Raw genomic sequence first — 69,666 nt, forward strand, 5'->3', positions numbered from 1 at the left:
GTGGGCAGAGAGCCGAGGCAGTGGTAGCAGGGGTTAGACGTGGGGCCACAGGAACAAAAACATCCCATTTTAGACACTGACAAATTGCTCATTTGTGGCCGTGTCAGCACTGCCCTCCAGGTAGAGGCTTCCGTCCAGAGCAGGTGGGTGCATGGTGTGATTTCTGGGGTTCTAAAAACTTCCTTGCTCCCTCCCCAAACCAAAAGGACTTTCCAAGAAGCCTTGGGGTGGGGCTGAGGCACTAGGACTCCATCATAATCCTGACAGCCCTGGGGGAGTGTAACCCCCAACTCCCAGGACAGCAGTTCTATGAGGGCTGGGGGTTGGGGGCAGGGGCAATGTGCCTATGCGGTGGACACCCCCAATACTGCTAGTCCAGACCTGCGGTCCAGGCAGCAGGTCTAGCATAGCACCAGGCCCAGGGCTGGCTCCTCTTATCTGTCCTGCTGGGTCTGCACCCAGGCCAGGAGCCCGCATGGACTGGCAGAGGGGGCATCAGGCAGGGGCAGGCTCTCCAGGCATGCAATGGCCTCTCCATTTCCCTTGGCAGCTGTGAACAGAGGAGCACAGTGTGCTGCGGTTGCTAAAAACCAAAATTAACTGCTGCCTCTGGCCAAACGAACAGAAGTGGAAGTGTGGCTTTGAGGTCTGGGAAGTCCCACTGCTCTTGGCATGCTGGTGGGGGTCACCCTTCAAGAGACAGAGAACACATCTCCCTAGTACACCCCTGTCCAGCCCCCAGAACTTGAGGCCCTGGGACTCCTGTGCAGGGGTCAGGACTGCTGTCTGAATTGACATACAGTATTTGGGGAATAACTCCCCCACATAGTGGAGGCCAAGGGTCCTCTTTGGTTAGACCCTATCCAGACTCTCAGACAGATGAGGGACTCCTGTGGCACCTCATGTCCACCTCTTCCCAGCTCTCAGGGTGCCACATGGAACTCCTGGCTCACAAGTCTCTGAGGACAGTGCCCAGCACAGGACTGCTCAAGGAGCACTGGCGTGGCGGACAGTGGACGCATGCACTACGAACAAGCGAAAGGATCCCGTCCCTGTAACACCCTGGGTCACTCCACAGCTGACAGCATGGACCCTTTGGCCCAGGGACTCCTCAGAGGGACTTTACAGCTCAATGGGTTCCTCCTGCCTTTTCAAACAAGGAAGCTAAAGGCCAGAAAGGGAAGCACCTTGCTCAAAGTCACAGAGCAAGCCAGTGACCCAGACAGAACCAGCCCCCAGACTCCTAACTCAGCCCCACGTGTTCCCCACACCAACCTGCACCCCTTCAATGGCCAGTAATGAGACTGTGCTCAAGATATGCTCCTGGGACCCCAGGTGGACGTTACAGGCAATAGGATTTTGTTTCATTTAGAACCTTCCAAACTCGAGACTGTCTTTGGGAGACAGCACAAGCGTTGAGGCAAGAGTCCTGCCAGCGGTGGGGTGGGAGACAGGATTGAGGCCATGTGGCTGGGAGGACAGGGTGTCAGTGAAGGCCAAGCCCTGCCTGGAGGGCTGAGTCCAGAGCGGAAGCCACGCTGTAGGTTATCTGGTAAGAGGCTCCCGTGGGTGCTGTGCCTGCCTCTTGTCCCCTCAGTAGTGCACTTTCAGTGCTGGGCTGGCAGAGGACTCCCTCATTTGCTGATGAATGGGAAAGACCACACAGCATGTCTCAACAAAGTCCATGGGAAGGGATGCAGTGGCCAAGTTCAGATTGGGGAATGCTAGATCAGACAAAGTGAAAATGGTTTTTTAAATGCAGGATTCCCCAGGGTCTTTAAAGGGCTCATTTGCTGGGGAGGAGAAACAGTGGGCAGCCTTCCCCCAACTTATCTGAGCAGGCAGCCCTTCCCTGCAGTGTGTAGGGCTGGCCTCCCACAAGACACAGCCAACCCCCCTTTGCTGACTCCCCCTCACTGCTCCGCACTGGTGGGCTCCCCCAGCTTCCTAGTCTCTGTGCCTGGACCCCAGCCTCCCAGTTAGAGAAAACCTTGATAACACCAGGTGGTGGAGAGCTGCTGCTGGGAGTGGCAGGGGGCCCTGCTCAGGGTCCTTGGGCCTGTCCTGAAAGAAGCTGTGATTGGTGTCCTGATCTTGGGAGCAGCCTCGGGGGAAAGGGAGAAGCTGGGCAGGGGCCTCGGTGGCGGTGCAGCATAGCAGTTGTGTTTTGAGAGCAGAGAGCAGCAGGAGGAAGCTGAGCGGTGGGGCCTCCCCTTCGGCAGCGTCTGCAGCAGCTGTGGAGCCTGGCAGGCCCTGGTGGCTGCTCACTTCCAGCTGGGACGGCCCTTGCCCACCACAGCCCAGAGCCCTCTCTGGTGACTCAGCACCAGCCATACGCCCCCAAGCAGGGCCTCTTCCGGTGCAGGGCTGGGGGTGGTGAGGAGAAGGACCCTAGCCTGATCTCCAAAGACAGAAGCAGAGAGGCTACAGGGCAGCCTGGGGACCCCCAACTTCTGGGCCCCTTCTGTCTCCCTCAACCTCAGAAGGACCATGAGAGCAGCTGGTCCAGGAAAAAGGACATTTTATTTTCATAAATACTCCTGCGCTCATTCACACGCTGACCCCACTTCTGACCATGGACAGATGGATGGACAGATGTGAGATGCCCACAGAGCCCCAGCAGAGGCCAATGAATGAAGGAGACACACTGAGGACTCCAGGAGCCTTGCAGCCCCCTGCTAGGGCCACCCACCTCTGGCATCACCCTCGGGCCCCCACAGCCCCTCAGGAGGCCTGACAGTAAAGGGAGACCCCCAGGAGTGGGAGCCAGGTGGGGCTCCCCAACTTGGCCTCCTGAGACTGTGACCACAGGGCCACTCTGAAAGAAAAGCAAAGAGTCAAACCACACACCAGAGTGCAAACAGCTAGAGGTGCAGGTGTCACCCCCAGTCACTGGGTTCCTATGGAGGCCTGAGCTGGTTCCCAGCTCCAGCATGGCTCCCAAGTTATGGCTGGGCCTTCCCATAAGGCATAAGAGACAGGCGGGGAAGACACCACCAGGCTGGGGTTGAGGCTGGGCCTGAGGTCGTGGCCCTTCCACAACAGCCCTGCTTCTTCCCCATGACCCCAAATCCTTTCAGGGCCACACAGCCCCTCCCTGCTCCAGGCTTCCACCATTGATGGAGACTCCCTGTGGTGCAAACCCAGGCCCAGCCTCCTGCTGGGTTTGGCTCAGCAGTGGAGGGGGCAAAGCAGGAGGGGGAAGAGTCACTTGGGGGCCACGGGGGTGAGGGGAGAAGCACCAGGCCTGGGAGTGTATGGCCATGGGGAACAAAGGGTGTCCTGAGCTACCAAAGCCTCCTGCCCAGGCTGGACAGTGACCAGTCCCTTTGCTCTCTCCTCTCCCTGGCCCCTCTCTCTTCTAGAGGCTCCCCCAGGTTTCAGGTGGGGGGAACTGGTCCACATCCCCCATCTCGTTGTAGGTCTGGTCGCCCATGGTGAAGATGAGCTTGTAGCGGAGGCGAACTTTCTCCTGGGGCAGAGATGGTGAAGGCAGAAGCGTCAGAGCAGGAGACAAGCTGCCCCCCACCCCACAGCACCGCCCTGTCACACAGCTGGCCCCTCACCTTCTGGGGATTGGCAAGGAGCAGGACCTGGGTGATGGCTGAGGGGTGGACGATGGGGTTAAATGCTGGCAGCTCTGTGCCTGAGGGGGGCTGTAGCTTCACTTTCATGACCTGCGGACAGTAGGGCAGGACAGGGCAGAGCTAGCCCTGGCTGCTCTGCCCACTCCTGGAGGAACCAGGCCAAGCCTTCCAGCTCCCTTCCAGGGGTCCTGGGGCTGTCCTTTGGGTCTCTTCTAGCCCCCAACTTTCCACCAAGGGATGGAGACTGCACTCTGGACAGCTGGCTTCCCCCAAGCCCCAAGTCACCCTGCTTTGAGAGGAGAAAGGCATGCCCTGTCTGCACAGCCCATGTCACCTTGGGGACAGCAGACTGGAAGACAATGTTGCGGATAGGCAGGGGGGCGGTGCTCAGCATGGAAGCCACCACCACTAGCACATCCGAGCGCCCCGGCAGTGGGTGGCGGGCGAAGTGGAAGAGGACGCGGAAGCCGCGCTGGTCATACACGGTCACGGGCGAGATGCTGCCTGTGGGATGGGGGGAGGGCAGCAGGTGGGACAAGCAATGCTCGGCCTCCCACCCAGCGTAGAGCAGGCGCTCACTGCTCTGCTGGGGAAGAGCAAGCAAACCCCTCCCTCAGGGCCTGCTATGACCCTGGGTGGCAGTGCAGTTAGGATATGGACTGGTGCCCAGAGAGGGCAGGTGAAGCTCCAGTCTCATGGTGGAGGCAGGACACCCAACCCGGAGCTGAGTCACAGCCCAGGTAGCTGCTTCCCAGCGTGCTGGAGTCAAGGTCTGTGAGTGAGTTTCGACCATGCTCTCTGTGTGACACTACTGCAGTCACTCCCCTTTTCTGAACTCAGCGTCCTCTTATTGGTGAGATGGGCACCACTACCCACGTCCTGGGGACACTGAGGGTGTGATGGCCAGTCCTCATCTGTCTGTTCCGGGCTTGGTGCTGGGCAGTAGCCCCCCTATTGCTCCTGGGTGGGAAAAGCCCCAGGCTTGGACCTGAAGCTTTATCATGGTTCAGTTCTGTAAACCTCTGTGTGTCCTGGCCCCTGCCTTCCTGGGGAAGGAGGGAGTCCAGGATCCGTCCCCCAAGAAGTTCTCTTGCCTGTGTAACCTTGGAGTTTATAAAGCAATTTTGTAATCACTCTGGGCCAGATGAGGAAACAGTCCCAGGAAGGGGGGCCCTTGCTCAGAGCTCCCCACTTAGTCAGCCAGTGGCAGGGCTAGGAGGATCTCCCCCTTTTCCCACCTGCTTCCCCAGACAGAGCTCCAGACAGGGCGGCAAGCTGACCCGGCCTACTCACTGGGTTTGATGGACTCCAAGGGAACAGTGATGTTGGCTAGTGAGAGCTCAGTTGGCATGGGCTGCTGTGGAGGCCGAGGGGGCTCTGGGGACACGGCATGGAGGAGGCTGGTGGCACTAGAGCTGTGTGGGCTGCAGCTGCTGCTCTTATTCTGCAGGTCCCGGAGTGTGAGCCGGGGCGCTGGCTGCTGCTTCTCCCTTATCAGGGGACAGTGCAGTGAGAAGGGATTCCTCAGTGGCCAAGAGATCAGAGCACAGAACGGCTGGGCTTCCCGGCTGTCCTTGCCACATCACGCTCTCTGGCCTTGGGTCTCCTCACCTTTAGAACGGGCAGCTCTTGTTCTCCCTCCACTCCACCCCGCCAGTGTCCTCCCCCCACTGCTGGCCCTCTGGGACTTTGGCCTTTCTCTAGGGTGCTGAGAACACCTTGGGGTGTGTGTGAGTGGGCACAGGTCCCCTTTCTCTCATAAACTCTGTGCTCTCTGGGACAGGCACTGAGCCTGCCTTGGTCACTGCTGTGTCCCTAGAGCCAAGTGCAGTGCTTGGCACATGGTGGGTCCTCCAGCACCCACTGCTCCTAGGGCAAACCAGTGATGCATTTCTCCGTGCTGGGCCTGGGAAGGCCAGGAGAAGCTGCTGGTTTGTGGAGACAGAGAGGGCTCCCCCCCCATGCCAGCCAGGGCAGGCCCTCACCACCGCACTTGCTGGGACTCTGGGGGCAGCGACTGCTGCAGGAGGGTCTTTCCCAGGAGGTCCAGGTCATCCAGGCCACTGCTTGCCGGCAGGGACGTCTGCACTGGGGGCTGCGTGTCCATGCTGGGGGCCTGGGCTGGGGTGGGGACTGGGGGCTCAGCGCCATCAGATGACTGTGGGCAAAGGATGCAGGGGGGTGGGGTTGTCTGAAGAGGTGTCAGGGTCACCTGGCCCTGTGCTGAGGCCCCTTCCCCTCCCTGCAGGTGACACCTGAGAAGGAGGCAGCAAAGATGGGATACTACCCGTGTCCATGATGCAGGGTGGTTGGGCCTGGTCAGGGGTCCTATATTCCAGGCACCTCAAAGTCACCCTCAAGGGAAAGGATTATGGAACCCCAATCTCAACCGCAAAGGCTGGGCTGCAGCCCAAAGGAGACCCAAGGCTGGGACTTGGGGAGACACAGCTGGAGGTGAGGGGAGAACGCCGGCCTCCCTCTCTCCTGGGGTGGGCACCTCCAGCCCCCTGGACAACCCCCTGCCCCCTCCCTTTCTTCAGTGTTCCCCTTAGTCTGCTTGTCCCAGCTGCCCTGTCCCAGGGCTGGGATGATTAGTTCCCAACTGGAGCTCAGGCTAGTTCCTTCCCCCTGCTACCTGGAAGCTGTTCCATCCAGCACCATCCAAGCTCGGGCCTGAAGGGGGTGTGGGGTCGCCGAGGCCTGAGGGGAAGCAGGACAGAGGTCAAGGAGCTAGACTGCATGAAAGCCAGAGAATTGAGGGGTGACTGAATGCTGGCTTCTGGTTCCCTGGCTTCTAGTATCCCCCATTCTGAGAGGCTCAGCTCCGAGGGGAGAAACCCACACTTTCAGAGGGAACCAGCAGCAGAGCAGAAATAGAAACCAAAGATTCTGACAGCCCGTCCCACAGGCCTCACATACGCTTCCTCTCTTCCTGGCAAGGCCACTCAGAAGTCAACTCAACGACAGAAGTCAGGACTTTTGTGTTTGCTCACCAGCTGGCAGCAGAGCCAGTGCTGGGAGTCCTAGGAAGGTTCCTAATCTCATGGATCCAGGCAAGGAGGGGTCAGTGCTGTATCTGACTCAGGGGATGTGCTCTGAGTGACCACCATGCTGGATGAGTTTCTATGTCCCATGAGCACAATGACAGTGTTGGACTGGGCAGACTCTGAAGGCCCTGTCAGCCCTGGTACATGTCAACAGGCCAAGGAGTTTGGTTGACTGGTGCCTAGGAGAGCTGTGGGCTCTTCGGATGGCCCTGTGAACTAGCTCGCTGGTCAGCAGGAGCCTGTAGGTCACCAACCAGTCTGACCTCTGCCCTGGAATACCCCCAACCAAGTTCACCCCAAATCTGACCTAATATGAGTTATTCTGTTTCAAGCAAATCCTGAATAAGTGAGGTCTAAACTGAAGAGCTATCTGACAGTCAAAAGCAAGGGTACCAGGAAGCTGTGACTGTCAGGTCTCTTCTAGATGCATCTCTCTGAGACCAAAGATAACAAGGCGGTAACTTCTAACATTTATTATGCCCCCCATGTGTTGGGCACTTCAGATGCGGGTCTTGCTTAATCTTAACCTTCAAACGACCTAAAAGGTAGGGGTGAGGTTCTCAGCCCATTTTTAGGGATGAGGAAATGGATACTCAGAGGAGTTAAGTAACCTGCCCAAGGTCACACAGTGGGAACATGGCAGAATCCAGACTGCCCAATCAGAGTAAGGTCTGATTACCAGAGTGTGAACACAGGTCTGCCACATAGCTATGTGACCTTCGGCTGGTGACTTGGTCTCCCTGGGCCTCATCTGTAAAATGATGACAACAGCAGCATCTATATCAGGGGATGGTGGTGTGTGGTAAGTTAGATCCATCAGATAAAGTGCCTGAACAGTGCCAGGAACACCCTCTTTGACAGACAGTAACCCTGTCCCCACCCTTCACCCTTCCTGCCATGGAGAATAGTTAGGGTAAGCTTTCTCTGTGGCCGCAAGGCTTCCTCCATTCCCCAGGGCTGGGCTGCATGCTGCCCTGGCACTCCTGGTTCCTGTGTCCATACTCTTTGCCTTTGAGAAGAAACCAGAAGGAAGCTGGAGGCTCAGGGCTCTGCTGAAGCAACGTGGGGACAGGAAGTGCAAAGCACACCTCGCTTCTCATGCGGAGGCGGCTTTGCCACCGCTACTTGCTGGGGCGGCTGGTCCTGCCTTTATTTCCCTATGCATCAACTGCCCCATCTGGTGGCTGCTGGCTGGTCCTGGCTCTGCAGGGGAAGATGAGCCCTGTATGCGCTTTCTTGTCACTGACCCATCTTTGACCTCTCTGTAAACAGGGTAAAGGTCCTCTCTCTCTAATCACCCTGTTGCATTGTCTTGCTTATGAATGATGAGCCAGAGCAGCAGAGTGGCTCAGAGTGTGGCCTCAGAGTGCCTAGTTCAGACCCTGGAGCCCTTTTTGTGCAAGTCACCCAGCCTTTCTAAGCCTTGATGTCCTCATCTGTAAAATGGGGATATTAACTGCACCTGCCTCATGTGGTGGTTGAAAGGATTGTTTAAGACAATACAGAGTGCACCAGCAAGCACTGCACTTAAGGAAGCACTCCTTGAACACTGCGTAGACCCTGCCCAGGACGGACCCCCCGAGCCACCACTGCTTCTTCAAGGCCTGCAGGTTTGTTTTTCACTTCAGAGTTGGTTCAGGAGAAAGACAGTCTGACCCTCGGCTTCCAAGTTACAGCTTTCCAAGATATCCTTCAAGATTCCTTTGAAAGGGTCCTGGCACCTCTATTTTCCCTAACATCAGCAGCTATCATGAGGTGGCTGTTACTACACTCTTCTGCTTCTAAGCTCTCAGATGAGGCTGCTGCACCAGAGAGAAGCTGGAAACCTGAAAACAGCTTGGCGGGTTGGGAATGCTTTGCTTCTCCCCAGGGGTGAGCCTGGTCGTCTGCTGGGCTCTGAAGCACCGGGCCCACCCTAGAGTGACAGGAGGCCTGGCCCAGGACCAGCTTGGGTCACAGAGTACCTTTTGCTCTGGCTTTGGCTTCTCTGGGGCTTCTGGGTGCTATGGAGCCCAGAGCTCGCTCTTTCCTCCTCTCAGTGGGTGGAGAAATTGCTGAACTTTTGCCTGGATGGCTCTCAACTCTAGGTTCTTAACCTGCAGCAGGGAAATCCCTTGGCTTTCCCTTAGGCTGCCAGAGCTTGGGTGTAGCTGGCTTATTTATCAAAGCCTGGTCTGGAGACTGGCCAGCCCCACCCACTGACTGTGTGACATTGCACAAGCTCCTTAACTTCCCTGAGCCTTGGCGGCCTCAGCTCTGAGATGAGCCTGATGCCCATCCCCGTCCTCCACGGGATTCGTGTTCAGAATATATAGCACTGGTGCTCTGCAAGCTGCCAGGTCTGCCAGAGGTATCGTGCCCCACCTGCCACTGAGCCCACCCTCCTCCCGGCCTGGTCCTTTCCTCACCCAGAGACATGAGCTCGTCGTCAAGCAGGGAAACCGAGGTGCTGGGCTGCTTGGAGCTGGCCTGGTCCCCAGGGTGGATAGGTGTGGCTGGGTAAGTGGTGCCCACAGGGAGATCCAGGCCTGAGAGGTCCAACAGGGCTGAGGTGCTCCCTGGGAGGAAAGGAGAGTCCAGTGAGTCCTGGGTGGACACTCAGCTCAGAGTTCTTGGGGGCTGTGGTAGAAGCATTTCTCCCCCAACTCTTCATACCGCCTCCTGCTTCTTGGCCACGCCAGCCCTTGCCTGGAATCTTCTCGTTTGGCCCTTCTTTAGCATATGGTGGTCTTTCTATCCAGAATGTATTTCCTTCTTATCTCTGCTTGGAAAATTGCTACCCATCCTTGAAGGCCTTGCTTAAGTGCTTCAGCTTCTGTGTAGGCCCCCGCCCCCACTTCCTCCCAGCAGGCCCAATTCTAACCTCTTTTGTGATCCCCAGGTCTGTCATTTCACCCTCATTAGAGCTGAGTCTGTACTATTTGGATCTAACCCTCCCTCCCACTTTCTGATAATTAAATCAAGCCTTGGGGGTGTCATCTAGCCCCACGTAGCAGGTGCCAGATTTGTCAAAGGAAAGAAAAGCCTCCCTTCTTCTGCCTGTCCTCACCAAACCCCCGGCTCCCTCTCCCTCCATCCACATCCAGACTTCCTCCCCCCACAGCTGCAGGCTTGGCACAGACTTCGCCCCAGCTCCCCCCCTGAGGCCTTCCCCATCTTAAGGGGCCAGGGTCACCCTAGCAGTCATGCCACCAGCTCTGGGCCCCTCCCAGCCCTCCTGCCACCTCACCAGGGACAGAGCCGGCTGCAGCATCGCCGTTGACCTCCTCGCCCCGCACCAGCTGCTTGTAGAGGCTGATCACTTGGGTGAGGTTGTCGTTGGCTTGCAGAATCTCCGCTGAGACAGGAAGGAGGGGAGAGGCCAGGCTGAGGGAATGTGGGGGCCTCTGGGCAGGGGGAGGCGAGCACCCCACATCCATCCCAGCCTGTGTGTGAAGGGGAGGGGCAGGGGGCATCCCACCTCTTCTACTCAGACCCTGGCCCTCCACTACCTCCCGGCTCTTACCTCGCACCCTGCCCTCGTTCACTCTCTCTGCCACACTGCCTGGGCTCTCCCCTGAACATACTGAGTGCACTCCTGCCTCCAGGCCTCTGCTCTGGCCCTGCTGCCCGGATGCCCCCCCAATCTCTGCACGGCTCCATCCCTTATTGCCTTCAGGTCTTTACCCAAAAGTCACCTCAGGGAGGCCTTCCCTGACCCCCACCCCTGCACTACCTAGTCCCCCCGCCCCTGGCTTATTTTTCTCCGTGCCACTTGCTGCTATCTGACACACTTGTTCTAAGTAGGTTTCTTTTTGTTTGTGGATTTGGTTTATTGTCTGTCTCCTTTCATTAGGCTACAAGCTCCACAAAGAGGCTTTTATCAACTCTGATCACTGTTGTACCCCAAGGGCCTAGAAGAGTGCCCAGCACAAACTAGGCCCTCACCAACATTTGCCTCTTTGGGTGCCAGGGCTTACAGCAAACTGGGCAGCAAGCCTCCTGGGCAGGGACCAGGTGCCCAGCACATGGGAGGTACTCAATAAACTAGTGAATAAGGGAAGAAGATGGTATCCAGACTGCTGCCCAGGGGGCCCCAGCTGATATGTGGGCAGAGATCAATGAAAAGAACCTAGTACGTGGCCCTGGCAGAGGCCAACAGGCTCAGCTCTGGAACTGCCTGGACTGTGGGATTTGCTCTCAGTCTCCTGCTCAACCTTACTAGGGAGGCAGTGTCCAGAGGCAGATGGCCCTTGGTCCAACCTGGCTCTGCCACTGTTCTGCTTTGTGATCTGGGCAAGTCACTTCCCTCCCTGAGCCCAGCTGTGAAGTGGGAACAATTCTCCCTCCTGTGCAGCTTGTGGGCAAAAAATGAGATGCCTGAGAAGGGGCTTGGCCCAGCTGCAGCAGCCCTGGCTCTCTGCTTCCTTCTTCCTCAAAGTGGAGAAATCCAAGCAAGGTCAGTGCTGGAGAAGGGGACTGCCTGGTGGTGGCTCCTTCCAACTGCAGATACTTAACTAGGCCTGGGGGAAGGAGGTGGAATGACAGGCCTGAACTTGACCCCAGCACCTCCCCAGGCTCACCTAAGGCCTCATCATTGTCCTCTGTGTCGCTGGCCAGTCGAAAGAGCGTGGGCCGCATCCGCTCACAGCGCTGGTAGAGTTCCTGGGGGCAGCAGGGTGTGGGTCAGGGCCGTCAGGGCCTTTGGAGTGGGCCCCGAGTGGGGAGGAGGCAGGCGCACCTTCATGAGGTCCTCGCTACTGCCCGAAGCTGCACCGCCCTGGCTGTGGCTCGTCACCATCTCCGTCAGCAGTTTCACATTGTTGTTCACCTCCTCAATAGCATTCATGCGCTTTGAGATCTTTTCCATCCGCTTCTGGTCCTGGGGAGACGTTGGCAAATGGCCCCTGAGAGCCTGCACCATGCCCAGCCTGGAGCCAGGCACTGCCCACACCACTCTGGAGAGTGTGTGTGGGGGTCCAGGTGGAAGGCTGGCTGACTGTGAGATCCAAAGTTGGGGTGGGGCTCCTCATGCCCAGGCCAGGGCACTCTGGTCCAAGAAGCCCTCTGCCAACCCTGTGGTCACTTCCTCTCCCCTCTGCCAGCGCCCCCTGGACCCAGGTCTCTGCACGAGCCCATCAGCATCCCCAGGGATGGCCCAGGAATCTGGGTTTCCAACATCATGCCAGGTGCTTCTGAAGGACCAGGGCCCTAGACCTACACCTGTGGTTCTGAGTGACTCTTGTCCTTCTTGTATTTGTCCCTTGACAGGAGTTTCCATACTTTACAGTGAAGGGGACCTGCACGGTCAGCAAGCATAACCTGCAGTGCAGCGACCCTCCCAGTGCCTGTCAGGGCCTGGCAAATGCGGGGAGCTTATGGCCTTTAAAAGCTGCTGCAGGAAGTGACCCCACCATTCCTCGTCCACTCTGCTTACTAGGCATGTTCTTTTCTCGCAGAATGAAAGGTGGGCATGTGCTGTGCCATCTGACAGAATCACCTCCTTGAGGGGGCCATCCCTGACTTTCTCTTAGCTGTCAGAGCACGCAGCGTGGCCCTTCAAGACAACCTGAAGCTTCTGCCCTCCAGGCCTCTGACAGAAAATACCATCTCCATGTCTGTGCTGGGCATACCCTTTCCAGAGGAGCCCTTAGCAGTCAATCTGGGACCTGAGCTTGTCCTTGGGCCAGCCTGCCCACTGATGGCACTTGTGTCTCAGTAAAATGAGCAGGCAGGTTCTGTTGGGCCCACACTTAAAAAAAAAGTTTCAAGTGGCTGCTATCATTAGTTAACTGGGTGACTTCATGCAAAAATCCAGATTTCTGATCATCTTCACAGGAAAAAATATCTGCCGATCTAGCTACATTGGGGTGCGGCTGGGTGGGCTCTCGAGACCCATAGGCAGGGGGCCTGCCTCCTCTTGCCCCAGGGATGTCTGCTTTGCAGCCCTTGCCCTGGTGGCTGTTGTTGCCTGAGTTGTTTTCCTGTTAACCCCAAGCTTGGGGAACATCAAGTTGGATTGTTTTGAATCTTCTCATCTGTGCTATTAACTACTGATCTGCAAACTTCTTTGATAACTTAAACTTAATGTTATAAAAATGTTTCAGCATGCACCACGACATATGGTCATTTACTTATACATTAAACGTATACTACTCTCTCCTTACATATATACACACGGATCCTTACACATACACTTTATAAAAAATATACTAAGGCCTAACTCATTTCTAAGATTTACAGAAGATGGAGCCAGCCTTGTAGAAGCCCATCCAGGGCAGGTTAGCTCAGGCTGCTGGGAAATTCTTCCCTCCACACATTGGTCCCCCAGTGGCAGTCAGCTTTCTTTGTACAGGGATGCACACAACCCCACCTCGGTGGCCCATCCTGCCTCCTCCCTGTGCCCTGGGCTCGCTGTCACCTCCTGCACCATCTCTTTGATGAGCTTGTTGGCTGCTCTGAGGTCCTCAGGGTGGGAGCTCTTCAGCAGGCGGGCCAGCATCTGCCAAGACAGAGGGGCGTGACTACCAGGGCAGTACCTGGCCAGGACTCAGAAGACTGGGGTCACATTCTGGCTCCCTATTTCCTGGCCATGGGACCTGAGTATTACCTACTCTCTCTGTGAAATGGGGAGAATTTACTGACACCTGATGGGTGGCCCTAAGGACAACTGAGAGACTGCACAGAAAGTGCTCCATACAGTACCTGGCAGAAATAAGGTCTCAACAAATGGTGCTCATTGTATTACTATAGCTTTCTGAGAACCTTTCTGGGAGGATGTACAAGAAACTTAACAATAGTAACCCCCTAGGGCCGAGCCCGTGGCGCACTCGGTAGAGTGCTGCGCTGGGAGCGCGGCGATGCTCCCGCCGCGGGTTCGGATCCTATATAGGAATGACCGGTGCACTCACTGGCTGAATGCCGGTCACGAAAAAACGACAAAAAAAAAAAAAAAAAAACAATAGTAACCCTCTGGGGCTGGGACAGGGGAGAGAGGAGCTTTTACTTTTATCTCCTTGTTTTAATCCTTACTTTAATCTTTCCTTCTATGTGGTTTAATTTCTTACCTATGAGCACATACTTCTTTTAGAAAAAGCTAGTAAAATGTCTACTGAAAGGGTCAAAGACATAAAGATATGTAAAGTCCTGATCAACATATGGCTTAATAATTTTTTTTCTCTTTTGGTGGCTGGCCAGTATGAGGATCTGAATCCTTGATCAACCTATAAAATGCCCTCGAACCAACTCCAGGGACAGCAGACATACTCCTGTGTTAATTAAATGCAGGGACACCATATGGGAAGTACTCTGCATATAGTAAGTGCCCAATAAACAGTGCCAGCACCCACCACAGTGGTCATGCTCAGTGGGAGCCTCTGTTCCAAAGGCTGGGGCCAGGACAGCCAGGGGCCAGAATCACTGCCCCCCAAGTGGGCCCTGGAGTCCCCTGTGCTCCCCTTTGGAGTCTCACCTTGGATTTCTCCTCATCTTCAAAGATCATATTCTTGGGCCGTGGAGGAGGAAGGGGAAAGGTGGCGTCATCTGGAAGCCTGGGGTCGGATTTCACAATCCCTGGAGCAGACGGGTGTCAGGAAGGCTGTCAACAGGGCCTAGGCCCAGGGGCAGGGGGTGAGATAGGGGCAGGCAGGAGTACGATGGAAGGGAGGACAGTCTTTCTGCAGCATGCTGGCTCTGGACTCCGGTGGGCTAGGGCCTCCTCCTGGCCTACCATGTCAAAGTCCATGGGGGAGAGGGTTTGGGTACCCATATTTTGAGGCCACTCCATGGGGGCCACTCTGTGAGGGGAAGCCTGACCCAAACATACCATTTCTCCACCCAAGCTAGCTAGCCTCAGGAAGAGCCACTAAAAGCCCTTACTGGCCATATGTTCTTGAAAACTTAAAGGACAGACCCATGACCTTGCTGGCCCAGAAGCCCCTGAAGCTGCTGGAGCACCAGCTTGGGGAGGAGGGGAGTTGCCATCACACCGCACCCTCGGGTGCCTCACCCTGCTTCTTCAGCATCTGGTAGGCCTCTGCAATCTTCACCTCCTTGGGCAAGCCAACCGTCCAGCTGTAGAGAAGCTCCAAGATCTTGTTCTTCACCTTCTCCGACGTCCGAGAGCCCAGGTACTTCAAGGATGCAGGGGAGGGGAGGCCTTTGACACTACCCAATCCCACTCACTTCAGCTCAAAGCCCAGCCCAAATCTGGCTGCCTCCCCAGGACTCCCTGGGAAGCCCTCTGGCCTATAGGGTCTTCACATCCCCACCCAACCAACCTGGTGTAGACTGAATTCACTCCTAGCTCTGCCCCTTACTAGTCATGTCTACGTCTCAGTTTCCCCACCTGTTAAGTGGCACCAGAGTAAGGATGCAAAGCTAACACCGGCAAGGCCCAGAGCGTAGTACCTGCTCACAGCCAGCTCATGGCAAGCTTAACCTTGAGACCTCAGGAAAGAGGAGCCAGAGGTGTCCAGGCTGACCAGGGAAGGGGCAAGTGTGGAAATGAGAGATGCTGGGCCCCACTAGTCTCCCAGCAGCTCTCTTACCAGAGACCCCTTCTGGGAGGACAGTGGCAGGCAGATAGGTCATTCAGCAGCTCCGGTCAAAGGATGGGACTGAGTGAGGAAGGGCCAAGGGGGTAGGCCTCACCCAAAGGGCATCAAACATGTTCATGGCCCATGGGAAGAGACCAAAGACCAGAAGCCTGGGGTGTGGCCCATCTGCAGCTAGCAGGCTCCGTCACTCGGTTTGTGGCCTTGGATGCCAAGGCCCAAGGAGGACACCCCTGTGTGGTGGGCATGGGGAAACCTTTTGCCAGAGACTAGGCAGGCCGCTGTGGCCAAGTCTACAGGGCGCGATCTCAGGGCTGGAGCAGCCCGTGCTGGACGAGCTGTCTACCGGCTGTGTGTAGTCCCTGGAATCACTTCTCCCAAAGTACTGAGCAGCTCCATGGCTGCCCCACCACTGGTCAGCCTGGAAGCTCTTTCCAGAAACCCTGGGCTGTCCCAGGCTCAGCTGGGAAGGGGACCATGAGAAAAGATTCATGTTTGTGACAGGTCCAAGTTCTAATGGGGAGGCTGAGGTGGTACCCCAGTGGGAGACCCCCAGGAAGGGATGCAGTCACCACCATCTGAGGGGGTCCTCTTTCCTCAACCCATATCTTTTTTTTTTGGTGGCTGGCTGGTACGGGGATCCAAACTGTGACCTTAGGGTTATAAGACTGCACTCTAACCAACTGAGCTAACTGGCCAGCCTCCCCTCAACCCATATCTGATAGAGCAGGTCTGAGCTGGGCTGGGGCACCCACCTTGGGAGACACAACCTTGATGAGCTCGTTGAGAAAGCGGAACTTGCCCACCTCATCATGGAACCTCTTGCCGCAGCTCTTCATGCATGTTTCCAGCACCTGGGGCAGGGAGGTGGGGGTGTGATGGGACCCCCAGGGATGATCAGAGGAGGCAGCCTCCCTCCTAGACCTTTGCTAGGGCCGAAAGCCCAAGGACAGGAATTTAGAAAGGAGGAATGACCCATGAGGATAGAAGATTCTGAGGTTCACAGAGGCCTGAGACTGGTCATCACCCTTCTGGGGGCTGTGGTCGGGTGACTTATAGTGTCCAGCAATGCCTGGCCTGCGGCATGGTCGCAGCCCCCTCCACAGCTTGGGCCACATCTGGGTACCACTTGAATATTATTTTCTTACTATTTTTCTTTTCTTCTTTTTAAAACTTAAATAGTCACCATCTACCTTGGCCTTATCCTAAAGCTATATCTGTGATATTATAGGACTGGTGTGTACTTGATTAGCAAGACAAATACATAATTATGAACAGAAAAGCTGTTTATCTGCAACCACCTGAAACAGCTTTGTGCTATGGTGTGTTGGTCTGTGGCCCATGCTGGGGGCCACAAACAGCACAACCCTCCTCTTCTGCTATTGGCATAGCTGCAAAACCTTGGGCCTGAGTCCAGACATCACCCCTTATATTCCTGTGGGAAGGACAGTTCTGTCCTATGTCTGGAGACCATGAATGGGCTGGGCTGGCTCTTGCAATGCACCTGGGGAGATTTACAAACATGCAGATTCCTGGACACAGATACTTTAGGTGTTCTGACTTAGCAGGACTGGGTGGGACCCTGATTTAGTATGTTTAACAAGCCTCCCAGAGATCTGATGTGCAGCTGGGGTGGAGAACCCCTGGATCAGTTGACCCTAAGGGACCTCCCCTCAACAAGAGGCCTAAGTGTACAGTCTGGAGGGGGAGGCCACCCCACTGGTTGCTGTGGGACCCTCAGGAGCTGGCCCAGACCTCCATCCTGGGCCATATTGGTACTCTAAAGAAAAGCCTTATGGAACTCTAAGAACCTCAGTCTTGGCCTCCCCTGGTGCCATCACATCGTCGGGGGACAGATGGCACCCCACAGTCCCCTTCTCCTCACCGTCAGGGCTTGGATCGCCTCCCACTCCTGCGGGGACTGGATCTTGTGGGCCAGCAGCCGGGTGGCAAGTGGAGGCCTGGGTGGGAGGAACAACACAGAGCCAGAGTTGCCAGGGAGCACCAGTCAGTCTAGGGAGGGTAACTATACTATAGCCTACTGGGACTTCAGCCCTCTGTTGCTTCTTCAGGGCATACACAAGGCCCAGTTCCCTCTCCAGATTGGATGGGGACTGGGATTGTGGCAGGGCAGGGCGAGGCAGGGAGTGCAGATGGGGACCTTCGAAAGGCATGTGCTCAGCCCCTTGGCTGGCTTTACTAAGAACTATGACATGCTGTGTCCTCAGCTTGCCTGTAGAGACAAGGATGGAGAGATGACCACAGCATTTAAGGATCCAATCTGGGAGCAGAAAATGATGATGTGCCACAAGAGACGGGCACACATAGTTCCCTGGGAACTCATGGTGGCAAAGGACATTCTGCTGGGGGAAATCAGAGCAGCTTCATGGTGGAGGTAGTGACACCATCGACCAGATCATAAAGGGCCCGTCACTAGTGATGGTAACAGCTTTTAGAGTCACACGTACTAAGTACTGATGATGTGCAAACTGCCTCACATGCATTTCTCTGTCTAAACTTCATAAAGCAGGAAGGAAAACCTTCATAACCTCCAAGGCAGGCAGTACTATTGTTCCCACTCTATACTTGAAACTGAGGCCCAGAGGCAATCAATTACTTGCCTAAGGTCACTCAGCTAAGAGAGGGGATGGGATTCACACCCAAGCAGTCTGACTCCAAAGCATGTATGTCATGCCGCACAGCCTCCCCAAGTGGAACACCTACACTAGTGGAGGTGGGTGGAGGTACAGTACACAGAGCTGTGGTCCCCAAACTTCAGCATCACCTGGAGAGCCTGCTAGGAACTTCCACTCCCAGGCCCCACCAGAGAGTCAAGTCTGGATGCAGCCCAGGAAAGTGTTTTTTTTTTTTTTTTTCTTGGTGGCTGGCCAGTGAAATGTACATTTTTGACACTCACTCCAGGTGGCTCTAATGCAGGTGGCTCTGGTTCTTCCTTGAGCAGAGGGCCTATTGGCCTCCTCCTAGCTGGGGAGTGAGCAGTTTTGCCTCCGGGAGGCTTTCCTCAACAAAGCACTGGCTGTGGGTCAGGCAGGCCTGGGTCTGATCACACCCAGGACTGCTATTTTCTCTCTGTGAGATCTTGGGGCAAACTGCTGAGTCCCCTGAGTCTTGACTTCTTCACCTGTAAAATGGGTCCAGCCCACCTCAGAGCGTGACACACAGCAGCACTCAGTACAATGTGTTAATGTATTGAGAATAGAAACTGGGTCTCAATCCACCCAGGTCTTTTTGCCCGAGGCCAGGGTCTGGAGTGTGCATGGCAGGTGCACAGTGGATTATTTCGAGTATGTGAACAAATGAGGGGAAGCCACCTACCCCTCAAAGTCCTCGATGAGCTGCTCGCAGAAGCCGTTGATGCTGGCCCAGTTCAGCTCCTTGTTCAGGGGGTTCGTGGCTCTGTCTGTAGGAGGAGACGGGGTCGGTATGGCCTGTGGAGGGATTCCTGCCTTTCCCACTCCCTGTCCTGGCAACTGGTTTGGTCATGGGGAAGGGTAAATGACTGAGTGCATGGAAAAGGCCTCCCCTTGACTTCCTGCCCAGACAGCCTCAAGACCCGTGTGCTCAATCAAGTAAATGGACAGATGAGCACACGTCTGCTGGTTTCCCCTCACAGCTTCCCACCAAATGGCCCCACGTTTAGAGATTGTGCACAGGGGTCATTCCCCTCCTCCCCATTTACTCCCATCCCTACAGCTGTACCCCTGTCACACCAACTTCACCTCCTCTGATTCCATTCCTGAGAACAGTGTCCCCACAATTCTCATGGAATTTATGTTCAGAGAAGATTCAGAGGTAAGGAAAAAAAAATGCCATGGTCCCACCCTCAGGGAGTTGTGTAGCCAGGAAGTAGGACAAGGGAGGCTAGGTTCTCAATAAAGTGTGACAGAGGGAGGCAAAGGAGTCATGGGAGCCCAGAGGAGGGGACTCAGCTCAGCCTGAGGCCAGGAAAGGCTGCCTGGAAGAGGCATTATTCAAACAGGGACTAGAAGGAGCTAACCAGCCTCGCCTCTGACAAGCTCAAGGGCTGTGTGAGGAGAAAAGACATGGATAACCGAGCACAAAGCAGAGCATGAAGGGCCTTCTCCTCTTGGGAATGGCTCAGGTATCACCTCCTCCAAGCAGTCTTCCCTAACCCTCCACTCCTGTCCAGGGTGACAGTTCTGGGTCAGTTTTCTCTTCTGTGTCCCTCAGACTGCCCTTCACTGTGGGTTCAAGCCTGCTACTGCACTACATCCCAGCCCCTTAGGTGCACACCCATCTCCCCTAGGCAAATGAAGGAAGGAATGAGGGTCAGATGCAGGCAGGCAGGGGTGAGGTTCTGGGGCAGTATGAAGCCAGGAATGGGTAGTGGTCAGGAAAGGGCAAACAGATCTACAGGAGGGGGATGGTAAACAAGCCCAGATAGTCACCCCCTTAACCCCCAATGTTGATTAAACAACAATCAAGTAGACCACATAACTTCCTGAACTTCCATTTCCCCACTTGTAAAGCTGGGGTAAAATACAAATTGATTTTGTAAGACAAAATACTCTGTGCATGGTAAGGCTGAAGGGGTAGCCAGAGCTGAATCTTCACTTCTCCAGAGGTTGTCTCTAAGCTTCACCCTTTCCCAGCCAGTTCTGCCCAAGCCTGAGAACTGAGCTGGGGGTGTGGAAGGAACACAGGTCAGGAGGAAGGCAGAGAAGAATCTGCGGACAAGAGGAGGCTAGGGACCCATCATGTGATACCTGCCCAGTTGGGGCCCTAAGTGTGGCAGGGGGCCTGGAGCCCTGGGATCCCAGTGCCTGGCAGCCATTCAGTCAATTCATATTTATTTAATAAATAGTCTAGGGGCTGGGGCTACAGCAGTGAACAAGACAGAATCCCTGCCCTCCTGAAGCTCATGGTCCAGCAAGAGAAACACTGAATATTAAGATTAACAAATAAACACAGAATACTGCATATTGTTGCAAAGTACTATAAAGAAAAGCAGAGCAGGGAAAACGTATAGACAGAGTGTGAGATCCGAATGAAGCATTTTCTCTTTGCGTACAAATCTCTGTTCCAGAAGCCCTGCAGGACCCTCCAGTTCCTCAGGAAAATGAAACCCCTGCTGATTACCTGGGGATACCAGGAATATGCTCCCCCGCCCCCCTGACCTTCATGGGTAAGGGTGACTGTCTACTCTGCCTCCCAGTCCCCCAACACAGCCAAAGGCTGGCGAACACCAGTCTGAAGTTAGAAAGAAAATGGAGCAGGATACTGCACTTGATGACACCCGGCTGTGGAACCCTAAAACAGGAAGTTCCTTAAAGTGTCAAAGACACGTGAGTCCGAGTGAGGACAGAGGCTGATTCTAGAGACTATGCCTGAGTCAGAAGCCAGAGGGGAGGAGGCACTAGCATCACGAGACATCAGCTTTCTCCCCCGCACCTTGCTTAAAGTGAGAGCCTCTGGGTCCAAGGAGATCTGACCGACCTCCCTGGCCCCCAGCCCTCCTAACTCCACCTGGAGGGAGTGCCTTACCTGGCAGGCACAGGAGGACATCCAGGGGGGGAGGAAGGTGTTTCATGTCAGGGTGTGACGCCACCCTGTCAATCCACAGTGGTGACAATAGCATCATTTACTCTACCAGAAGCTACTCTTTACCTACAACCTCCACAAGGAAAGAGCTTACAATTTTGCTAGGACATAAAAGGGGAAGAAAAAGAGAAAACTATTTCAGCCTCAATATGTCAGGGTCCAGCCAAACTCAGGCATCCCTGACTCCTGTTTCTGGATTCTTTGGCCTCTCAGAAAATCCTCATTGCTGCTAAATCCCGAGACTGTTTTGTATCACCAGAGCTTAAGTCCTGCAGCCCGTCTGAGATCAGTCAGCCAGGGACCCGCCCATCTCCCCCCGCCCCGAAGTTGCTGCTGAGACCTGGACACTTGTGGCATTCTGGAACAGTCAATGGCTGCTGAGTGCCTCCTTTCCACTCCCTCCCACTGCCCACACCGACTCTGAAACATCCCTGGAGATGGTTTGGTTCTGGGGTCACTCTCAGGGTTCAACTCTGCTCAAAACTGGCTTAAAAGGGGCTGGCCATGACCTCAAACCACCCTGCACAGCTCGCTGGTGTGCCTGGGTCCAAGGGGCTGAGCTGAACCCTAATACCCTGACCCTGATGGGGACCCAGCAAGAGGAAAAGCCTTGGGAGAGAGCTGTCACTTGACCGGGAGAAGTCAGCGCTTTCAGGGGCAGAGTCCAGGAGAGGGTTGTGAGAGCTAAGGATTATTAGCATTGTAGGACAGGGAGCTCTGGTGGAGGATTTGGGGGCTCAAAAGCCTGACTAGTAGGAAGCTGTGTCTGAGGAGCCAGGGATGAGAAGTCAGGGAAAAGGGTGCAGCGGTCTATGGAGGAAGCTCAGCAAGAGCTGGGAAAGGAGTCATAGATGTAGGTGCAGAGTCTGGGGGACTAAGCTGGGGGTAGTGACAGGGAACTTGGAATTACTTCTGAAGTCTGAGACTGGACCTGTAGAGTTTGGGGGTTTCTCACTGTGGCCAGAGCTTGGGAGCGACGGGCTGGGAGTCGGGGGGGATCAGATGGGTCAGTGGGTCCTCCCTTCCTTGACAGGGGAATGAGCAAATCTGAGACTAGGTGCAGGCTCAAGGAACGGATAGAAGGGAGTCAGGCATGCTGGGCCAGGGTGCGGAGGACAGTGGGGTCCCTTCCTCTGACAGTCAGACCCGCCCGCCTGCTCCTTCCCGGGGCCCAAAGGAATGACTTGAGGGGGCCGCCCCTTGGTGGAGCAGTCTGGGCTCGAGGAAGTTGGAGGCTGCTCTCTCCGTTCCGGGGGTTCTGGGCACAGCTCACTGACCCCGGAGGGTCGTGGCTCAAGAATCGGATGGGTGAGCAGCGCCCACTCCCACCGCAGGGCCACACAACTGGTGGGGTCTTCCTGCATTCTAGGGTATGAGGGGCTGACTCGCGGCGCCGCCCCTCCCGGGCCGGGGGCGGGGCGTGAGGAGGGGGCGCCCCGTTCCCCGCCCCTGCCGGGAAGGGGCCCGCCTCGTGCCCCCGGTTCCGGTTCCGGTCCGGCCCGCGCCCCTCCCGGACACTCACTGATTAGCGCCTCCAGAGTCTCCGGCTCCATCGCGGGCTCCATCGGCCACGGGCCCCCCGCTTCGGCACCACCCCCCGCCCCCTGCAGCTCTCGCGAGACCTCCTCGGCACCGCCCTCCACCGATTAAAGGGGCAATGTCCGCCCCGACGTGCGGGAGCAGCGAACGGGAGCGCTCGGCACCATAGAGATAACGAGATCGCCTAGAGCGTCACCCGTTCGTCAACCCCTCCCCCAAGCAGCGTCTACGTCGCGGATGGCACCGGCCACCTGCCTTCCTGTTCCCGGCGCTCAGGCGGGAGAGGAAGCGGAGAAACCGAGGGCCGAGGGCAGCACCATGGAAACCCCACGGGACGCTCTAACTCGTCCTGCGTCACCGTGATCCCCGTGACCGCTTCCGGAAGAGCGCTCCGCGGCCATGTTTCTGAGGGGCTCTGAGGTCACTTCCGGAGCCGTGGGTGGGTACTTCCGCTTAGTTGCAAACCTGGGAGGGTCCCTTAAAAGGGCAGTAATGTACGTTGGCCGCTTTGAAGATGATGACGAAGATAAGTTAAAGTTTGTGGAGTTCTTACAGTGTTCCAGGCATTCTTCTAAGCACTTCTCATACATTCATCTGTTTGCTCCTCAGACCAATGAGCCAGATAACTAGTTTCCCTGAGGTCACACAAGTGGCGGAGCCTGAACCCCGTACAGTCTCCTGCATTCATCCCGCAAACATTTAATAAACTTTGCATTTGTTTTGCTCTGTGGTGGGCACTGGGGGAGAAAGACAAGGCCAGGTATCTATTATACAGTGTGATGGGGGAAGCACACGGGGTAGTGGCAACACAGGAGAGGCGAGGGGGAGTCTTGTTAGGAAAGTTTCACAGACAAGGTCCTGTTTAGCTGGAAGACGGTCGGATTTCTCTAGGTAGACTAGTGCGAAGAGATATTCAGGGGGAAGGAGTAAGATGAATTTAAGGAATTGAAAGTATTTCAACACAGCTCCAGAGGGTGTTTGCGGGAGATGGCCTCGGATTGGGCCGGAGCAAGGTCATGCAGGTCCTGTTTTTAGCTTGCTTTCTGTAAGCGATGTTGGAGGTGTCGTCACGGATAGTGACCAAGTCAGGGTTTTGTTTTGGAGAGGTCTAGGCGCCAGCAGCAGGAAGAAGATACTGGTGGGGGCAGGCTGAAATCAGGGAGGCAGAGTGCACAGACTTCCTAGCCACGTGCCTTTTTTCCTGCCTCTCCCTCCATCGAAGACCTCCCTCACCTGCCTTTTCCACCCGCGGTCCAGGATCGTCTGGTGACATCACTGCCAGAGACAGCCTGGTCGCGGGCTCACCTGCTCAGTTGCACTCCGTTGTCCCCTGGCGGCCCGCCAGGAAACAGGCCTGCGGTGCCCTCTCCCGGGGACATGTGCCAGGGAGGGTTAAAGCGCGCCTGAGACTAGGGAATCTGGCGAATCCGGTCCTGCTCGGCTGTCGCTTTGGCAAATGACCTCGAGTCACCTTGCAGAACCGCAGTGAGCTCATCTGGGAGACGAGAGCATTTTGCTGGGTCAATTTTTCCGCTAAACTCAGCCATTCGGCAGACCCGGCCGCTCTTCTAAATTCTCTCCCATAGGCCATTAAAATTATACAGAAAAGTGATATGTATGTTTATTGCATTCCTCAGTAAAAACTGTAACATAATATGTACTTAGAGCTCTTCTCGCTTGTTTCTTTTATTACTGAAATGAATTATTACTGAAATAAAATGCAAACCACATTTACTGCATTGATTTAGGGGTGTATCCCGGCTATCAGGAGTCAGTTTTTAAAGGCAACATAGTTTTGACCTGGGTGCACATTCTGACTTCACTTGTTTCTACCCCACCTTCTCTGCTGAACTTTTCTCCTTAAGGGAGTATATTTCCTTTTTCATTATTATTATTATTATTATTTTGTCTCTCTCTCCCACCAGAATGCAAGCTCTGTGAGGGCAAGGAATTTCATCTATTTGGTTCACTGATGTATCTCCAAGCCCTAAGAGAGTAATTGGTGCACAGTAGATATTCAGTAAATGTGCATTGACTGACTGAATGAATGTGCCCAGCATTGCACCGCAAGTTGGGGGTGAGGAGAGGTGAGCTGGGCTGTGTTCTAGGCCTTGGTGAGTCCTGGGGAGCTGGGCTTGGCGAGGAAGACTCAGAAACTGTGTTTACGCAGGTAAGGCCTGGCAAAGACTGGGGTCAGGGGAGGAGGTGTGGAAGAAGGAATTTCAGGATGGTGAGGAAGAAGAAGTTGATGAAATGAAATAGGACCAACACAGGAAACAGGAAATGTAGGAATTTAGCCCCTGGCAGCTGTTCTTACCCATTTCCTACCATTTGAAACTGTGTTGCTCTGAATGACTTGGGGAACCCCTTGGAGGGACAAGTGAAGCTGAGCTGTCCTTGAACCAGCTATAATCTACTGACCTGTGCTCACCTCCAAGCATGTAACACGTAGGCCCCTTCCCAGGAAAACCCCTCCAACAATGGAAATACTTGTGAAGATGGGGTGGGGGAGAAGAAAGAGGAGATGGAGAGGTGGGTGTCCTTGAGAACTTGGAGGAGAGATTTGTAAGAGGGCATGCAATCTTGGGGGAATTGTAGAAGGTCCAGGGAACAAGCTGAGGCATGGTCCCAACTCCAGCCCCTGTGACCCCAGCCAGATCCTGGCTCACATGGTTCCAGGCATACCCCTGGGAGTGGAGGCACAGAGGACCATGGTTGTCATCATCTTCTTTAATCCTCATACAGACCTAAGAGTTGAGTAGTATTCTTCCTGTTTTACAGATGAGAAATCTGATGCTCTGAGTGAGGATATGGTTGGCCAAATTACCCACATGCCTCCATCCCAAGAGTCCACATAAGAAAAAGTCCTTGCCTTCAAAGGATGGAAAACACAAAAGCAGATAAAACACATTGGGATAATTACAAAGGGACTCAAATGGGATGGTGTGAAGACCGTGGAGGCCGTATGGGAAGTGGTCTAGGCAGGTCTTCCTGAAGAGTTGACATTCAAGCTGAGAAAGCCAGCTGTAGGAAGGGTGTCCAGACAGAGAGAACAGCAAGTGCAAAAGAGGTCACACAGCTAGGAAGACCAGAAGCTGAATTTGAACTCAAGCTTCAGGCTCTGCACCCAGAGTCTGTGTTTGACCCCAGGAACCATGATTCCAGTTGCCAGTGCTGACTAAGGAGAGAGCAGCCAACAGAAAGATGGTAGAGCCCATGGGATGTTTGTATTCAACAACTTGTGTGTGTGTTTGGGGGACAGAAAGGGGGACTTATATTTTCTGAATCAGAATTACGCCACATGGTGTAAGTAAGATCATTGCCATGATTTATGAATTTATGCAGTAAAAGGCCCACAAAGTATTAAAAGTCAACTGTATTTCTGTGTATATTTAATAAATTATGTTTATTGAGAGGAATGACCGTTTAGATAGAAGGAAATATAAATTCAGTGCAAATATAAATGCCTGTGTTACAGAAGATGATCTAATTGGTTGTTTGCAGCTAAGTCTTTCCCAGAAAATCTGGATTACCTGAAATAATGGGACAGCAAAAGTGAGATTTAGTCCAAGGGAATCTGGGACATTTCTTGGAGGGGGGTAGAGGATTGTGGCCACTAGAGAAATGGACTTGTTCATTGGGCTTTTCCATGTACTGGGGGGTTGTTTTACAGAGGAGGAAACTGAGGTCCAGAGAGGTTAAAGAAAAATTTGACTGAGGCCATAAGTGGGGAGCTGGGCCCAAGTTCTGCTTGATTTCTAAGGCGTTGCTGGGTCTACTCTGCTGGTTTTCTTTGAGATGACCGCCTGTGTCAAAATCCCCTAGTCAAAGAATGCAGCTAGTCAAAGAATGCAGCCTCCTGGGAAAACTCAGATTCAGCTGGGACTCTTTGGGGATGTGGCCTGGGAATGCACTGCCCAAAATTAGAGAGCCTTACGAAATTAGACAGCCTTAACCTGTGCTTGGCTCACCCCCTGCTCCCTGAGCCCACTGCACCTGGCCTGCTCTGGCTGCCCGAGGACCTTAGATCTGAGATCAGCTCATCTAGTGTAATGCAGACTCACCCAAGGTCTGACTGCATGGTGTGGACAATTTCTGCAGTGTCGTGGGACCCTGTTCCCTGGCTTCCTCCTATCCCAGCTCTTCACAACATCAGCCTCTCCCAGCTCTGGGCGCTCAGGTGTACGAGGTGGGGTTGTACTTTTACTGGTGACTGAATTGTGTGCCAACCCAGGTAAGGGACAGGAGAAGAGACAGTGAAATCAAGCATCTGAGCAACTCCCTTTCCCCACCTTCATCCCTTAGGATGATCTGATTTACAGGGGTGTGGCTACAGAAGCTGGTACTATGATCCTCACCCCACTGGCTGGAAGAAAACGAGAGACCTCGGATTTCACCAATAGGAGAGCAACATGCAAATATTGCCCCGCATAGACTGGCTGATAGACAGATGTGTACCATTCATTCCTGTGCTCTAGGACTTGGAGTTTATGACCTAACTTTGAGGTAGAGGCTATGCATGAAAGCAAGTAATTATTGAGCACCCACCTGTGTCAAGTCCTGTGCCAGGAGCAGGGGATACAGGGGTGAATAAGAGGCAAGGCACTACCCTGGTGGAATTTACATTCTAGTAAACAAATAAACATATAAATGAACAATAAGATTTCAGATCAGAATGGTGCTACAAAGACAGTTAACCAGGGAGCCATGAGCCAGCGACAGCCCTGTAGCAAGTCCTGAATGGGTTTATTCAAAGTGCTGCAGAGGAGGGCGAGACTAATCATCTTGCAGGTGAGAGACAGGAGGTGCCCATGAGCAGAGAAAAATGTGGAGGAATTTCCTCCCCAATGGTGGGGGTGGGTGTGTGGCGGGGGTACAATATGTGCTAAATAAGATCTTTAGGAATCCGGGAAGTATGATGTGGCTGGAAGGAAGGATGTGCAGGGCAGGGGAGGGCAGAGCTATGTGACTCTAGGTAAGTCACTTCACCTCTCGAGCCTTGGATCCTGGAGGATTAGAAATAACATGTACAACACCTGCATACAGTAGGCACTTATATTCTAAATAAAGAAAGCTCCAAATGGTGACTACTGTCGTTATGGTGGGAGAGGACCTCAATTCCATCCCCTAGGTTTAGGGCTTTGTTCCTACCCCTCTGTCTTCCCTTCTCCCAAACTATATACATTCAAAGCACTTGTCTTCCTGTCTTCACCTCTCCCCAATGAACCCACCCACCCCATGCAACTCTGCACACTGGCACTTTGTCTCCCGGCAGGACAAGGACTCCAAGAACAGCAGGAAAGACTTGGATAATCTCCAAGAAAGGACTTCCTTGTCTTTCTGTCAGAGTCGCAGCTGCTGGGGGGAGGGGAACAGACCGCTGTTCCCGCAGAGTTAGAGAATTCCTGAGCTGGAAGAAATCTTTGAGATCATCTATCTAGTCTGGAGATTTTCAATCTTTTTTGACAAATACCCAATGTAAGAAATGCATTTTAGGCCGGCCCGTGGCTCACTCGGGAGTGTGCAGTGCTGATAACACCAAGGCCCTGGGTTCGGATCCCGTATACGGATGGCCGGTTCGCTCACTGGCTGAGCGTGGTGCTGACAACACCAAGTCAAGGGTTAAGATCTCCTTACCGGTCATCTTTAAAAAAAAAAAAATTAAAAAAAAAAAAAAGAAAAAAGAAATGCATTTTACATCAGTACCGGGTGAACTCAGGTTTTGTGGAGCCTGAAGTTTGTAAAAAATTTGAAGACCTCTTTAAAAAAAGAATATGAAATTACTGATGCAGGTTGGCCAGTTAGCTTGGTGGGTTAGAGCACAATGTTATAACACCAAGGTCAAGGGTTCAGATCCCCGTACTGGTCAGCCACCAAAAAAAAAAAAAAAAAAAAAAATTACTGATGCAAAATCATGTATGTATTTAGTATGAGAAATAAATTACATACTTTAAAAAGCTGACAAATACCATAATAATAAAATCAGAACGGTAAGATATTTTTACTTACACCTGACATACCAGTATAAAACCAGTATAATTTTTTTCTACAACTTTGGGTCGCATGATCTTCATCTAACAATAATTTTATTATATTTTCTCTAAAGAGAAAGACAAATCATCCTTCCAGCTTGGTTAATGGAAAGATGTTTTTATTTCTTATTTTGGAAAAGTTTTTCTCAGCTTCATGATCTGTTACTGGTAATGTGTCATATGCTAAGACACAAACCATGTGTCCTGATATATAAAACAGTCAACGTCATACTTGCTGTTTGCAGTACTGCTACAGGTTTGTGCTCTGCAACAAAGGCTTTCTGATAAATTCCATTGCGTGTGATTTCTAACAAAAATAAAACAGCATGGGGTGCATTTCTAATTACATGTGCTGCATTATTAGCTATATTCCCTATAGACGTGGAGTTCCACTGTAACAAGGTGTCAATGGGAACTGAATCATCCATTTATAATTTACCACATCTGATAATCGGAGAATTTTCCACAGACCAGCTTCTGGCTCCACCCATTGAGATCATGCTTCTTTTCCACTGACCACATTCTTCCCATGTCTGGTACCTAGGATATATATTGTGGTCACACAGTGATCCCTGTCCCTTTATGCCAGGATAGCAGATGAGTCAGGTGGTAGGAGTATTTCTGAGAGCCATTCCTACACTAGGACTGCCAGCAACCACGTAACTATTCATTGAAGTGTGAACTTTATAACAACAACCCACTAAATTAAATCTGAGGGTACATCCAATTCAACCTCCCATTAGTCAGATCTCAAACATGCTTATGGCCACTCCAGTACTGCCCTTCACAAAGTGAAGTATGAGAGAGAGCAAGTCAATGGAAAGAGACAGTAGCCCTAACTGATTGTGATTTAAATCTCTTACTTTTGCAAATTGTATAATGTACAACCATGTGAACACATTACGGCCTCTCCCAAGACCAGGGACGGGTTCTAAGTTCTAAGTTCTAAGTTCTATTAGCGTCATTGTAAATCCACCTCTGATTGAGACACACACACCCACATCAAGTTTTGTACGGCAATACTTACCCTTACCAGATGCCAGGCACGCTGATATTTTCTGTTTGGTTCTGCTTGGCAGCCTGTGGTCTGAAGATGCTGGTTCAAGTCTAACTTGGGCCCGGAGTGGAGCAGTGACTTGCCCAAAGTCACGGAACCACTGCAGCATCAGAACTTTTTCACCCGCCTCCCAGCCTGTGGTCCTTTTCTCTGTCCCCATTAAACATCTTTTCTCTTTGGTCTGCCTTTTGCTTTGGGTCTGTTTTTGTGCTGGGAGGGAAGCTGGATTAGGTTGGGGGCTGTGTCTACTTGCTTCCCAGTTATCCGTGGGCCCAGCTCACAGCAGAGGCTCAGTAGACGGTGGTTGAATGAGTGGAAAGAATGAAAGCAAACACTTGGTCCTCATCCAGTATACATTAATCTCTTTCTCCTTGATCTCATAGACCTGAACCCACAATTCACCTTCAGGTGACAATTTGAGAATCCCACAGGGCTACTGTGAAGGGTTGGGAAGGTTGTGCACTGGACATAGTGTCTGGCCAAGGGTTCAAGCAGGGCCTGAAATCTATTCACCTCCTTATGCTAAACCCCTCACTCTGGGGTGGGGTTATGTCTTTTTCTAATTCACACAAAGGTGCTGATGGGCTACCATCAACCCTGCCCACAGGCCTAGGTCCTTATTTCCTGAGCAACCTGGGGCAAGTTATCTAACCTCTCTGAGTCTTAGTTTGTTCCTCTGCAACATGGGGATAGTAATATGTACTTCAGAGGTTGCCTCGTGGCTGAAGCAACAGTGTATGTACAAAGTCAGTGCTGACTTATCCCCTGGAAATCAAAGCACATTTGCTCAAAGAACCACATTCATGAATGATCATGCAGATTTGTTTGCAAAATCCAAAGATTAGAAACAACCAAATTGTCCACCAGTAGGGGACTGGCTGAAAACAGCTGAAGGTGGAGTACAACCCAGCCTTTAGAAAAAGAAAAGTGTGTTACTGATATGGAAGCATTTCCAAGATATATTGTTAGGAGAATAAAACCAAGGTACGGAACGGTGTGTATGGCATGCTCTCACTGCCAGGTGCGTAGAATATCCCTGGAAGGAAACATGAGAAGTGTATTGGCTTCTGGTCAGCTGTGGGGATTGCGGTACAAGGGAGACTTGCTTTTCCCTGTAAAACCCATTTGAGCTGTATGAATGTTTTTTAATCACATGGTCTTAATTTGCCATTTTTTTGAGGTAGATGTTTCGCAACTGATGAACTATTTTTCTTCCTTACTTACATTGTTTTCTCAGTGGCCAGCAGGAGGAGGCAAATGCTTTCTCTCTCCAAACTCCTCAACCACCCCATGGGCAACTTCCTAAAAAAGTGGTGGCTGCACTCTGTGGCAGGGGTGGGGAACCACGACCTTAAAAAGTTGGGGCCTTAAAAGGAAAAGCAGTGAAATCAGTTGCCGTTAGGAACTCCAGGGAAACTGTGATTTTTAAAAATAGCTTTATTGGGATATATAATTAACATACCATACAATTCACCTATTTAAAATGTAAGATGGGGTCCAGGGTTCACATCCACACTCCAGCCAGTTGGCCAAAGGGAAAAAAAAAAAAAAGCGCAAAGTGTTTTTTGGTACATTACTAATTTTTTTAAATTGTGGGAAATATATATGTCTTCCATTTTAACCATGTTAAGTGCATAATTCGGTGGCATTAATTACATTCACAATGTTGTGCAACCGTCACCACGATCCATTTCCGAAACTTTTCTATCACCCTGTACAGGAGCTCTATACCCATTAATCAATAATAGTCCCAGTCTCCCTTCTGCCAGCCCCTGGTAACCTCTAATCTACTTTCTGTCTTTATGAATTGCCCATTATAAATATATTATATAAGTGGAATCATACAGTATTTGTCCTTCTGTGTCCTCTTTCTTTCACTAAGCATGTTTTCAAGGTTTATCTGTGTCATAGCATGTATCAGCACTTCATTCCTTTTTATGGCTGAATGATATTCCATCCTGTGTATACACCACATTCTGTTTACCCAGACACTGTTGACAGACACTTGGTTTTTTTCTACCTTCTGTCTATCATGAATAATGTTGCTATGAACATTGGTTTTACAAGTATCAGTCCAAGTCTCTGCTTTCATTTCCTTAGGGTATATACTTAGGTGTTGAATTTCTAGGTCATGTGGAAATTCTATGTGTAGCTTTTTGAGGAACTGCCAAACTGTTTACCATAGCAACTGCACCATTTTACACTTCCACCAGCAATATATGACAATTGAAACCTTGACTTTTAAAACCAAACAGGTGTCAGTTGCCTGCCAGGAAATGGATAGACTCTGGTGAGCTGATGGTGAGGTCTCTTTTCCTCTTGGCAAAATCAACTTCTGTAGGCTGGGCTGAGGACAGAGAGCATGAAGACCAGGGAGGGAGGGGCTGGGGACTCTAGAATTCTGCAGGGGACAAAGGCAGGCCTGTGAAACCCCCAGCCCATGAGGTGGGAGGTGGGGGTAGGCGGAGGTGACAGAGGGGGAAACCGAGATCCAGAGATCCCCAGATATTGAGCTGGAAGGTCATTGCACCCGACCCCTCCTGCTGCACCCGGAGAGACATAGTGTTGGGACTATGATGTGTCCAGAGGAGACAATGATCATTTACTGAGTTCCAGCTCTGTGCAGGTCCCAGTAGAGCACCTTACAGTGAATCTAAGGATGTAGGTGAGGGGCTTCCCAGTGGTTCAATGCCTAGGAAGCATTCGTTAAATGCTAGCCATCAGCTATTAACTATAGAATGATAATAGTTGAGCACCTACTATGTGCCAGATTCTGTATGCCAAGTCTATTACATGTGTCCTCTTATTTAACCCTGTGACAATCCTGTGAAGTATAAATCTTTAAGATTATTTTCTAGGTCTCTAGGAAACCAAGGCCACCTGGCCTGCCCAAGGTCATACATCCAGTAAGAGGCAGAGTGAGGACTTGAGGCCAGCGTCATTCCATCAGGTCCCAGAGCAGGCAGCAGTTCTGGACACTGAGCCACTGTCTGGTTCTGTCTGGTCTCATCCATCCATCCATCCATCCATCCATCCATCCATCCACCCACCCACCCACCCATCCATCCATCTATCCATCCATCCATCTGCCCATCCATCCATCCATCCATCCATTCATCCATCCACCCACCCACCCACCAACCCATCCATCCATCTATCCATCTGAGGCTGGAAGTTAGATAGAGACAAGAGCGGGAGAAGGAAAACCTGCTTATTTGCAAATGGGACAAACCAGTTCCCTGAGCAGGCATGCACATGCAGAAGCAACCACAGGAGACAAAGGCAATTCCAGACAGGGAGCCCCCACCTTGGGAGCCATTCAGTTAGATTAATGAGTTCCCACCAGCTAGGGTGCCAATCTCTTTAACCAATATGACAGAGATTACATTCAGGTCTGAACTAATGACCAAATGGCACGAGTCCAGCCAAGAGGACTTAAAACCCCAGGAACGTAGCCATTGGGGCTCTTCAGCATGCTTATCTCTCACTCAAGCCCGCTCAATTTTCTCTGGAGTGTACTCTTTCTATCTTAAATAAAACTGCTTTTATTTTCATTTCTGGCATGTCTCGTCCAATTCTTTGTTCGAGATACCAAGAACTCGGCTCTAGCCAGCGAGATCTGGAATTTTCCTGTAACACATCCACCGCTGCACCTCTCCACCCCTCCACCCATCCATCCACCCATCCATCTGCCCATCTGCCCATCTGCCTATCCATCCATCCATCTGCCCATCCACCCATCCATCCACCCCTCCATCCATTTGCCCATCTGCCCATGCATCCATCCATCTGCCCATGCATCCATCCATCTGTCCATGCATCCATTCATCCACCTATCCATCTAACCATTCATTCATCCACCCATCCACCCATCCATCCATCCATCCATCCATCTGCCCATGCATCCATCCATCCACCCATCCATCCATCCATCCATCCATCTGCCCATGCATCCATCCACCCACCCATCCATCCATCCATCCATCCATCTGCCCATGCATCCATCCATCCACCCATCCATCCATCCATCCATCCATCCATCCATCTGCCCATGCATCCATCCATCCACCCATCCATCCACGCCTCCACCCCTCCACTCATCCACCCTTCCATCCATCCATCCATCTGCCCATCTGCCATCCATCCATCCATCTGTCCAACCATCTATTTATTCATCCATCCACCCATCCATCTAACCATTCATTCATCCACCATCCACCCATCCATCCATCCATCCATCCATCTGCCCATGCATCCATCCATCCACCCATCCATCTAACCACCCATTCATCCACCCATCCACCCACCCATCCATCCATCTATCCAACCATCTATCTATTCATCCATCCACCCATCTTTGAGCTAAAACTGACATGATAACACCTTTCTCTTCTTATTGAAACATCCCATCCAAAAAGAGGCCAGTGCGAGGGCCTCCAACAACTCGAAGGCCACCTGATGGGGTCTGTACATGGATGGAGAACCAGTCCTTCCAAGTCTGGGGTTGGGCCATAACACCAGCTACAAATTTTAGAATATTACTTCTTGGTTTCTCTATTAAAAATGGGGCTAGTGGTCATTTCTTTGTGGCTTTGTAAAATAATTTGCAGATGATTTTCAAACATTCAGAGCCAATGGCCTTGTTATTCACACAGATACTTTAAGTGAAAAACAGAAAACAGAAAACTGACATGATAAGGAGCTAAAGCCAGCCAAAAACTAGGGAAGAGTTCAAGGTGGCAGGAACAGCAGGGAAAAAGCACAACACTGGAATGAGCTTGGTGAATTCTAGGGACAGACAGGTCAGCATGGTCGGGGGTGAGTGGGGCGAGATGAGCTGCAAGGTGGACAGCCAAGAGGGGAGTTTGGATTTTGTCTTAAGTGCGAGGAGAAGCCTGGAAGATTTAAAGCAGGAGAGTGGGTTGTTGTCATTTAGATTTTACAAAGACCCCTGTGAGTGGTGGAAGGATCGTGGGGACAGTATGCAGAAGGGGAGAGAGCTAGGTGACCGCAGCCTACTCCCTCTTCCCAGTTTGTCAAATTCCTTTCTCCCTCGAGACCCTGCCCTGATTTCAGGTGAGGTAGATGACCCAAGAGCTCCAGGGGACCTCGGCAGTCCTGGATGGACAAAGGGGAGGGTAGTCAGAAGCAGCTAGCAGCTGGGGTTCAGAGAGGGGCTGCAGTACCTGGCGGTCCAGTTGTACAAGGAAGACTCCCAGGCTGCATGGGGCAAGGGCTTTGTGGAAGTGCCCTGAAGGACAGACGGTCGGCTAGGTTGGCCCTCCAGTGCTGGAGGAGCAGGGCTGGTTGTCCGCTGGGGCAGCCTGAGCATCAACGCAGGCCTGATAATCATGTTAATACCAGCAAGCATTTATGTGGCACTGAACATATGGGCTGGCACTGTGCTTAGCACTTCACATACTTTCTCTGTTAAGGCTTGCATCTACCTTATGAAGTGTGACAGTTACAGTTCCCATTTTACAGATGGACAAACTGAAGCCCAGAGAGATTAAGTGACTTGCTGAAGGTCACACAGCTGTTGAAAGGCTTCCCTGTGCCTGTGGCCAACACTCCTGAAGAAAGATTGTGGGAACAGAAAGGTGCTTGATTTGCATGGAGATTGGAGCACCCAGGTCATGAGCCCCGGCTCTGTTGAGGGGAGACAGGGCCCCTCACTTGCTGGTGTGAGCATGTGGCCCCCCTGGCAGACCTGTCCCATCCATGGTGACAGTACATCTGGCTGTCATGGTTCCCTGATGCCGGCCACCAGCGTCTTTCTTGTCACCCCCAATGCTCTGGTCCATCTGGAGGACGGACACTGGCTTCCCAAGGAGACTGTCCTCCCGAGGGCGAAGAGAAGAACGTGCTCACCAGCCGGAGCCCAGGCTGTTGGTGGCTCTCCGTCTGCAGCCCACGGTAAGTTCACCCCGAGCCTCTGCCCTCTCCACTGCTCTCCTGGACACCTGGCCTCATTATCTCAGGTGGAACACGGACCCATTCAGGAATGTTCCCCTGAAGGAAGGCGCACACTTACTGGTTTTTTCTTTTCTTTTTTTTTTTAGCACCCATAATGTGCCCCACGTGCTCCATAGGTTCAATTTAAAATTAAAATTTAAAAAACGATTCTCCCAGCCACCCCAGGGAAAAGGCGCTATTAGATGCCTTTCACAGTTGAAGAAAGCGAGGCTCGAAGTGACCTGCCACGGCCACTCAGCTTGCAGGTGACAGAGCCAAGACTTGACACTTACCCATTTGACACGTGCTTCCCACGCCCCTGCCAGAACCTCTGGGTAGGGAGGGAGGAATTGATATGGGCCACGAAAAACAATAACATTGTATAGTACTGAATATATTAATTATCCTGATTTGAGCATCACATATTACACATAGGAATTGATATGCAACTCTGTACTCCGCAGACATGTACAATCAATTATGTTTCAATTTAAAAAAAAAAGAAAAAAAAAGGAAAGAAAAAAAAAAGAAAGAATGTCTGGATATCTGAGGAAGGAGGCCCCTGGGGAGGGCTGAGCAGGGAGGAACATCACTGATGTGTTGATCGGTTTGTTCTCTGCAAGGAGGACAGGAGAGGACAGAGACAAGTACCTCAGGACCAAAGTCCGCCTACAGCAGGAGGCCAGTGGGTGACAGTCACCGGAAGCCAAGGGCCAACTTCTCCATTAGGCTCAGCAGGTATAGTGCCTTGGGCCCACGACATCAAAATGTTTTCATTTCTTGTAAAATCAGAAAGAAAAAAAATGAACTTTTAGGTTGACAAAATGTTTTAATATAAAATATTGATATATTAATTCGATGACGCTGTAAAATAGAATCACATACGTGTGTGTACAGTATATGTATTTATGCATATATGTAATGTACAAGTGTGTAGGGAGAGGCCCATGAAGTCAGAAGTGCATCGGGTCCTGGGAGGTTGTAAGAGAACATTCCACAGGCCCTGGCGCTCAGACATAGCCACCTGGGGGGTGAGCTGCCTCCTCCACAGCTGACGTGGGTGGGGCTCCTGATAATAATAATAGATAACACCTATTAAGTATTAACAAAGTGACGGGCTTTATCTCCCTTAATCCTCAAAACACTTACTGTTCTCATTTTACAGAGGAGGAAACTGAACTCAGAGAGGCTGAGTAACTTGGCCTTAGGTCACACAGGTAGCAAGCCCTAGAACCAAGATTTGAGTTGTACCATCGAGGACCCTCTCCTGCTCTAGGATCCTGGGACTTTCTGAAGCCTCCCACTGGGGGCATAATTAATTGTTTTCAAATTATTTCCTCTGTCCAAGCTTGTCTCCCCACCTAGACTTGATCTCTTGAAGACCTGACTGTATTTTGTACTTTTCTTCTACAGAGGCCCTTGACCCTGCACATTTGAATAAAATCATATGTGCTTGTGTTTACCTTAGGGAGATCCTTTGAGGCCAGCTGGGCCATGTTCTCTCTGGCACTCCAGAGGTGTACACACTAGCAGTTTTGTATGGCTGCCCCTTACTATTGCCTCTTATACAGCCTGCTGACCTCATGAAGTTCAGTGAGGTCAGCTCTGTGAGGGCCCAAAACAAAGTCCTGGGAATCTGCTTCCATAGCCTGTGCATTCACTTAACACTGACTGTACCATGAGCAAAGAACCGTGGCCATGGAGGGTCTCCAAAAATGTGATTTTTGATGGCTGTGTTATAGTTCATCGACATTTTCGTAGCATCATTTACTTAGCCAATCCTGTATTACTGATGTTTCACATTCCAACTCCTCCCCAATGATTACTATTATTTGCTATTCAGTTAATCAGGCAATAAATATTTATTAAGCACTTAGTGCTGAGAACACCTTTCTGAGCATCTGGCTTGACTTAAGAGTAACATTCAGAATATTGAGCAGAACATCTCAAATCCTATGAGAAGTGGCCAAAGTGGCAGTCAGAGGAAAACTTGTAGTCTTAAATGCATTTATTAGTAAACAGAAAAGATGAAAGACTTTTTTTTTTTTTTGCAGCTGGCCTGTATGGGGATCTGAATCCTTGACCTTGGTGTTATAATATCATGCTCTAAACAAAGATGAAAAACTAACGAACGAAGCATCCAACTCAAGAAGCTAGAAAAAGAGGAGTAAAATAAAGAAAAACTAAAAGAAAAAGTTAATAGGCATAAAGGCAGAAAATAATAAAGAAAACAAAATCAAGAGCTGGTTATTTAAAAAGATGAACGTAATAGAATGTCTGTGGGCACGTAGGGACTGCAGATTCTTTAGTCTGGAGGTCTGCATGAATATTATTTCTCCCAGCAAGCTTTCAGTAACAATTGCTTGGCAAAGTGTTATTTATCACTGTGTAACAAATTAACCCAAAACTTAGGGACTTAAAATAAGAAACACATTTCTCACAATTTCTGGGGGTCAGGAATCCAGACAGGGCTTAGCTGGGTGCCTTTGGTTCAGGGTCTCTTGCGAGGCTGCAGCTGAGATGTTGGCTGCACAAGTCATCTCAAGGCTCAAGTGGGGTAAGATCCAATACTAAGTTCACCCACGTGGCTGTTGGCAGGCCTCGGTCTTCATTGGTGGTTGGTTGGAAGCATCAGTTCCTCGGCGCATCGGCCTCTCCATGGGGCTATGCACAACATGGTTCATTGCATCTTCCCTCAGAGCAGGCGCAGAGAGAGAGAGAGAGGCCACAGTCTTTTTGTAACCTAACCTTGGGAGTGACATCCCTTCCCCTTTGCCGTACTCTAGTATTCTTTTAGTTGGAAGCAGGTCACCAGGTCCAGCCACCTTCAAGGGGAGCCGATTAATCAAGGGTGAGAATACCAGGAGTGGAGGTCACTGGAGGCCATCTCAGAGGCAGCCACCACACAAAGGGCTTAAGGTCAAACTCCTAGAGGTCACATATTCTTTTTGCTAAGTGAGGGCAGAGCCACATGCTGAGAGAAAGCGAGTGGTGGGCAAGGCAAGCTCTGCTGCTCACTAGCTGTGTGAGTCCTGGGACCTGTGTGTCCCACCTGCAAGATGGGATGAGAATAAAGATCGCCTTGAGAATTCACTGTGAGGGCTGAAGGAAGTGCTCTGTAAAGCGTAAAATGCCCTTCGGAAGTAACACTGTTAAGAGGACAAGGTTGGACATGCGAGTATTGGGGATTTTGATGTTTTTTTTCTTTTTTTCCTTTTTAAAAAGTCTCTTATTGATGTAAAACATAGACTCAGAAAGTGCACAGATCATATGTGTGGTCATGTTCCCTTGTCTTTAAACATTCTTTTAAAATAAGTGAACTTTTATGTTTTTACTTTGTGCACTTTCCAAAACCTTCTATGTTGAGCTAGTATTACTATTATAATCAGAAAAGTACCACCTTTAAAAGGTATAGTTTCTGTTGATCAGAGTTTCCGTTGTGAAACCACTTTAAAACTCCTTATCTTGTTCGGGCTGTACCATGCCCCAGGAAGAAAAGCCAAGAAGAGATTCATTTCCTTGTGGGTAAAATGAGGAAATCACTCTCTTCTTGGAGCTGGCAGGGGACTGAAGGTGGTGTCCTATGTGAGCACTGGGCAGTGAGCCACCGCCAGCTCCTGGCACTGGGGCCCTCAGCAGGGTAGCTGCTCAGCACCCCGCCCAGTGTGGCCACTGCAACCTTGATGGAAAATGCTCTGGCTCGCCAAATCCAGAGCTCCAGAAGAGGTCTACTTCTGGGAATCTGCCCTACATTAAGTTGTCATGATGCACCAAACTTTATGTGCAAATAGATTTAATGCAGCGGTATTTTTAATAGCAAAAATTTAGAATTAATGTTAGTGTTCAGCAGAAGGAAATTAGTTAAATAAATTTAGCCATCAAAAGGTAGAATATGGGCCGGCCTGTGGCTCACTTGGGAGAGTGCGGTGCTGATAATCCCAAGGCCACGGGTTTGGATCCCTATATAGGGATGGCCGGTTAGCTCACTTGGGAGAGCGTGGTGCTGACAACACCAAGTCAAGGGTTAGGATCCCCTTACCGGTCATCTTGTATACATAAAAAAAAAAAAAAAAGGTAGAATATTACACAGCCATTAAATATAGTTCTGAAATATAGATTTGTGGCCTTTAATGTTTCCTGAATGAAGCAGGATAAATAATTACAGAGATGGAGGGATGTCTGTAATATAAATCCATAGAAAACCACTTGGAAGGAAACCTGCCGATAGAGCGAGCAGGTTCTCTCCTGGTGGTGGGATTATGAGTGATTGTTTTTTTTCTTATTTAATATCTCTAATTGTCTATAGTAAGCATGTCAATTACATAATAGATGTAAAGCATTTAAAGCCCCAGTACCTCCCCCCACCTCAGCCCTCCCACTCCCTTCTCTACGTTTAAGTTTGTTGTAGATACTTCCAGATGTTTTCTCTGACCCCACCATGTATTGCTATAAAAACTTACTAATACAATCGGAAATATAATGGGGTGAGGGGAGAAAAAAATGACTCAAAATGAATCACATCACAGAAAATTAGAAGCTTAGACATATTTAACAAAGCAAAAAATGTTCTTTTTTTACCGACAAGGAAGCCAGGCTCAGTCAGGAAGATCGGGTGGCCAGCCAAACCGCAACCGCAGAAGTCTGTGGTTTGTGCGGGGGCAGAGCTGGGCAACCCCCCCACCCCCCCACCCCCGGCCCTGGGGAGCGCTGAGGAGACGGGAGGCTGGAGGGGGGCCAGGAGATGCTGTGGGCTGGGGACTGGCAGGGCCAGGATCCTTCTGCAGGGAGACTCCTGGGTAGAAGGGTCCAAAGTTCTTGTTTACAGCTTTTGGGGAGTTAATGTGTAGTTAATCTAAGACATAAGCTTGGCCATGAGGTGGGACCCTAAGCACAGGCCTTCAGGAGCCTCTGGGAGCTGCCGCCATGACCTGTCACCATGTCGGTGAGGATGTCAGCCCCTCCGCTGCCCACCTTTTGTCATTCATCTGTGTCTTTGCCTGGGTGGGGAAAAGCATTGCTGCCCCTCTCTGGGCCTCACTTTCCCCATCTGTACAGCAGGAAGTTGGACAGACAGTCTGCACCATCCTTTTCATCAAGGTTCTCTGCTCTCTCTGCCACCCTCATGCTGTGGGAGCCTGAGCCTTTGTCTTCCCCTGTCTTGCCTCAGTTTTCTCATCAGTAATAATAGTCGTAATAATAAAAACGATGCTCACATCCACCGAGCTTTATAAAGATGAAGAATCTGAGGCTTGGAGACGAAACTGACCAAGGTCACAATCTGTAAATTGTAGGAGGTTGAGTGGATATTCTTTGGGACCCCTGATTCTTTGATTCCACACCTGGTTCTGCCATAGCTTGCTACGTGGCCTTGGATAAGTCACTGACCCTCTCTGAGCTTCAGTCCCTCCCGCATCCGTGGAATGAGATCACAGGCAGCATTTTCTGAGGATGAGATGGTGTATTCATTTCCTAGTGCTGCTGTGACAAATTACCACAAAATGGGTGGCTTAAAACAGCACACATTTATTCTCTCACAGTTCTGGAGGCTGGAAGTCTGAAACCAAGTGGTTGGCAGAGCCACACTCTCTCTGAAGGCTCCAGGGGACAGTGTTTTCTTGTCTCTTCCAGCTTCTGGTGGCTGCTGGAGGTCCTTGGCTCTCCTTGGCTTGCAGCTGCATCACGCCAGTCTCTGCCTCTGCATCACGTGGACTCGCCTCTGTGCATCTCTGTCCAAATTTCCCTCTTTTTATAAGGACATCAGCCATATTGGATTTAGGGCCCATCCTAAGCCAGTATGACCTTATCTTAACTTGATTACATCAGCCAAGACTGTTTCAAAATAGGTTACACTCACAGGTTTCCAGGAGGACATGAATTTTGGGGGGACACTTTTCAAGTTAATGCAGGTGGACTGCAGAACGTGACAGGACTGGGGGGGCTCCTGCATGGAAAGACTGATGCTCTCCCCACCCTCTGCCTCTCATCAAGGACCTTCTCTTTCCTCCGGTCATCCCACCCTTCCTTGTCCTCTGTCGCCTGATCCAAATCCGTCATGTTACAGATGGGGCAAGCAAGGCCCAGAAAGGGGCGAGGCTGGCCCTGATCACTGAACCAGTGAGGGGCGCAGCCAAGTCCGTACCCCAAGCCCCACCTCCCAGCCCACTCCCACCTCCAGTGCTAGGAACTGCCCCTTCCCCAGCCTAGCTCTGCCTCCGTCTCTCTCTGGGCCTTGGACTTTGTTGAGTGGGGACAAGGAGCCTGGGCCTGCACACCTCACAGGTCTCAGCATCCCCATTTGTCCAAATGCACCCCTGACCCCAGCCTTTCTCATGCCCCTCCCCTACAGCAGCCCCCCTCCCCATCCTTGAGGGCTTGGGTTCTTCTGGTTCAGCCAGGCAGCCCCCACGAGGTGAAAGGGGAGTGGGGCTGCTTCTCCCCCCCCAGTCCTGGCTCTCCCACCCCCGCCCTGACTCTCCTAGGGTTGTGGGGGATGGGGCAGGCTACTGGGAGGAGACAGGGGGCTTCTCACCATGCCAGGGGTCAGGCGTGAGAGTGCCTGCTATGTGGCGGGCACACCCTATTCTGCATCTCCTTTGAACCCCTTTGGGAGGGACCGTGATTATCCTCATTGGATAACCTCATCTCCCAGGGGCAATGTTTTCTGTATGTTGGTTACAGGCCGAAGGAGAATTTTAATCCGGCCTGTCTGTCTCCCAAGTCCGGTTCCAGCTGTTACATTAAGCACAAATCTGGGGGTTAGGCCTCCAGCCTACAAATCTCTTTCTCTATAGGAGGGAGATTTTGTCCCTGGGGGACATTTGGCCGTGTCTGGAGGCATTTTTGGTTGTCACAATTGGGGGTAGGGTGCTCCTGGCCTCGAGTGGGTAGAGGCCAGGGATGTGGCTCAGCATCCTGCACTGCACTGGACAGCCCCTCAAGACAGTGATCCAGCCCTAGGTGTCACTAGTGCCAAGGCTAGCTCCACTCTCCCTGGGTCAGCTTTGCCTTTTCCAGGCCTTCCCACTATAACACACCACCTCCGGGAGAGCTGGGCAAGCCTACGACCCTCCCCTGCATGGGCGCCAGCAGGAGAGAACCGATCCTCCTCCCACAGCCTCTGCCCTTGACTTGTGGCTGAGCGTCTCAGTCTGAGGAGTTGGTTCAGGGTTTCTCAGATTGTGCTTTCTTCGGAAAAAAAAAAAAAAAAAAGTCAATGAACAGAACCCACAATGTTAAATTGCTCTCCCATAAGTTTTTCTAAACCTTTGGTGCCTGTTCAGCCCAACCCTTACCCCCAAGTCATGGTTGTAGAAAATGGACATTTTCTCATTTTTGACTGAGTTTTGAAAACCCAGCTCTGAGACCCTTCCATTTAACCATAGAGCAGATGGAGAAAGCTTCTGCTATGTATTCAGGAGCTGCTGAGGTCCTATGGAGGAGGAGGGGATGAGTGGTAACAGTAAGTGATCCTAATGACGGTCACCTTCCATTTGCCTTTAGCATGTGCCAGGCCTCAAGATTGGGGCTTCACAAACAGGACCTCAAATTCTCTCCCAGCCAGCTTGAAGGTGGAAGCTATTAACCTCAGTGCCTTCAACAGCTTTTGTCATACAGTGGGCACTGAGCAACTGATTTTTTAAAAAATAATTTATTTTATTTTATTTTATTGGTTATGAATATTCATGAGATACAAAGCTGATTGTCGGCCGGCCCGTGGCTCACTCGGGAGAGTGCGGTGCTGATAACACCAAGGCCCCGGGTTCGGATCCCATATATGGATGGCCGGTTCGCTCACTGGCTGAGTGTGGTGCTGACAACACCAAGTCAAGGGTTAAGATCCCCTTACCGGTCATCTTTTAAAAAAACAAAACAAAACAAAACAAACAAACAAAAAAAAACAAAGCTGATTGTCACCCCTCCTGCCCATGATGTGAGGGCCAGATTCATACTGGCGACATGCCCATTACTATAAATTGCATTTGTACCCTGTGTCCCACACCCAATTATCCCCAACCTCCCTCTCCTTCCCCTTTTCCCCCCAGCTGCACTTTGTAGCCCAGGGAATGTTCTCTCCCTCTGCAAGTCCGAGGCACCACTGTGGTCTTTCTTTCCTTCCTTCTTTCTCTCTTATCTCCCACATATGAGTGAGGACATGCGATATTTATCCCTCTGTGCTTTGCTTATTACACTCAACATAAGTCTCTCCAGGCTCATCCATGTTGTTGCAAATGGGAGAGCAACTGTTTTTTAATGAATACATCAAATTAGTCCATTTTACAGATGTGGGAAGAAAGATTTGGAGACAGACTTTGATGGACATGTTCAGACATGAAAGTGATGGAGCTTTGTATCTTAGTTTTGGATGGGCCAAGGCCAGCTTTCCTCTGTTACCATCATTTTCTGTATCATATCCTTGTTTCTGAGGTTCTGCTCAGGGTAGTGTGCCTTTGTCACTTGAACACTTTGGGGAACTGCAAGGTCAGCAGGGACCACTGTACCCATTTCACAGATGGGCCAGCTGAGGCTCCCCAGCCTGGGCCCTGTGCCTCTAAGCCCAGTTGGGGTGGACAAGAGCAAAGCAAGAAGGGCAAGGGGCTCAGGGGAGCTTGGATCAGAGCTCTCTGGCTCTGATTCTTCCCAGCTCAGTGCCCTCATGTGGGCAGGGGGAACACGAGACCTGTGGCCGGGTCAGGATGAGATGGACAATGCTTACGAATCGGCTTCACCAGCAGAACAGCATTGGGTAGATTTTCTGGGGGGACTCAAGTAGAATATTTCTCTGTTGGCCCAGGAGAAGTTTGAGATTATGAACATGAACGTGAAGCTGGGGACAACCCTGACGATCAAGGGCAAGATCGCTGATGGTGCCAATGGATAAGTGAGGTCGGGGGCAGGGGGATGTCCACAGGCTTGGAACAGGCAGGGAAGGTGGGGGCAGGCAGGGCAGCCCTCTGCAGTGGTCATTGAGCGTGACTTCAGGACAAGGGGGCCTTTTTTGTGTCCCTACTCCTGCTCACACCCCTCCCTCCCTCACCCCTGCTGGCTTTCCTGTTAGGATCGGTTTTCCTATCTGAGGTTAGGTTTGGGGGCCTTCAGAATTTCAGACCTGATGCTATATGCTCTGTTCTTTGGTCCCGACAGCCACTGAAGGGGCGGGTGGAGAAGCCCCTGGCTCTGTCTGGCCCCCTGTGGGTCAGATGTCTCTACCAAAAGTCCCAAACCACCCTCTTTAGCAGGCTGAATGGCCACATGCGGGCCTTTCATGTACATTAAACCAGGGGCAGCCACCAGGGGGCACAAGTGGTCTGGCCAGAGGCATTATGCACCTCCCTTAGTCACTGCTCAGCACTGGGCTCTCGTGTGTGCAAGACAATTTCAGCGTATCTTAGAACTGATCTCTAGCCACTTTGGGTTGGGTATGAGGTGGGAAGACACATGAGGTAAGAGCCAAGAGCAAAGTGACTCCTTTCTCCTATTTGGGTCCCTGAAGTTTGCAGAAATGTGGGATACCCTGGGTCTGAAACCCCTGAATGAAGGCACCCCAGGACACAGAATGTCCCACTCTCAGGGGCCATGAAGGTCAACTCAGGCTCCTGTAGTGATCCTGTCAAGAAGTCACACAACCCTCTAACTGCATACTTCTAGTGACAGGGAGCTCACCACCTTAGACTGCCTGCTGTTTATGGCCAAACTAATAGGATTTCAGATGTCTAAGCGTAGCAATTCCCTCTCCCAGGATAGCTACCCCGAATTCCTAAAACAGACACTATTAGTTTCTCATCCTGTCAACAGCCTTGGTCCCTGCTCCAAATGGAATGTGCTATTTCAGTGACAAGTCTTACCAGGTTGTCACCTCCCTTTTTTAAGGCACACATCTCAATGAACACAACCTTTCTTTAATAATTCTTCCCGCTTGTGGTCAACCCAGACCCTCCAATCCCAGCTGTTTTACCCAGGGCTAGCCCTAACCATCACCTTTTACCCATTTCCCTGCAGCTTTGCAATTAATTTGGGCCAGGCGACAGATATGCTGGACTTGCATTTCAACCCACGCTTCAACGAATCCACCATCGTCTGCAACTCATGGGATAGCAGCAAGTGGGGACAAGAGCAACGGGAAAATCACCCGTGCTTCAGCCCAGGGTCAGATATCAAGGTGAGGGGACAGGGATTGGAGAGGAGAGGGCCCAGACGGTAGAGAACCCTGGCCTGGAAACACGTGCCCATTCTTTGAACTACCAGGCACTGCCCTGGCCCATTTCCAGGGTACCTCCTGCCTCCTTAACAACCTCCCTCCCACCGCAGTTCACCGTGAACTTTGAGAGTGACAGATTCAAGGTGAAGCTGCCAGATGGGCACCAGTTGACCTTTCCCAACAGACTGGGCCACAGCCAGCTGAGCTACCTGAGTGTGCAGGGTGGGTTCAACATCTCCTCCTTCAAGCTCGACTGAGTGGGCAGCACCTCGTCAGAATGAGACTCCCAGCCTGGATTCCCTATCCTGAGCCTTCTTCTGAGTCACACCAGGATCAGCAGCCCTTGGGGCCTGGATCTGGCCCCTCACTCCCTACCCTGAGTCCAAGGGCAAACGAAAGAATCCACTTTCATCAAGTCTTTCTGTGGCAGGAACTGTGTCGAGTGCTTTCCATGTATTTTAATGTTCCGGGCACCCTCATGAGAGAGAGGAAACTGAGGCACAAGGACATAGGACTGTCAAAGTGGGTAGGTAGGCTGGGACATGCTCCCAAACAGCTCTAAGCACTTGCTCCTGCCTATCTGCCTGTTGTCACCAGAGCAAATGCCAAGCTGCCCCATGGGATTATGGGACAGACTGATTCCAGACACCTGGGCCAGGGGCTATTCCCAGAACTGCAGATAAGGGCTCCCACCTGGGCCTCTTATCTCAGGGGCATTCCAGCCTGGTTACTCATTACCTGCCTTGGCCAGTACTGTCCCCTCCCCTCACTGGGGGACTTGAGGGGAGTCCTTGGCTTTCCAAGCTCCCTGGCGGGAGGGCATTTAAGCAGGTGGAGCTGATTCTGTTATCCCAGGTCCCCAAGCATCTTGCAGGACGCCTTTTGTCAAAAAAGGCTTTTTTTAATCAGGCCCGAGGCAGGTCTGGGGTACACAGGAAGGTGAGATTCCTCCCCTGTGAGGTCACACCTGACCTTTCTCCAAGGCTTCTGGGACAAGTTGGAGACTGGGGTGGGAACATTAGGGAAGCAGCCTGGGATGGAGCTGAGGGACGCAGCAGGGCCCTCTGGGGGCAGCTCTGGGGTGAGCTGGGGGCAGGCGGTCCCTTTGGGAGATGAGACAATGGCCCTGTGTGGTACACACCCCGGCTCCCACCCAACAAGTACAGCTTCCTCTGGCACAAAGGCCACACTGTGAGGCTAGGCCCTCCAGCCGGTGGGGGTGGCACGTGGTAGGGGCTAAAGGATGACTACTGGGTCCAGAGTGGCAGTGGGGGAAGGTGAGTAAGCCCAGCAGGGCCACTGGGAACACTCAGGTCCCAGAACAAGCTTGATCTTCCCTGTCCTACCTCCCATGTCTGTCCTGCAGAGATGGGGAGGGTTTGGGGGTAACTTGAGTTCTCCCCTCTCTGGTCTGGGAGGACACAGCTCTGTTGGGTGAGGGGCTGGCTCTGCACCTGGGCTCTTCATAAGAGGTGCCCTGAGGCTGGACAAGGTTGTGAGCCCATGCCCCGGCCACTCACACCTTGACTTCATCATCCTCAGCATCAGCAAACTCGAAGGTGTTTGCTTGCACTGTGCTGGGCACGGGGGCCCTGCTGCCTACCTGGGGTGCCCCCCACTCTTCATCCAGGCTCTCCAAGGAGGCCCGAGCCTGGGGCAGCACCCCCACCAGCTCCTGCTGAGCATCCATCTCAGTACAGTGGCGGCTGCCCCGGCTGCCATCCCAGCCTGTTCCCCAGTGCCTGCCGAAGGCCATGTCAGTGGGTACACGGGGACCCTCTCCCACTGGGCTGGCCCTCACCTCAGCCATTGGGCTCAACCCAGCAGTTACCCCATTGGGGTAGTGTCCAAGGGATGGGGGGCTTGTGGCAGGACATGGGGAGTTTGCAGCAGGGGCTGGAGAATTTGCGGTAGTGGTTGAAGGGTTTGTGGCAGGAGTTGGGGAATTTGTGGCAGTGGCTGAAGGGTTTGCAAAAGGGACAGGGGTCTCAGGTGTAGGGGCTTCTGAGAGGCTCATGACCCCTAGCAGCTCACTGAGGAGAGAGGGCCCAAGGTCAAGATCAAGGCGGAAAGACAAGAGAGAGTCCGAGCGGCGAAGCTCGGGCTCAGAGGGGAAGGAATTATCGTGGTCTCGGTCATGAGGCTTTTCCTGGTGGGGCAGACGGGAGATGGTACAGAACCCGGAGTCCAGGCCTAGAAGAGAAACAGGGAGTGGGGTCAGAGCTGGGGTCAATAACAAGGAATTGGGGAGGGGAGTGCCAGGACCAACTCTGGTTTGCTGGGTGGCTTCTGGCAAGTCACTCCCCTCTCTTCTTTCCAATACGGTGAACCCCATGGTCTCTCCTATGATCTTCCTGCCAATCCTGAAGCTGAAAACTGTCATAATTCTCATTCCCATTTTGCAGATGAGGAAACTCAGGCTCAGATTGGGATGAGGAGAAGGGCCTTGCCCAAGGCCACAGAGTCTGATGGGGTGGAGCCAAGCCTGGAGCTCAAATGTACTGACTCTCAGTCCCAACTCTGAACTTGGACACGGCTCCTGGTTCCCTGGCATAGAAGTCAGACTCAAGGGACAGGCACATGCCCTCTGAAAGTCACCTGGTCCAGCCCCTGCCTCGAGGACTACCAGGCTTAGGACATAATGAGGTTACTGTGGACTAGTTCTCAAGGGGGTTCTGAGCAGTCACTGCCCCAGGAGCATTAAGGAAGCCTCCAGTGGTAAGGGCAAAGCTGCAGGGCAGGAAATGGCCACCAGGTGGCAGCAGGGGCCCATGGTTCCCAGGTGAGAGGTTCCCTCAGAGCCAAGGTGGCACTTCCGGGAGGGCAGGAAGGGCCTCTGGCTTGAGTCCACGTGAATGGTTTCCCAAATTTGTCAAGTTATAGCAACCGTTGTTCAAATAACAACAACAGCTCAAGTGTTCTGAGCACCCACTGTATACCAGACTCTAGGCGTCGCATGGTCCACATGTGCTCTCACTGAATCTTAGCAGTGACCCTAAGGGACTCATGCAGGTGAGGATTTGAACTTGAAGAGGTCAGCTGGCTTGCTGGAAATCAAGCAGAACCAGGATTGGAATCCAGAGCCCAGGCTCTTAACCTCTCTATATCACTCTGACATGAGGGGGCCGTTTTGGTTGAAGGAGGCAAAAAGGGGTGGACTGGCCCAGTGGAGTGTCCAGAGAGGCACCAGGGCCTGCCTGAGTCACACAGCAAGTTAGCGCAGTTAGAACTCAAAACTCCATCTCCTCACTCTCAACCCTGGTGTGTTCTTGAGGGTAAGCTTTTTCCCGTCTCCTTACCATCTCCCCAGTCATGGTCTGGGGTTTGGGCCTGACTTCCATGGTGAGACCAAACAACTGTGGGGAAAAGAGCTTGCCTGGAGGCTTGGCAGAGCCACTGAACCCCTCTGGGCCTTGGCTCCAGCATCTGAAAAATGAGCAAATAGCACAGGCCTCACCATAACCGGAGCGGCCATCCGTGGAGCCAGCAGGGCTGCCATCGAAGCTGAGCTTGCCCACCACAAGGCTGTCGTAGGTGGCCTGGTTGAGCTGGGGCAGGGAGATGGCATTCTTGATGATGGGGGAGATGGCAGGCGGAGCAGGAGAGGGTGCGGGCGGGGAAGCCATCTGCCGGGGGGGCGCCCCGACCCTCCGCACCAGCTGCAGCTTCTTGGCTAGGAAGCTTCGGGGTGAGCGGTGGGTGCTCCCAGAGCTGCCACCGTGGTTGCTGAGGAAGGAGGTGTCGCCAAAGACATCCCCACCACGGCCCACATGCATGGTATGGCGGAAGTCCCCAAGTGGGGGGCTGATCATGTCTGCTGTCAGCCGCCTCTTTCCCTGCGAGCTGGACGCCCAACCCACGGGCGAGAGCTTGCCCAGGCTCATGGTGGGGGCTCCTCTGGCCCCCTGGGGGCCGGGCATCAGCTCTGGCTGCTTACAACTGCTGGTCCATGCCCACCTGGGCTGGGGAAGGGAAGTGGGCTGGGCTCAGGGCCCGCTTCTCAGCTCCTTCCCTCCTGGTGGAAGGTGGTGGACCAACCGTCCAACCCTCGGCTCTCCTAAGGTGCTGTGCCCAAATGCTGAGGCTGTGGGGCGTCCATGGCTCGTCTCTTCTTGAGGCCTGGCTCCCAGCCCTGCGGAAGCAGCTACAGATGTTCTGTCTAAAAGCAGAAAAGGCACGAGATGTGCCTCAAAGATGGTTGGTCTCTCTCCTGCCCAGGGTTGGTGACCTGGAAGAAGGAAGAGAGGAAAGTGAGGGCAGGACTGGTGCAGAGGAGATCCTGGGTCCAAACAACAGCTAAAGAGAGCAAGCGATTGCACCTCACAGCAGGGATGGAGATCGCTGACCAAAAGGGGGGTGGAAGCCAGGCACAAAGGAGGACATGCTGTGTGAGTCCATGTATAGAAAGTTCAAGAACAGGCAAAATGAATCGACGGCGATGGAAATCAGAATGGTGAGGGCTGGCCCGTGGCTCACTCGGGAGAGTGTGGTGCTGATAACACCAAGGCCATGGGTTTGGATCCCTATATAGGGATGGCCCGTTAGCTCACTTGGGAGAGCGTGGTGCTGACAACACCGAGTCAAGGGTTAAGATCCCCTACCGGTCATCTTTTTAAAACAACAACAACAAAAGAAATCAGAATTGTGGTTGCCTTTGAGCAGGTATTGACAGAGCATGGAACAAAAGATTCACTGAGTTGTACACTGAAGATCGGTATCAGTTAAAAACACAAATGATGATTCTAGAGGGCCCATTTATGAAGTGACAACTCCTCACCTGCATGTCATTTAACACAACAGCCCTGAGGGAGGCACTGTATTATAGAGGAGAAACTGAGGCACAAAGAAGTGAAGTGACTTGCCTGAGGCTGCACAGTAAGAAATAATGAACCAAACCCCCAAACCCCAGGGCCCTCAAGCGCCACGCTACACTGCCTCCTGCTGGCATGTTGAGTAAGTCACCTTCCTTCTCTGTGGGTTAAAATCTCTTCCACCCAGTTCTCGGGCCAGGAGGGAGGAGGTGCCTCGCCAAGGCTTTGTGAACTGCTGTGTAAACAGCCTGTGCAGGGGTTCCTCAGAATCCTCCGCCTTCAAGGTGCTTCCTGGAAAAAGGATCCTGTGGTCAAAAGTGGCTTTTTCCAGCTGCCTCTTGCACATTCGAGACTCTGAGAAGGCCCGCAGGAAAGGACTTTATCACAGTTTGTCAAATTGAGGTAGGAGCCTTGTTGTCAGAAACAAGTTCTGGAAAAAGCACATCTGTTGCCAAAAGCTATTCCTTGACTACTCTCTCCCTTCCCGATCTCCCACCCACACCCTCCCCGGCTCCAACCTTCTTGATGTGTCTCTTGGTCTGACCCCTTCCCTTCCAGTATCATAGAAAGGCCAAGCTAGAGGGCACCTATGAGCCTACGTTTCGCCTCTGGTTTTCCTGTGGCCCAGAGGGCCAAGCATGTTCAAGGTCACACGAGAGAGCTAGTCAAGACTTGAACTCAGAGTTCTCTGACTCACGTAAGCCCTCGACTAGCCTGTGGAGCCCAGTCTTGTCTCCTCTGATCGGCAACACATTTGAGGGTGCGGCAGCAGCCTGGATTTTCCTGCCTTCCTCCCTTCTAGCACCTGGGTTGAGCTCTGCACACAGCAAGTGCCAAATCAATACCAGTTTAATCACAGGAGATCTTTGTGATGACCTTCATGCCAAAGGATCATCCCCCTGGTACTTTCCGAGAGTGGGGAGGGTAGGCCAGGACTCAGTGGCCTCACAGTGTGACCTTGGGCAAGTCACTTACCTTCACAGGCCTGGTACCTCACTCGATCACCCAATAAAAACTGATAATGATCCTTAACAAGAACACCTAGATCTGAGTCTCAACTTTTTTTTTTTGTTTAAAAAAAAAAAAACCATTGCTGCCACCTCCAAGCATAAAAATGTCGATACTGCCCTTTTAATGTTATTTGAAATTCAAAATAGGTTAAATAACAAGATAAAAACAAAGAGAGCAATAAGACAAAGCTTGCTTTGTTTCTGACTACATTCTCTTCCCTTCCCACCCTTTGACCCTCCCCCAACCCTAGCTCCTCCCCCTGCAGGGGGGTGCTTCTGAATCATCCCTTTCCCTGGCACCCCCGGCACCAAGAAGTCCTCGTGGAATGTTTGCTGAAGTTCCGAAGCGCACTGCAGTTGGCCAACCATTACATGATGTCATCTGATTCTCCAACAATCCTGCAAAGCTCGAGGGTTAGCCCATTTGACAGGGAGAGCTGAGGTCCAGGGGGAAGGGACTTGTCCAAGGTCACAAGGCAGGTACATGGCAGGGGCCAGGTTTCCCTGCTCAGCAGGGGTTAAAGATGAATTTCTGGGGGAAGTGGGGGTGGGGTGGGTGTCACTCTGTGAAATGTCATGTGGAGGGATCAACCATGTCTGCTCTGTCGCCACACCCACCTTGCTCCCACCCCCAACTCCCTGACTTCTTGAGGCAACCCCTCCTCTCTCAGCAAAAGGAGTCCCCAGCCAAACTCCATGGCCACTTTGAATTGAGAAACCAGCTTCCTCCCCAATCTTGTGATGATCCCACCTCCCACATGCCTCTGGGCACCTCCACAGTACCCTGTAACCCTCCACCCTTCCAGCTGCAGTAGGGACCCTGCAGCATTGCGGCATTCAGGGCAGGGCGCTACAACTGGGACCTGTCTTCCTGTGTGAAAAATGGGAACAGCATCCCAGGCAGGTCCCCTCCCAAGAGAGTTTATTTATTTATTTTTTGGTGGTTGGCCGGTATGAGGAACCGAACCTTTGACCTTGGTATTATAAGGCTACACTCTAACCAACTGAGTAATGGGCCAGCTCTCCCAGGAGAGTTGTAAGGGTGGAAGATGCTGTAACGAAACCCTCAGATCGTGGAGCAGGGCAGCCCTGGGTTCAAATCCAACACTTCCACACTAATGTCTCTCCTCTTTGGGGCCCGTGGTGGCAGCCACTTGGCACTGGATGCTGACCACAGACTACTGCTGGCCATCAGGTGTGCCCCACCTGGCACTGGAGTAAGCAGGGCTCTGGATGTCCCGTGCAAGGCTCACCTCTCTCAGCAGCCCAGCAATACTACCTGTTAATGCTCACAACACCCATTTTACAGGTGACAAAGAGACTGAGTTACCCTAGGTCACAGAGTAAAAGAAGTCATGGGCCTGGTAGCCTGCCTAGGATTCTCCTGACATGAATAGTTTACTGCCCGAGGTTGGGGTGAGGGCTACTGGGGAATGGGGCAGAATTGCTGGGGGAGTTGCCCCGCTGCAGAACATGGGGAGGGGCAGGCCTGGGAGGCAGGACACCCAGCTCTGCGGATTCAGTGCCTGTGACCAGGGCAAGAGTGGTCACCATGCAGCCTCAGTTCTTCTATCTGTGAGTTCTTCTATTGACCCTGCAGAGGATAGTCAGGGCCTGGGCACGTGTTCTGAGCTCACTCAATGGTGTTAATGACAACAAGGACAAGTTTGGGGGCAGGGCACAAGGACCACTCATTAGGAAGCCAATAGTGGCCGCTATAGTGGCCGCTTGTGGTCGGGTGGAGGCCAGGAGCGGTCTGACCCGGGAGGACGGAGGTGGGGGTGGCTACACTCCGGCGCTCACCTGGGGTCACCCGCAGGCCGCTGTGCCCGCGAGCGGCTCCACCACGTCTCATCCCGGAGGCTACTGCTCGGGTGCACATAGCACCCCCGGTCCCCCGCGGACATCCAGCTGGGTAACACCACCCCTACTGCTGAACCGCGGGTCCCTGCCTCGGTTAGGGCGGCTTCCCAAACCTGCCCTGGCCCCTGGGCTAAGGGGTCAGCTCCCAGGGGGCTGGCCTCTTCTGTCCCTCAAAGTCCAGCCGCTTCAGGACAGAGAGACGGGGAAATTGAGGCCAGAAAGGGGGTAGCAAGCGATCCGCAGCGACGCTGCGAGGACCCGGTTCTCCGGACTCCGAGGAGGGTTGAAGGAGGGAGCACCGTGGACCCTTGGGGAGCGACGGGGGAAAGAGGGGGGGACACGCGCTTCTTGCCCCGCCACCGCCAGTTACAGCCGGCTGAGCCCTCGACTCTGCGAGGCGGCGCGGCCGCGGCTGGGTCTCCGTCCCCGCGCCACGTTTCCTGCCGCTTCGCCTCTCTGAACCTCAGTTTCCCGTATAGAAAACGGGCTCCTAAGTCGGCGGATCCTGCATGGTCGGGGCAAAGACAGGACAGTCTGGAGGGCAGCCGGGCTTGGCCGCCCGGGGAGGGCAGACTGTGGAGGGTCGCCCCGCGGGGGAGGGGCAGCCGGCCGCCCTGGCCGGGGGGGACCGGGCGGGGTGACCTCATCCGCGGGGCAGCCTGGAATGCGGCGGCTGGGGAGGGGCAGGGTGCCCGGTCCCTCTTCCCAGCCCCCCCGACTTCCCGCTCTCCGCGCTGGCCTCCGCCGAGGGGCCCGGCATTCCCACACTCGGCCCCCTCCCCGTCCCTTCCCTTCCTTTCCCGGCGCAGGAAGGGGCGCCGACGGCGCTCTGCTCGCCCCGCTTCCCGCAGCGCGGTTTGCCGCGCACCCCCTCCCGTCTCTGCTCGCTCCGACCCCCGGGAACGTTACAAGACGGCCCGAGAGCCTGGGACGTCCCCGCGCCGCAGCGCTCGGGGCCTTCCTGTCGTCACCGGGGGCGCCTCCCGTGCGCTGCGCCCCGTCCCGTCCCGGCCCCCGGGAGCCTAGGCGGGTGCAGACTCATGGGGAGCCGCCGACCCCCGGCCGGCGCCCACGCCCACCGGCCTCGAGGGCCCGCGGGCAGCTGCTGTTACCTTCTCTCCGCGCGCCCCGGGGCGGGGGCTGGAAGGGCGGCCTCGTCGGCGGCGGCGGCAGCGCGTCCCGGCGCGCAGCCGGGAGAGTGGCCGGGCCGGTCTGCGCCGCCCTGGCCGCGGGCTTCGCGGGCTGGATCCGGGGGCGGGGGCGGGGTGTGGGCGCGCTCCCTCCTCCCGTTCCCTCCTCCCGCCCGTGGGCGGGGCCGGGCCCCCTCCGGGTCCCCTCCCGGGCACTGTCCACGCCGCGCGGAGCAGCGGCGAGAGCTGGAGGGGGCGCGGCAGGGGCGCCAGGTCGGGCCTTTGCCCGCAGCCCGGGGCAGGGCGAGCCGGGGAATGTGCGCGCTGTCCCGGGAGGCCACTCGGGTCCTGTGCCGACAACCCCTCCTCCACGGGCTCCCCGCGTGGCCTTGGGGCGTCCAAGCCTGATAAGTCTCACTCCTGGGCCCTCCAGCTGTTCCCTGCGGGAGTTTGGAGAACTGGAAACCCGACTCAGAGGCCTTGAAGGCCCGGGAGATCTGCTTAGACCTTGAATTTTACAGGCCTTGGATGCCTGCTCAATTTCTCCCAACCTCCCATTCCTTTCTATCCAATACAGGCCCTGCGGGTGCCAACAAAACAAACAGCTACGCTGGGGTTCAGGCCGCCGCAGGCCACTGGTAGAATGGTGTAGGGTGGTGGTCGAGGCCACGGATGCTGTAGCCCAATAGCCTGCGTTTCTTTCCCGCCTCCGTCACTACTTATCCTTTCCGTGCCTCAGTTTCTCCATCTGTAAAGTGGGATACTAACAGCAGAAGGCTTGCTGAGCAGGTTCATGAGGGCACAGTTCAGAAACCTCTACTGAGTCCCCCATCCCTATGGGATACAGGGATCAGCTGTACCCAGGACCCTGTACCATCCTTAAGGAGGGGAGATAGACCTCTGACCCCTACCTCTTGTGTGCGCTCCTCTGACCACTCCCCTCTAACTGCGCGCTCTCTGAGGGCAGGCAGGAAGTCCCAGGGGCTGTCATGGCAGAGAGGTCCATAACGCGGCCTGCAGGGGGTTGGAGGGATCAGGAAGACAACACCTGAGTTAAGTCTTAAAGGACTGACAAGTAGGCAGGGGTGGTGCTCACCTGGCAGGAGACAGCACAGGCGAAGGCCTGGAGCTGAGGAACCCAGGAGGAGGCCAGTGTGGCAGGAGGAAATAATCTGAGTGCTGTCCTGGCTGGGGATGGGGAGCCATATCCAACATGCAGGCGGAAAAGATCCTTCTTGGCTGTCCACAGAGGGCTACGCCTCCTCCACTGGCTCCCTGATCCTCACGCTGGCCACCAAGGCTGGCGGTTATTTCCCCAGCTGGACAGATGAGGACACTGAGGCAGAAAGCATTCCAGCACTTGCTCAAGTGGCACAGCAGTAGGACAGAGACCCCCTCAGAGCTCTTTTCCTGGGGGCAGGCCCAGCAGTGTTTTGTCCTGTGGAGAATTGGGACCAATATTGGCCAAGTCTCAGGGTACTGAAGAGCGAGGAGGAAGGGGGGCTACCCCTGAGAGGCAGGGACTGGGGCGGTGCAGGCACCATCAAGGGCTGGGAGAGAACTGGGCCAGGTCTTGGGGGCCTGACTGTGGGCTGGGTGTCTGGCCTCACCAAGTAGGGGCAGCACAGGCAGGTGTGCATTTGGAAGCTCTGGCCGTGAGCAAAGAATGGGTCGGAAGGACTAGTGCTGCCGTGGTTATCACCACTAATAGCATTAGTAGTAACCAGCGTTTGTTGAGCACTTAATGCATACCAAGCCCTATAACCCTTTATTTGCATTATTACATTTAGTCCTCGTGAGAGTCCCACAGGGACAATACTGCCATCATGTCCATTTTGCAGAGAAGTGAAGTGACCTACCCAAAGGCCCCTACTTTGGCAGGATGGCCTTACTTCCCAGTTTGCTGAGGACAGTCCCAGATTATGCCTACTGTCCCAGGATAATTATTATTATTATTATTATTATTTTTTTTTTTAAAAGATGACCGGTAAGGGGATCTTAACCCTTGACTTGGTGTTGGCAGCACCACGCTCAGCCAGTGAGCGAACCGGCCATCCGTATATGGGATCCGAACCCGGGGCCTTGGTGTTATCAGCACCGCACTCTCCCGAGTGAGCCACGGGCCGGCCCCCAGGATAATTATTAATCCCACATCCTTTCACTCTCAAAGGTGACCTGGCTAGACAATTACACATCACTCCTGTCCCTGGAGCAGTTGGAGAGGAAGCAGTTTGGTGTAATGTCAAAGGCCCTGAGCTCAAATACTGGCCCAGTGGCTGACTGTGGGCAAAGCACTTGGCCTCTCTAAGCCTCCAGTTTCTCATCTATATAATGGGTATAATTCTGGTGCAGGTATTTATTATTTGCAGGGGTCTTGTGGGCTCTAGAGAGATGACTGAGAGAGCAGTCTTCATGGGAGTGGTTATGACCTGCCCTGTGCTTGCTCCGTCTTCTTTACCTCTGGGCTGGGAGGGCAGGCAGGGAACAACCAGTGGTTGAACCTCCCTACTATGTGCCAGGCACTTTGTCTCCTCTGGCTCATTGTGTGGCAACTTGTGAACCAGGAATTCTTGCCCCGTTTCACAGATGGGTAAACTGAGGCTGAGAGGAGCCCTCTCCCTCATTCGCAGCCTGTCTCCAGATAGAAGTCTGTCTCCATGTAGGTTGCATCCCTGTTCCTGGCTCCACTCCTGATTTAAGGATCCAACTCAGTTAGAAAATTTCCCTCTCGGGGCCGGCCCGTGGCTCACTCGGGAGAGTACGGTGCTGATAATACCAAGGCCACGGGTTCGGATCCCATATAGGGATGGCTGGTTAGCTCATTGGGTGAGCGTGGTGCTGACAACACCAAGTCAAGGGTTAAGATCCCCTTACCGGTCATCTTTTAAAAAAAAAATAGAAAAGAAAATTTCCCTCTGGAAAATGGGAGAAAGGGAGGAGAAGGATGCAGGGTTTGGGCAGTCCGCCTTTCTCATGCTTTTCTCTTTCCCCAATTTCCTGCAGTCCTCTTCCTTCCTTTCAAGAGGCTGTGCCCAGGAGTGCAGGGGTTAACCCTGACAGAGCTATAATCACCATGCAGAATGCAGAACAAATGCCTCCCAGCTGGGACTGGGCTGCCTGGAGTTCAGGAGCCTCTACCTCTTCCCCTGTCCTGGAGGAACTGGGCCCCTTGAACTATAGCCATAGAGCCCAGCTGCCCCCTCAACTCCCCCTGCAGACTTGGTGGGCTGAGGCAGGGGGCTTAAGCGAAGGAGGCAGTTTCTGGACAGGGACCTCTTTATAGAGCTGGGGAGGAAGGGGCAGGACACAACTGGAGAGGGGTACTTCTCCCTTGGGGACCCAGAGATGCCAGTGGCCTGCCTACCAGGTTCCAGTGAGGTTTGGAGTGGAGCCTTGACTTGAGTTGGCTTGGCCACATCTATCAGCCCCCATCCCAGCCCCTCCCTAGGGAGCATGCACCCTTTACACACCAAAGCCTGGCTAGGGTTTTGGTCGGCTTATAAATCTGCTCACTGACCCATTGATTGGTCTCCCCAGTCCTTTATCTCTTGAGTGTCCACTGGTTCATCCACCTACTGACGCAGTTGTCAATTCATCCACCTACCCACTGCCCGCCCCTCTGTCCATCTCTCCTCCCACCCCGTACTCCTTTCTAGCTGGGTCACCCATGTACCCACTTCCTTACCCATCCATTATTGACCCACTGCCCACCCCCATCCAGTCACCCAACCACTTACCCACACATTTGTTGACCCACTGCCTGTACCCCCAGCCATTTATCCACCTACCCTATGCATCCTTCCCCCCCATCCATCTACCCCCCTTTATATCCACCCACTCACTCTATCCATCCGGCATCCCTTGGTCCACTGCCCACTCCTGTAGCCATCTACCCAGCCAGCCATCCTCTTGTCCATCTGTGCATTTGTCCACTCATTTCCCTTTCCATCCTGTGATGCCCTTACATAGACTCACACCTGGCCTCTGCTGACCAACGTGGTCTCTGAGCATGTCTTCATCTTTCTCACATGCACACACCTCACTCACGTCATCAGTGGGTCACCTTAGGCAAAATATCTTTGAAGGCTGCTTTGAAATATCACCTCCTCCTGGAAGCCCTCCTTCAAAGTGAGCCTCCCCTCTGCCCCCACACTGGTCCATCCTCTGCATTGGTGTCTGTTGCTGGGATCTCCAGTGAGCCAGTGTTCTATGGTCGCTCTGTGCTCCTGGAACGGTGGGGAATGAATGGTCTGGGCCAGCACAGGAAGGGGGTCCTTGTCGCCCACCTGCACTAAACCCCACAAAAGCAGGTACCCTCCTCCTGGGACTACTCCAGAGACATTCACTGGTTAGATTCCTGCGGGGGCTCAGACACACCTGTGTTGCAGGGAAGCAGGCAGTGATGGGCTCTCCAAGAGGTTTGTACTGTGGGCTAGTTCCCTCATACCTAGGGGATACTGGCAGTGGGGACAAGGGAGCTGTCCCCTCTATGACCCAGCATACACCTTCAAGTCAGACAAACTTGAGTTCAAGTCTTGGCTTTGCCTCTCACTAGCAGAGGAATCTTGAACAGTCACTCCCTCGATTTGGCCCCAGTAGCATTGTCTGTGATGAGCCATAAAGTCACTGCCTGGCCTGGAGACATGGAACATAGCTCTTACTGCTGCTGTTGTCATTTTCTTTTCCCGGCAGGCAATCTCTCCTAACACATGTTAAGTAAGTAGCTGCTGCATGGCAGGCCTGTGCTGGGCGCCTTGCGAGGGGCGGTGGTGAGTTGGGAACGAAATCCGTTAACCTAAGAGACCTATAGTCTGGTGGCGAAGGTAGAGGCCAGGATATTGAGGGGGATGAAAGGTCAAAATAGTGGTAGAAGGAGCCACAGAGGCAGAGGACTGTCTGAGGGGGTCCAGGGAGGCTTCCTGACGGAGCTGGCATTTCAGATGGGCCTTGTGTCTCGGGATAAGATGGTTTATAGGTGAAGCTCAGGCCTTAGCAAAGAGTGGTGGTAGGGACTGGCACCCCTGAGGGTGCTTGGTAATCTGGAGCTGGAAGGGTAGAAGGTGAGCTGGGAAGGGTTTACTGTGGGGAATGGGGACAGGAGAGAGGCCTTGACTGCCTTGCTTAGGGAGGGAGAGAGGGGACGACCCTCTGTGGCAGGTACTAGGCTGGGCCACTGTCTTGCCCCAGCAATAGCTGCCCTCAGGGATTGCAAACCCCGGGGTATCTCAGGATCCTTGATGGGGTTTCCTCACTAGCAGAGGCTGGGCAGCAACCTTGCCTGATGGTTTTTGTTAATTCCCTTGCTAACTTTGAGATCAGGAACGTGTTCTGTGGGTGCTAGGAGAGGGACACCCTCCTGGAAGGAGACTTCAGCCCTCTGGTTCCTTCCTCCTATCCCAGAGCCCCAAGAGTCAACACTTGGTGGGGGGCTTCAGGGTCCTCAGAAGGCTGCTGGGGCCACTGAGGATCAGAGAGGGTGGGACTTGCCAGTGTGGCACCGTGAGTCTGTGGTGGATTCCTGGGCTGCTGCACACTCCGTGGCTTCCTTCGGTGCGGGTGAGTATACGTCGAGTGCGTACTGTGTGCTAGCTCCCAGCCTAACAGGACAACACAGACAGGCTCGCAGACAGTGAAGGCTCAGCACCGACTTGGCAGGGCTGCCAGGAAGACTGCCTGGAGGAGGCAGGAATGAGGCTCTGCACAAATGTGTGAGGCTGAGCAAACCAGAGGGCGTGAGAGCCGGGCTGGGTGTAACAAGAGTGTGTGTGTCTGCCATGAGTGTGTGCGGCCACAGGTGTCAGCCGGAGTGATGGCTGAGATGCTCAGGAATTGGGGCTGGCCTGGGGCCGGCGGGTGACCTGGAGGCCTGGTGATGGCAGATGAGTCCCTGTCTGTCTCACCTCGTGCTTCTAGAGGTGATGCCTGGGTGTGAATGAGTTCTCGGGAGCAGTAGGGTCAGGATGGGAGTTAATCTCAAGGGTATTTTGGAGAGTGAGGCTGTGAGGCCCACTGGGAGAATGTGTCTCCCGGAGACAGCTGTCAGGGCCGGAAACGCCTCTGGAATTCCAAGCTCTGGGAAAAGGGCGGCAGTGTGGAAGAGTTTTCTCAGGCAGAGCTTCCAGGCCTACTCAGCTCTCGTTCCTTGTTCACTGGTCCTCAGGGGAATGGGGGCAGGGAAAGGTCCCCCCCCACCAGCCATCTCCCTTTCTCCTGGAGAACAGGTTGGATGGGGGCTGAGGAAGGATGTAGGGTCAGTTCCTGCTGCCCCACCCTGAGGAGGACAGACAAAGGGATGGATGGAGCGGGGAGTGGGGGTCTGAGGTGCTTGTAGTTGCCGGGCACAGGAGGGGCAGCAGAAGGGGTCAGGGCCAAGTGACCCTGTCGTCCCCTGGGTGATGGGGGACTGGATTCTCTAGAACTGCACCAAGCAGTTTGGGCCTGGCTGGAAGGGTGGTGGGGAGGGGTCCCCCAGGAGACCTTTGTTCTCAACATAAGGGGGTGGGGTGGGCGGGGGGGCAGGAAAAGCATTTGAGGAGCAGAAACAATGGCCTATTCTCTGTGGTCCAGCTTGGCCTGAGAGATAGGCCCGTGGGCTACAGGCCAGCCCTGCCCTGACCATCTCCAGCTTCACCTCCTCCAGCCTAGCCCAGCCCTTGGGGCTCCATGTGGCCCTGCCTGGGGGATCTGGGGAGACTCCTCCCTTACCCTCTTGACCATGAGCTCATTCCTGGACACATGGATCTGTTTTCTTCTAACAAAAGCCTGTCTACCCCGGGCATTTCATGTACATTTTATCTCCTTTGCGTGGTGGACACAGAAATGGAGAAGGGCTAGTGTCTTGCCCGTGGTGCCCGCCTGTCCACTGTAGAGCTGGGACTCGGATCCAGCGCTCCTGGCTCCAAGTCCTGGCTTCACTCAGTGACGAGCCCCCACTCTGGCCTTGCTTCTGAGCTCCTGGTTCCTTCCGCTCCTTCCTGGGCTGATGATAGGAAGATGATCAGAAGTGGGCGGAGGGCTAGCTGGTTAGCTCAGTTGGGTAGAGGGTAGCCCTGATAACACGAAGGTCGCCTGAGTGTCAGACACAGCTCAGAGTTCAGTATTTTACTTGCATTTGCTCTAATCCTCACAACATCATTGTACAGATGCAGAAACCAAGGCCAAGGAGGTAAAGCAATGTCCTCAGCCTCTCATGTCCTTGGGCTTGGAAGAGGTCACATTGGATTTGAATCCAGGTCTGTGGCATCCACAGTGCCCTGCTGCCTTGAGGACCAAGGCTCTGAGACCATGCACAGAGGGGTCACGATCTCCCCTGGCCTCTGGGTGTGGGAAGGAACCTCACGAGCTGGACACACGTCCTCCTGGGGCAGGAATTGCTCAGAAGCATCCCTGACTGATGAGTGCTGCTCTACTTACTCCCTTCGGTGAATGGGAGCTCGCCACTTCTTCTAGAGGGCAGATCTGCCAGCCAAGAATTTCTTCTTGAAATGGAGCAGAAATCAACTCCCCATAACCTCTGCTCACGGCTCCTCCTTCCACCTCCTGGGGCTGCACAGCAATGCCCCCAGATGCTTCCCCTTTCCAAATGTCAGACAACCTGACTCCAACTAGTCCTGGCTGTGGATCTCGGGCAAGTTCCTTGGCCTCCCTGTGCCTAGTTTTCTCATCTGTAAAGTGGGAATAATAATGCCTGTGATCAAAGCAGATGTTTGGGAAAGGAGCATTACAAACATGGGTTGGGCATGTGTCTCTTAATTATTGCAGATGCTCAGGCTCCTTGTACTTTTCTTACTTGTTTCATGGACTTGACTGTCACATCACAGCAAACACTCATTAAGCACCCACTCAGCACCTGGCAACAGAGCACAGCCATTGCCTTGAACACAGGAATTTGCACACCCGGATTGCAGAGAGGGGACACAAGGGGTTGCACAGTTCTATGTGCATTATTAATTCACAATGACTCTGACATCCTCATGGGTAAGTAGAGGACCCCACAGGCGAGGAAACTGGCCCTGAGAGGTAAAGTGGCCTACCTGAAGTCCTACAGCACCTTTCTGCAGGGGGTTTGACCAATTGATTCTCTCCCACCAGGCCATTCCCCAGTTGGGCCTGCAGGGGTTAACTTGGGGGACTGGTGCCCAGATAAGCAGGAGGGAGGGTCTCATGAAGAGTGAGGGTTGAGGAGTGGGCGACCCCCTCTAGGTCTCCGACTCCCCCTTGGTGGGCAGCTTGAGTCCCTGCCAGCCTCTTGTTGACTCAGCCGGCCTTTCTTCTGCCAAGGCCTGCTGGCCACAGCTCCCACGGGGAGGGTCAGGCCACATTCTTCTCGGGCTGGAGCCTGGGGGGTGGCTGGCACCTCTTGGTGGAGTCTGTGTGCTGGAGAGGAGCTCATCATCGGGTTTGTGGGTGCAGAGACAGATGCTGGGATGAGGCAGGAAATGTTTTCTGGGAGGGCCAAGGCTGGGTACCCAAGGGGCCACTGCAGGGTAATGGATTAGCCTGGGAACTGGGCTACTTGGTTGCGTGGCTCAGCTTTGCCATTAATGAGTTAGATGATCTCAGCAAGCTACCACCACCCTCCTGCTCCCCACCTCAGTTGCTCCGTCTGTCAAATGGGTATGTGATAATAAACCCTGTCTGCCTTACCTCACAGCTGTTGGGAGGATCAAAGGCAGAAACAAGTTCAGCTGGAGTGAACGCCCTTGGAAGGTCAAGTGCCCGCACATGCTGGCTGGCTGGCCAGCCTGACGTTCTCTAGTGGAGTGAGTTAAGGGGACGGATTCAGGGGCAGCTCTCAGCTGTGGCATGAATCTGCCTGACTTGCCTGCTTCCTCCTGAATCAACATAGTGACAGTAATAATAATAATAACACCTCCTTCCAGGTGCACAGCCCTTGAAAGTTTACAGAGGCCCACCATACCCACTCCTCAGGTCACCCCCACTACCTCCTGCCTCAGGGTCTTTTCACTGCTGTTCCTTCTGCCTGGAACACTCTTCCCCTGGGGAAGTTTAAGGCTGCTTCCTTGTCACAGGTCACCGGACCACGGATCTAAATTATCTTCTCTCCCCACCCCCTGTCCCACCAGCACCCTCCCTTTCATGCCCCTCCCCTGTGGCTTTTGTGACTGCCATGACCTTGTGAATATGGGGGACCATCTCCCTCCAGGACATTAAGCTCTATGAGGGACTGACCTAGCCTCCCTTGTGGCTATTACTGTCTCATGTCACAGGGGACAAGCCTGAGGTTCAGAGAGGCCAAATGACTTGCCCAAGGCCACACAGCTAGGAAGGGATGGAGCCAGGACTAGAATCCAGGCCTTTAAATTCCAGTCTGGGGTTCTTTCCAGAACTGCCCCACAAATGCAATGCCTGTTTCCTCTGCCAGCCCCACTTCCCTGGAAAAGAGAAAGCGTGTCTTATTGCTCTGTCACCTGCAAGGTCCTGCGTGTGCCTCCTTCCTTACAGGCAGTAGGTGCTGTGCACATATTTGTTTGGCAGGATGTGGGTAGACAAAAATTTGTTTTACAGAAGAATAAGCCACTGGATTCAACCTGAAACCCAGTTGCCACCCGAGAGGGCCTCTGTCCCTCCACCGAGGACCGAGGGCTAATGGCTCCAGGCCCAGTGTGGGGCATTCCAGGGGCCTCCTTACCCTGCTCAGGCAGGCCAGCTGGCCTAGCAGCCCTCCCAGAATCGCATCAGCAGCTGTGGGGTGGCCGGATGCCCCACCCCCAGCGCCTCTGGGCCCTGAGCCCAGGCCGCAGGCTGAGCTGTGGCTGGCACTGCTCCTTAGGTTTGGGGCAGGAACACCACAGGGATTTTAAAAATAAAGGGCCTTGAGACAGTGGCCTGGCCCTGGCGGCCATGGGGTGGGGCGGGAGCCAGACATGGCAAGGGGGTGCGGGGATGCTGAGTCTTGGGGGCTGTCCACCCATACGGGACTACAAGATCAGGGTGGCTCCATTCTCCCATCCCCCAACAGTGTTGCTCTCCCAAGATCACCTCCTTCCCTGCCTATCCGAAACACAGGGCTCAAATATTTACTGAGCACATACTATGTGCCAGGCCTTAGTGGCAGTGGGGCGGATTCTCCAGCCTCTCTTTTCCCCCAGCTGTGCTGCTCTCCCCAGAGGGCCCCTCTCCTCCTTATCCAGCCTCTGGCCACAGATTGTTGAGCACCTACTATGTGCCAGGCTGTTGTGGCCTCACCTCTCAGCCTCCCTGCTGTTTCTCCTCTGCTCACACAATGCCTCAGGCCTCCCCCCAACCTCAGTCCATTTCAGTCTGCCTCTCTCTACTCTGGCCCAGCTAACAGGAAACGCAGCCGGAGAGGTCAAGAGCCCCCAGGGCCTCCAGAGTCCAGTGTCTGCATACACAGGGGCCTGTCTGCTGGGGTGGGGGTGGGGGGGGCTTCCTGTTTACCAGAATCACAAGGACCCTCAGGGTGTTGGCTGGGACAGGCTTCCAGGGCAGCCCCTCTAGTCTAGACCCCAATTCTTTCCCAGGAGAGACCCCCAGTTTCTCCTACAGGCCCCAGGCAGCTAGCTCAGACCCAGGCCACTCCCCTCCCCCTAAATTAGGCGGGTAGAGAAGGGAGGAGGACTGAGGAGTCTTGGGAATGGCCAGGAATGTGGGAGTCGAATGTCCATGTCCGCAGGAAGCATCCATGGCTCCGGCCCCCACCCCGCCAAGTCTGGGCGCTCAGTTCCAGTCCCCTCCTCCCACCCCAAGGCCCTGCCCAGCTTGGATCGGGGAGAGTCTGAGGGAGCCAGGAAGGAGGAGACCAGATCCTTTCCTGCCCAGCCTGGGCTGCAAGGCTTGCCCAGGCTCTGGCTGCCTCAGGCTCTCCATGCCCAGGACACAGGGGGCCAGCTCCTCAGCCAGCCTCCATCTGGTGCTGGTTCCCTCTTTTTTTTCCTGCAGCTTCCATGTCCCCAGAAGATGGGGTAGGGCTGTCAAGGGGCCTGGCACTGGCAGGGGAGACCTCTAGCCAAGATGTGCCTTAACACCTAGAAGATTCTCTCCATGTTGGAAGCCCCAGGTCCCAGCAGTGGCAGATGGAGGGAGGGATGGGGCTGGCCAAAGGTGGCCCTGGGGAAGCAAACAACCCTGCCCCCCTCCCCCTCCAGACAGCCCCAGCCAATCCATCCTGTGATTGCCCAACAGGTATTGGCTGAGGGCATGAGGGTCACTGCTGGTGGAAGAGGCCGGGCAGAGGGAGACCCACTCTGTCCTCCCTCCTTTGCCTAACTCAGAAGGAGGTAGGTAACTCCTTTCTCCCCTCTCCACCCCCCACACCATGTCCTAGCTCGGGCACCTGGAGACAGACCCTTAGGGCACAACATGATCAGAGGTTGAGGCAACTATCCCCTAGAAGGCTGTGGAGGCACGTTGGAGCCAGTTGGCTCAGAGGAGGCAGTCAGGGAGGGCTTCCTGGAGGAGGTCACTCTCTCAATATGGAAGCCTGAAATCAGGAAAGGGTTGCCTGGCCCGGGAAACAGCCTGGCCAAAGGCATGGCATTTCCAGAGAAATGCTAGTGATATGATGGTGTTGGAGAAAGGCACAGGCAAGGGAAGGAGGGGAGGTTTGTGGAAGTGAAGGGATGGGGTGAGGTGATGAGGTCATTTTCTGGGTCAGACTTTGCATGGCTCTGGAGCGCCCTCTTTTGCCTTGGGCCAGGAGGCGGAGGGGAGCTGGGTAAAGGAACCACCGACCCAGGATTCTGTGCAGCCCTGCCGACAGGGAGTGGGAAGGGCCTAGGGCCTGGGACTGTGGCAGGCCTTTAGCTCCTGAGGCTGTGCCACTGCCCCAAGAGGACCACAGCCTTCCAGCCCCTGTGAGATGTGACTGGGGCACTGGTGCTGCTTGCACAAGCTGTACTGTGGGGGTGAAAAGCGTCCTGGCTCTGCCAAGTTCCAGCTGTGTGACCCTGAGTTATTAACTTCCTTGGCCTCAGTTTTCCCTTCCATAAGATGGAGCTAAAAGTAATTGCCTCAGAGGGCTTTTGGAAGATGAAGTTAATTAATTTATAATTTAGCAAGCACCTGGCACTAGTGAGCCCTCAGTTCCAGTTAGCAAGTATTATTATTAATCAAGAAAAAGAAAAAGTTGGTTCTCTCCCAAGGACATGTTGAGAGGTGTGTGGAAGGTGTTTTCCCAGAAGAGTCTTCAAAAAATAGACATGATGCTCAGCCCCTGGGATTCCCAGACTTGCCCGATCTGAGGAACCTCTGAGGCTCTGGTTAAAAATATCAGTTTCCTTCCCTGAGACTGGGGCAGGCCTGGGAATTTATAAGGAGGCCCCAGACCTGAGCCTTCTACCAGGAAGGTGTGAGGAACATTCCTCTCCGATGATAAGGATTTACTCCAAATGCTTCCTCCTTGGGAGAGTGATTCCTTCAAAATACTCTTTTACATAAATGCGGCTGTTTATTGAGCTTCCACCGCACCAGGAGCCACTCTGAGCCTTATCTGTGTTAATTCACAGCATCCTCACAACAGCCACAGACGCAGTAGGTGCTCAGAGCTGCTCCCATTTTATTGTTGGGAAAACTGAGGCTTACAGAAGCTGAGAAACCCTGTGGCTTATGAGGAGTGGGCTTGGACACGGGCTCTTAAGCATTAGTTTGTAGTTTACCCACCTGCCTCAGGGGCCCCCAAAACACTTGATAAAACTCCAGGAGTCCTGGGGTGGGAGCTGGGAATTCTTACTTTTCACTTCTTTGCCCTCTAAGGTCGTGACTCTTGAGTCCAAAAGTGGCTGGTCCCGCTTCAAACTCCACAGGGAGGCTGAAGACTGGGATTCTTACTTCCTCTGGGGTGGTCTCGGGTGGTTCCTTCGCTCTGAGGGAGCTCGTTTCCCTATCTCCAAAATGGGGATACAGCACGTCCCTGGGCATCATCACAGAGTCACCTGAGACCAGGTATGGGAACTGTGCAGGCTGTGGGTTCCTCGGGATCTGGGGGTGGTGGGTGCTGGGGTTGGGGGAGTGGGGACAGTCCAGGAGTTGCTAAAACTTGTCTGCCCCCAGGGCTAGGTCCTTTCCTAGCTAGTGTCACCAAGACTCCAGCGGCTGGGGAGGTTATGCGGCTACGGTAGAGTTGTGGGTGGCAGGAGTAAGGGAGGGTGACTGGAAGCCTGGTTTCTCCCTTCCCGCCCCAAATGACACCCCAGCACGCCCTGGCTGGCGGTTGCTAGTGATTCACCAGCTTTAAGCCCTAGTTTCATCTGTAATCAGGAAACGGGCCACTAGAGAGCCTGGGGCACTTTCTGGTGAGTCCTGCCGCCCTCCCAGAAACCTGGGGGGTGGGGCCGGGGCGGGGCCAGAGGGAGGATGAAGGGAGGGGGAGGCAGAGGGCCTGGCCCCAGGGAATTGCATAATTTGTTCTTTTCTGTGAGGAGAGTGAGAAATCCCCAGGACCTGATTTCCCTGGAAACCATTCACTTATTCGCGCATTCATTCTAGTGCCGGTTACCAGGGACCTAGACAAGTCAAATGAAGTTTTCCAGGAGCTTCCTAGTGTGGGGACCACCGAGTAATTAGGGCAATTCCTGTACAGCGTAGTGAGGCGCATGTTTACAAAATTCAGAATCCACGGAGGAGAGGGCGATTAATTTGGGGTTGGTATGGGTAAGGGGAGGTTTCAGTTGTTCAGTGCAACGGTTCTAGGGTCCCTGCAGGGAGGAGTGACAGTGGAGGCTGGGCTCTGCTCCTTCTGCCACCTTTGAATGGTTCTTCCCGTCTGGGTCCTGGTTTTCCCAGCTGTGAGCTGGACACAGGTGCCTTTTCCTTGGGGTTGTTAGGAGAATTCAAAGGGTTAACACATGTAGTTACAAGGGCACCTGGGGTACAGTTTAGCTGTTGTTGCTAAATGGTGAGTAGTGCTAGTGCAGGAGGGAGCGTTCCAGGTGAAGGACACTGCCTATGCAAAGGATGGATGTCCCAGCACATGGATATGTTGGACACTGGTGGGTGAGAGGTGGGAAGGGGCTTTTGAAGGCACTGTCATTCCCTTTGGGCATTCTCAGGGCAGCAGGGAGCCATGGAAGGCTTTTGAGCAGAGGAGTGACAGGGTAGATCTGAGCGCCAGGGCTACAGAGGGGTGAGGGACTGGAGGGGCCAGACTAGGACAGAGAAAGCAGTGAGGAGGTGGATCAAGGGTCCTGTGAGACATGGCGAGGCCTGAACTAGTCCTTATAAGGACACTTGCTGTTGGATTTAGGGCCCGCCTGGGTAACCCAGGATGAGCTCATGTTGAGATCCTTATCTTAATTGCATCTGCAAAACACTCTTTTTTTTAAAGTAAGGTCATATTCACAGGTTCCAGGTGGACATATCTTTGTAGTAGATTGAATGATACCCCCCCACCCCCCGCCAAAAGTCCCCAGCCAGGGCTCTCCCTCATGTGGAGAGCTGTTCCCTGTTCCCCTCCTCCTCAGGGCTCCCAGCCCCTCCAGTTCAGTCTCCTTGAGCAGGAACTGTGCGACCCTCAGCTCTCGTCCACCTGGTCCACCCGCAGGGCCCAGAAATGTGTAACATGTGTGCAGAGTATCTCCCACCCTCCCTCCCTGCGGTAACTGACACCCTCAGAGGTTGGGACACCTGCGGGGTGAGGGCGCCACCGTGTGTCTGTCCTGGAGTAGTGTGGACAGAGGCTCCTGCTCAGTCCCCCCCTACTGACTGCGGGTTGTCGCAGCCGCTTATGGAGCACAGGCTGTCCAGCAGTCACTCCACTCCCGTCGGGTCTCCTCCTCTCGGCTGCAGTATAAAGGAGTTATTACCCCATTTTTCAGATGTGGAGACTGAGGCTCAGAGAGACTGCGACTTGCCAAGATCCCACAGCCTTCAGCTGCCCTCTGACTCCAACCCACAGGCTTTCGGCTGAGGGGCCCTGTGGGTCCTGCTGCTCTTGAGTATTTTCCAAACATGAGTCTTCGTTTCTAAAGTTTTTTGTTGTTCATTGTTTTTCTCTAAACATTTTCATAGTGTGGACTATTTAATAATTAAAAAAATATATTTACTGGGTAGAAACTTTAGGTAGGTCTCCAATTCCCCTCTAAAAAGCAACAGCTGCTGGCAGTTTCCTCCATATCCTCCCAGGGATGATCTCTGCACGTGTACAGCATATATGCATATGTACACACGTGTGCACACACGCATCCCCCACCCCCTTAACATTTTCTTCCTGCCCCCCCCACTCCTTTTTTAAACAGGAGGTAGCATACAATATGTAGTTCTGACCCCTAAAGCCCTCATTTTAACTTGATTAACATCTCCAAATATGGTCATATTCTGAGATATTAGGGCTTTAACTTATGCAT

General features: G+C 53.2%; 3 protein-coding genes across 4 annotated transcripts; 1 reads left to right on the plus strand and 2 right to left on the minus strand.

Moving 5' to 3' along the window:
- Positions 1-2,504: 2,504 nt before the first annotated feature.
- On the minus strand, positions 2,505-22,691 carry GGA1 (golgi associated, gamma adaptin ear containing, ARF binding protein 1). The gene is made up of 17 exons (XM_063075737.1): positions 22,274-22,691; positions 18,505-18,589; positions 17,054-17,129; positions 15,924-16,022; positions 14,622-14,745; positions 14,085-14,185; positions 13,035-13,115; positions 11,355-11,495; positions 11,197-11,278; positions 9,864-9,971; positions 9,043-9,192; positions 6,223-6,287; positions 5,573-5,745; positions 4,881-5,077; positions 3,922-4,091; positions 3,567-3,677; positions 2,505-3,472 (listed from the first exon to the last, which is right to left on the minus strand). The coding sequence occupies exons 1-17, from the start codon at positions 22,314-22,316 to the stop codon at positions 3,362-3,364; spliced, it is 1,917 nt and encodes a 638-aa protein (XP_062931807.1). The 5' UTR covers positions 22,317-22,691; the 3' UTR covers positions 2,505-3,361.
- A 17,579-nt stretch (positions 22,692-40,270) lies between these two features.
- On the plus strand, positions 40,271-45,786 carry LGALS2 (galectin 2). The gene is given in 4 exon segments (XM_063115629.1): positions 40,271-40,276; positions 44,126-44,217; positions 45,331-45,490; positions 45,640-45,786. Coding segments are annotated over 4 exon segments (405 nt in total).
- A 199-nt stretch (positions 45,787-45,985) lies between these two features.
- On the minus strand, positions 45,986-54,411 carry CDC42EP1 (CDC42 effector protein 1). 2 transcript variants are annotated; one of them, XM_063075838.1, is made up of 3 exons: positions 54,326-54,411; positions 48,987-49,757; positions 45,986-47,722 (listed from the first exon to the last, which is right to left on the minus strand). In XM_063075838.1, exons 2-3 carry the CDS (start codon positions 49,447-49,449, stop codon positions 47,046-47,048), a joined length of 1,140 nt encoding a protein of 379 aa, XP_062931908.1. In that variant the 5' UTR covers positions 49,450-49,757; positions 54,326-54,411; the 3' UTR covers positions 45,986-47,045. The 2 variants fall into 2 exon arrangements, with proteins under 2 accessions (XP_062931908.1, XP_062931909.1); XM_063075839.1 differs by lacking the exon at positions 54,326-54,411 and adding an exon at positions 50,492-50,616.
- Between the last annotated feature and the right edge of the window lie 15,255 nt (positions 54,412-69,666).

The sequence above is a fragment of the Cynocephalus volans genome, chromosome 12, assembly GCF_027409185.1.
Source record: "Cynocephalus volans isolate mCynVol1 chromosome 12, mCynVol1.pri, whole genome shotgun sequence".
Taxonomy (NCBI): domain Eukaryota; kingdom Metazoa; phylum Chordata; class Mammalia; order Dermoptera; family Cynocephalidae; genus Cynocephalus; species Cynocephalus volans.

Excerpts from the sequence above, each read along its gene's own strand:
- GGA1 (XM_063075737.1), bottom strand. The coding sequence starts at position 22,316 with ATGGAGCCCGCGATGGAGCCGGAGACTCTGGAGGCGCTAATCA. Across the intron at positions 16,023-17,053 it reads AGGCGATCCAAGCCCTGACG|GTGCTGGAAACATGCATGAA; the intron begins GTGAGGAGAAGG and ends TCCCTGCCCCAG. Across the intron at positions 3,473-3,566 it reads TCCTTGCCAATCCCCAGAAG|GAGAAAGTTCGCCTCCGCTA; the intron begins GTGAGGGGCCAG and ends TCTCTGCCCCAG.
- CDC42EP1 (XM_063075838.1), bottom strand. The coding sequence starts at position 49,449 with ATGCCCGGCCCCCAGGGGGCCAGAGGAGCCCCCACCATGAGCCTGGGC. Across the intron at positions 47,723-48,986 it reads GGATGGCCGCTCCGGTTATG|GCCTGGACTCCGGGTTCTGT; the intron begins GTGAGGCCTGTG and ends TTTCTCTTCTAG.